This window comes from Lolium perenne, chromosome 7 (assembly GCF_019359855.2).
Source record: "Lolium perenne isolate Kyuss_39 chromosome 7, Kyuss_2.0, whole genome shotgun sequence".
In the NCBI taxonomy this organism is placed as follows: domain Eukaryota; kingdom Viridiplantae; phylum Streptophyta; class Magnoliopsida; order Poales; family Poaceae; genus Lolium; species Lolium perenne.
Genome location: NC_067250.2, coordinates 18,108,502 through 18,180,590, shown reverse-complemented (window position 1 = coordinate 18,180,590; position 72,089 = coordinate 18,108,502). Strand labels below are relative to the sequence as shown.

Sequence of the window (72,089 nt, the reverse complement as noted above, 5' to 3'; positions counted from 1 at the left end):
TTTACCGTGCGTAGCATCGGCTGGGAGCTCTGCATATATATAGGCTCAACTGAGCTAGGGTTTACAGGTTAGTTCAGATTACAATCTCAACAATATACATCTATCTATTTATCTCTATCTCGTCAGCACGTTTATCTATCTAACGTCTTCAGTACCGGTTAGGATTGTATCATCTCTAACCTCTTTTAACAGTAACAAAACACTTCATTTAATCTGATACACCTCAACACGCAGCATGCTTCCAATAACAACCTAATTAATGGCCGCCATTGTGGATGCACGTACACGTACGCCCTATATGAATTGGGAAACACTAGGCACTACAGCGCATACTGTTAGGATTGATCTCCACCGCACCAGAGTCCAACGGCTCTGGCACGACCCCTTGACCTCGTCCGCGCCCTGATCGGGGGCGCCCAACCGTTCGCTGGTTGGTGGGCCCCTGTCGCCTGCACTATATAGAGTGGTGGGGACCAGTGGCACTCGGTACGAGGTTGCCCTGAGATGCCACTCGCCCCACCAGACAACCCACCGATCAGGGTAGTGCAGTGCCGATGGGAAGCACCACCACCACCTCGCCCAACGCACCGCCGTCCTCGCCATGTCCAGATCGGCGTGTTCCTCCTCCAAGTGACAAGGTAAACCTCACAGACCCGCAGTATTTCATCCTACCCGGCTAAGATCTACACCTAGATGATCCTAGCACTTTAACATTGGTATCAGAGCAGTGCTAGTGTTGTAGATCTCATGTTTTCGGGTAGAAATGTTCATAGAAACCCTAGATCGATTTCAAAATCCCCACAGAAAACGAGAGGAGAAAGAATTGCTCACCGGGCAGAGCCTCGTGGCTCGCCGGCAAAGAAAGAAAAAGTCCACCACCGGCTGTTGCTGCTCACAGTCACCGGCTGCTGCTGCTCGTGCACGCCGACAAAGGGCGCCGCCGCTGAGCCGTTTGACGCCGGTGCGCCCACCGGGCGCACGCGACGGCAAAAGGGCCAGAGGGGCGCCACACCAGCTCGTCGTCGGCCCTCTGTGTGGGTGGCGGTCGAGGATCTCGGTGGGTTCTGTGGGGAAGAACAGCAAAGAAAGGGGAGGGGCTGAGCGCAGGCGAGCAGCGCGGCTGCCTCCCAGCGACAAAGAAAGGGCAGCTCGACGCCGGAGCGTGCTCGCGCGAGCAGCTGCCGGGCGACGCCGCCGCTTCCTCACCGTCACCGGCGAGTATGCTGGGCCGCGCGCGCAAGCGGGAGGTGGAGCCTCCGCGCCGCCGCCGTCTTGCGAGAGCCACAGAGATGGAGGTGGGGAGGATAGCCGAGCAGCAGAGCTGCTGCGCTCGCCGTCGCCGGAGCGCCGGCCGCCGTCGAGCGGTCGCCGCGATTTTCTCCCGCCGTCACAGAGAGAAATCGAGAGGAGGCGCGGGGCAAAATGGGATTAGGGTTTCCAGGGATTTTCGGCCGGTGGTCGTTTTGACCTGGCGGAAAGGGCGCTCGACCGTCGGATCCCATCCGACGGCCAGGAGCAAGCCGGCGCACAGAGCCGGCCGTGGGCCGAACAGCAGGCCAGTGGCGGGCCACGGGCCGCGTCCAGGACGCTGCCACTGTGACGCGTCCGAGCGGCGCAGATAGTTTTTCGCTCGCGTGGGCTGTGGGCCGCGCAGCGTTTTTGGGCCCTGCACAGTTTACAGTTTTTCTGTTTTTTGATTTTCCAGAGGTTTTTTAGGCAATTTTTGGGCTGTTTTATGGCCAATTTTTGTCTAGTTTTTTCTGAAGAAATATGACCAACGAAATATTTTTTCAGAAATTAAAGAGTGAAAGTTTATGCCTCTGAAAAGTTCAAAAAGTTAATAGTATAAAGTCAAAGTTTCCGCTGCATATAGTAAAAGAAGCATTTTTGTCAAGTTTTTTCCTGAGCAAATTGAACCAACAAGATATTTGTTTTTGGAAATTAAAAGGTAACATAGATGCTTCTGAAAAGTTTAAAGTTTAAAGTTTGTCTTCAAAGTTTCCGCTGCAAATAGTTAAAGATGCATTTTAATGCAAAAGTGATAATCAAAATTTTAAAGAAATGATTAAAGTGATTATTGTGACAATTATGGTTGTGTTATTTTTTGGCCAACGTTATTAATGACATGATCGTGATTTTTTGCAATAAGAGGTGCATCTATCTCTATTTCTGCCCAACGGTGATATAGATATAATTGCACAAATAGTTGTATGTTCTAATTTTGACCAACGTTAGATTATTGCATGCAATTGTTGTTATGATCTCATTTCATTGTGGTTTAAATGAGAGTACTACTTGATGAGCTGCATCAAGGATGTTCCAACCCTCAGAGGTGACAACTACACTGAATGAAGAAAGAAGGTCGATTTGTGCTGAGATGGACTGGGTTCCCCACAGCCGGTCAGACCAAAAGATCCAGTCAGAAATGACAATAAAGATGATTCTGCATGGCAGAATAAAAGTGGCTAAGTGCCATTTATAAAGAATACAATTGAGAACGCTATTGTGGGCTCAATTGCAAAGTGTGCTTCCGTATGGGAGTATCTTGAAAGAATAAAGAGCCAGTTCACTGGTTCTTCAAAGATATGTGCGACCCAGCTGCTGTAGCAACTAGTGACAAAAAAGTACACATGGACAGGAAGGACACGGCAAGTGTGCCATGTGGTGTAATAATGCTTATGTGGGTGTTGTCTGTGTGTAATATGAATGAAAAGTGTTGTCCGCGTTGGACAAAGAACAAAAGAAAAGAACTGATGAATCATCGAAATTATGGCATTGTCGCTTAAGCCATATTTCGAGGGGGAGAATAGAAAGACATGTTAAAAATGATATTCTTCCTCCATTAGAATTCTCAGACATAGAACAGTGCATCGATTGCATTAAAGGAAAATTTGTAAAGCAAATTAAAAAGGGTGCAAATCGAAGCACAGCAACACTAGAAATAATTCACACCGATATATGTGGACCATTTCCGGTGAAAAGTGTGGATGGCTATGATTCGTTCATAACATTCACGGATAACTACTCCCGATATGGTTATATTTATCCAATAAAAGAAAGAACAGAAGCGTTGGATAAATTCAAAATATTCAAAGCTGAAGTTGAAAATCAGCATGATAAAAGAATAAAGATAGTCAGGTCTGATCGTGGAGGGGAGTACTACGGTCGACATACTACATATGGCCAAGTCCCTGGACCTTTTGCAAGGTTCCTACAGGAGACTGGAATAGTCGCCCAGTACTCGATGCCGGGCGAACCTCAACAGAATGGGGTAGCTGAAAGGCGCAACTGTACCCTTATGGATATGGTGCGCAGTATGATGAGCTATTCCACCCTACCATTGGGATTGTGGATTGAGGCGTTAAAAACCGCTATTCACATTCTAAACAGAGTACCAAGCAAATCGGTGCCCAAAACGCCGTATGAGCTATGGACAGGGAGAGTGCCTTCTCTAAACCACCTGAAAGTGTGGGGGAGTCCTGCTGAGGCCAAAGTATTTAATCCAAACATCGCAAAGTTAGATACCAAAACAGTCATCTGCCATTTTAGTGGCTATCCTGAAAAGTCAAAAGGTTATCGTTTCTACTGCCCAGAGAAATACACAAAGTTTGTGGAAACGAGACATGCTGTCTTCTTAGAGGACGAAATGATGAGGGGGAGCATGGTAGCTCGGAAAATTGATCTTGAGGAGAAGAGGGTGCATGCACCTAATCCGATGACTCAGGAGCCATTTTCTGCGCTACCATGTCACCTGTACCGACGATCCCTGCGATTGTGGTGCAAGCGCCTGTTGTAACTCCACCCATGACAACGATGAGTGAAAATTCGGAACCTGTCTGTCAGGAGCCGAATGAACCATTTGTTGAACATGAAAGGGAGCAACAACATCCACCTCCTGGAAAGTACAGAGCACGACTTGTGGCAAAAGGATTTACACAAAGAGAAGGGATAGATTACAATGAGACATTTTCTCCGGTCTCATGTAAGGATTCCTTCAGAATCATCATGGCACTAGTTGCACATTTTGATTTAGAGTTGCATCAAATGGATGTAAAGACGGCATTTCTAAACGGGGATTTAGAAGAAAATGTCTACATGAAACAACCCAAGGGTTTTATCATGGAAGGCAAGGAAGAAATGGGATGCCGCCTAAAGAAATCCATTTATGGATTAAAGCAAGCCTCCAGACAGTGGTATCTAAAGTTCAATGAGACAATTAAGAGATTTGGATTTAAAGAAAATATTGAGGATAATTGCGTTTATGCAAAGTTTAAAAAGTGGGAAATATATTTTCCTAATCTTGTATGTGGATGATATTCTGCTTGCCAGCTGTGATGTTAGTCTACTGCAAGAGATAAAGAAGTTCTTGTCCTCAAATTTTGATATGAAAGATCTTGGTGAAGCGTCATATGTTTTGGGCATAGAAATTCACCGAGATAGAAACAATGGAGTATTAGGACTATCGCAAAAGGCTTATTTAGAAAAGATTCTAAGTAAGTATAATATGCATAAGTGCAGTGCCACACCTGCCCCTATAGTCAAGGGCGACAGTTTTGGGAAACATCAAAGTCCCCAAAATCAATACGAGCTCGATCAAATGAAAGCGGTTCCATATGCTTCGGCTATTGGAAGCCTACAGTATGCACAAGTGTGCACTCGCCCTGACTTAGCATTTATCACCGGAGTACTCGGTAGATATCATGAAAATCCAGGTTTTGAACACTGAAAAATGGTAAAAAAAAGGCATTGCATTATGTGAAAGGCACAAAGAGTTACATGCTAACATACAGAAGATCTGATTCCCTAGAAATAAGAGGGTATTCAGATGTAGATTTTGCGGGGGATAAAGATGATAGAAAATCCACATCTGGATATGTATTCACCCTTGCAGGGGGAGCTATTTCGTGGAGAAGCTCCAAACAGACCATAGTTGCATCATCCACGATGTATGCAGAATTTATAGCATGTTATGAAGCCACGGGGCAGGCATTATGGTTAAAGAAATTTATACCCGACTTGAAAGTGGTAGATTGTATTGACAAACCACTAAAGATGTACTGCGACAATGAGCCTGCAGTATTTTATGCTCACAACAACAAGTCGAGTACAGCTACGAAACCGATTGAGGTTAAGTACTATGTTGTGAAACACAAGGTCCAGGATCAAACAATAAGTCTCGAGCATATAAGGACAAAAGATATGCTTGCGGATCCGCTAAAGAAAGGCTTACCACCCAGCGTGTTCAAGGAGCACGTAGCCGGCATGGGTTTAAGGGAAAGTCTTACCTATCCTGGATCATAAGAGGCCCAAAAGTAAAAGAATTTGTTTCAAAACAGAGAAGTGTATTGTGGCTGTCTGATTCTATCGGCAATAGAGCTGTGACGATGAAACATGCCCTATGGACTGATCCGAAATGAAACGAATAAAGTGAAAGTATAAAGTTAAAAGAAAAGTTGAGATCAAGGGGGAGAATGTTAGGATTGATCTCCACCGCACCAGAGTCCAACGGCTCTGGCACGACCCCTTGACCTCGTCCGCGCCCTGATCGGGGGCGCCCAACCGTTCGCTGGTTGGTGGGCCCCTGTCGCCTGCACTATATAGAGTGGTGGGGACCAGTGGCACTCGGTACGAGGTTGCCCTGAGATGCCACTCGCCCCACCAGACAACCCACCGATCAGGGTAGTGCAGTGCCGATGGGAAGCACCACCACCACCTCGCCCAACGCACCGCCGTCCTCGCCATGTCCAGATCGGCGTGTTCCTCCTCCAAGTGACAAGGTAAACCTCACAGACCCGCAGTATTTCATCCTACCCGGCTAAGATCTACACCTAGATGATCCTAGCACTTTAACACATACTAGTAACGGGCAATTCATCGATTAACTACCACATGCATATGCCAGCTCCATTTTTTTTCTTTCTTGAATGTGCACTCATGACTGTTGTACTATATATACATGTAGCTAGCTCACAGATGTTCCATCCATCAGACTACCAGATCGGGCGTCTATTTCAAATTACTGCAATGAAGGTGAGGTGCATCTTGCTCTTGGCCGTTTTCCTTGTAGCTCGGCCAACGGCAGATTGCACCAAAGGGTCGGTGCCGGCGATCATGTTTTTCGGCGACTCGTTGGTCGATGTCGGTAACAACGACTATATACACACAATCGTCAAGGCCAACCTCCCTCCCTACGGCAGGGACTTCGAGGGCAATGTCGCAACGGGGAGGTTTTGCAACGGCATGCTACTTAGCGACATGATTGGTTGGTCACACGTATTCTGTACTTGTTCTTGTGTTACTCTGTCTTTGATAGACAGGTACCTATGGCTGCCTTTTGACATTTTTCGTAGCCTGAACACTGTTGTTTGCTCTTCAATATTCATGGGTTTTAGGTGAAAAGCTGGGGTTTAGTAGCTCTCCTCCAGCATATCTTAGCCCGCAAGCGGCGGGAACGAACCTTTTGAATGGAGCGAACTTCGCATCAGCTGGATCCGGTTACTACGATCCTACGTCACTTATGTATGTAAGTATCACGGATGGTGATGTATCACACATAATGAGGATCGATCCTTTTTGTATTGATTTGCAAACACTCATGTGCTAGCTTTATCCAAATTATGAGGCGCAGGGTCTCATTCCGTTGAGCCAGCAGTTGAAGAACTTCAAAGAGTACATATCAAAGCTGGTTGCGGTTGCTGGGAGCAGCCAGGCTCAGTCCATCATCTCCGATTCACTCTACATCTTGAGCTCTGGATCAAATGACTTCGCCTTCAACTACTACATCAACCCATTGCTCTACAAGACGCTCACGACCGACCATTTCGCTGACCTCTTAGTTGGCATTTCCATCAGAACTGTGACGGTAGGCAATATATGGCACCTATGTACGTACAACTCCTTCCTCGATTTGTAGTAGTACCAAGTAGTAATTTGTTAACCATGAATAAAAATCTAGCAACTTTACGGTATGGGAGCCCGGCGCATCGGTGTTTTCTCGGTCCCACCGTTTGGCTGTTTTCCGTTGGCGATCACGGTCTTTGGCTTCGGGAGCAGCAAGTGCGTGCCGGGGCTCAACGACGATGCCCTAAGGTTGAACAAGAAGTTGAACGCCGCCATAGACTTACTATCGAAGCAACTCCATGATCTCAAGATTGAGTTTCTCGACATCTACACACCGGTATACATCCTTAGTACCTCCCCTGGTTCACAAGGTATATGATACAATTATAGCCATATCTGACATTTCATTTTTACACGAGGGGTCTCTGTGCTCGTTCTAGCTAAACTGTGTGCCTGTGTGGTTTCATGGCGTTAGGGTTCACGGAGACAAGACGGGCCTGCTGTGGGACGGGGACGGTGGAGTCCACAATTCTTCTTTGCAACCCCAAATCTACCGGCACCTGTCCGAACGCGACGACATACGTCTACTGGGACGTTCTCCACCCGTCTGAGGCGGCGAACAAAGTGATCGTGGATTCATTCGCTCAAAGCATAAACCAGCTGGTCATATAAACCACACGTACGTGTCACCGGAACTAGTGTCGTATGGCTGGGTCAGCCCTTGGCCGTACGAGCTAGCTTTCTCTTCGATTGTCTTTACAAATAATAATGGCTGCCGGTTTGGACTTGGTTCACGGCTAGTGAGGCCTCCATGCATGTATGGAGTGTGTTGATGTAGAGATGTAGCATGGATGCTTGTTTTTTCCCGAAAAGGAGGCATAAGCCCAACCTCTGTATCGATTGATGCATACAGCCGTTTATTGCTTTATTTAAAAGTTGAAATTTTACAAAAAAAATTACATTATGGGTCACACAGGGTTGATACATGTATCAACCATTAAAAAAGGGAGAAAACATGAGACGGCTCCGCATCATCATGTTAATCTATGATCAAAACGCCAGCTGCACTGGCTGCATATATCCCGAGCAACCATATCCAGTTGGTTGCACTCAGTAGCCAAATCATGACGCCTCTACATTGGTTGTAGGTAAGATCACATACAAATCTAATGGGTAGCCAGCGGTATAACCTACATAAAGGAAGTAGTTTTTTGCTTTGTTAAAAATATAGTCATTCCTCACGTTCCAGATAGCCCAAAGTAGTAGCGGTCCATCTGTTCCACATGCAACTGTTGACGTCAGGAGTGGTCCTAGTTATCATAGACGTCCTGCTGTCTGTCTTCCTGGTAGTAGTGTTCCTCTTCATAGTCTGGCCATTTGAATAGACAGGGACACAGCCGTGAGTACTTTAAAGTACTCGCAAACTAATACTAGAGTAAGTACTAACAGTTTTAGTGAGAGGGTTCTAAGCTCTAGGTTCATTTGCATAAAGCCAGTTTTATTTCATAAGCATTTAGTAAACAAAGACTCTTCATTTGCCTAACTTAACTCAAGTGGGAACATTAGTGTCATTCCCACAACTCTGTTGTGATCAATTCAAATTCACCTTTCAAGTTCAAGTCACAAGTCACTAGTCACATGTAACATTTTTGAAAAGTTCTGATGACAGAACAGTATGGCCTTTCCAACCGTCCATAACCGTGGACACGGCTATTCGAATAGTTTTACACTCTGCAGAGGTCGCACACTTTTGCCACAACATTTGCAATAATCCGTCAGGGTTAACTGACCCTGATTTATCACACTCCGTGTGCGGACTACCAACCATAACCTTTCACTTACATCCCCTAGTATAGGCACCTCTCCCCATGAGCTTGGCCTCCCAGTGAAGACAGACCGTCAGCCTGGGAACTGCACAGGGTTTGGGCCGGACATTCACCTCATTTCACGTTATTTCACATCATTTCACATTTCAATGGAGGCAGCCTCGGCATAACCCCTATGACGCTTGTTTAGAGGAAACCCATACTAAAGCACATAAATTTCCAGTTAAGCCTTTACCCATAATCAGGTATTGTGGGGGTACTTGTAAAATTGGAATGGTATCGCATCCGAACCCAACCATCAGTTTTTGTAAAGTTCACCATGTCACACAAGTCACATTCACCTTCAAAATCTTTCAATAGAATGACTCATCATTCCAAGGTTTTCAAAGTCATTGGTGTTCACATGTTCCCATCTAGAGTAGTCACCTTTAGTTTTTAGCACTAGCAACTAGTCATGAGGGGTACTAATTAACTTGTAGCTTTCTAGGCTAAGTGTGATGCTATTTTACTACTCCATATCTAGGCCAAGTGAATCATGAATCAAAAAGTAAATTTTGATAAACCAAAATCAACAGATAATTTGTAAGGTAAAAACTTGGGATGGGATCATTAAGCATAAAGTAGTAGATAATGGTGCCTTGCTCTTGTAGAGCTTTGCACTAGGGCAACTTGCAAGAATATTAGCTTGCCTTGGTTGGGGTAGTGATCAAAGTTCTCTTCTTCTTCAAAGTAGACCTCCTCCTCCTGGTATTCCTCGGTACTAGCGTCTATAAACGAATACGAGATATATGATGTCTACGCACGCTTCTATTCCTGTAGACAGTGTTGGGCCTCCAAGAGCAGAGGTTTGTAGAACAGCAGCAAGTTTCCCTTAAGTGAATCACCCAAGGTTTATCGAACTCAGGGAGGTAGAGGTCAAGGATATCCCTCTCAAGCAACCCTGCAATTAAGATACAAGAAGTCTCTTGTGTCCCCAACACACCTAATACACTTGTCAGATGTATAGGTGCACTAGTTCGGCGAAGAGATAGTGAAATACAAGTAATATGGATGATTATAAGTAGTAATTGCAATCTGAAATAAAAATGGCAGCAAGCGAACATGTAGCAGAACTTGTTGGAAACGATGTTTCAATGCTTAGAAACAAGGCCTAGGGATCATACTTTCACTAGTGGAAACTCTCAACAATGATCACATAATTGAATAAATAAATGTTACTCTCAAACACTCTCTTGTTGGATAACAAACACCATTCATTGTGTAGGGCTACAAAAGCACACCTCAAGCCGGAGTAAACAAGCTCCACAACTTCATAAAGGAATCACACACGATGCGCACACCGTCACCATCACACCGTGGAGAGTGACTCCGGAGTTCATATTAAAGTAACCTCTAAAGTGCATAATAGACAAGAGTAACATCTACATATTCAACTAGATCACAAAGCTCATGATCACATAAAGATCACACCATGGGAGAGAGAGATGAACCACATAGCTACCGGTAGAGCCCTCAGCCTCGGGGGAGAACTACTCCCTCCTCATCATGGGAGACAGCAACGGCGATGAAGATGGCGATGGAGTCGATGGAGATGGATTTCGGGGGCACTTCCCCGTCCCGGCGGCGTGCCGGAACAGAGACTTCTGTCCCCCGAACTTGGCTTCGCGATGGCGGCGGCTACGTAACTTTTCGTGGAGGAAGACCGATTGATTTAGGGTTTTCGGAGACGAAGGAATATATAGGCGAAGGGGCAGCGTCGGGGGAGCCAGGGGCTGGCCTCACCACACCTGGGCGCGCCAGGAGGGTGGGCCGCGCCGCCCTATGGGGTGGCCCCCCTGCTGGCCATCTCCGACTCTTCTTCGATGTTCTGGAACCCTCCGTGGAAAATAGGGCCGTGGGCTTTTGTTTCGTCCAATTCCGAGAATATTTCCTGTGTAGGATTTCTGAAACCAAAAACAACAGAAAACAGGAACTGGCGCTTCGGCATCTTGTTAATAGGTTAGTACCAGAAAATGCATCAAAATGAAATAAAGTATGAATAAATCATGTAGTTATTGTCATAAAGCTAGCATGGAACATAAGAAATTATAGATACGTTGGAGACGTATCAATATACAATCACCAAACAAATCTTAAGGGCTAGACTAAGCACACAAATGGTTTACACAAGCTATTCTAGCATCACAACATTATTCACATGTTGGTTGACTTTGTTTTCTTTTTAAGAAAAATCATTTCCTCTCATTGAAATAATTATTAGGGTTGCTATTTATGTTCTTTGAGAAATAATTTCCTCTCATTGAATCTTGATAAGATTTAATCTCCTCAAATAATAAGGTATGAATACATGTTGACCAAGGTCAACACTTCATATTTATCATTTGGGGAAAATGATTTAAATGAGATACTACCTCTCATACCATTTAAATACTACTTTGATTTAATATCCTCAAGTAAGTAATGATGAGACCATGCAACTAAGGTCATCACTTTACTTCATATTACTTGGGAAGATGATTTAAATGAGATTCTACATCTCATAGAGTTGAAATTCAAAAATTGAAATGATTTAAATGAGCTAGAAATGACTACATAGCCATTATTTGAATCTAGCTAATGATCATAGGAAGCAACCATGTTATATCTTTACATAATCAATTAGACAATATGAAATGTGATTTATGAGAGTTGGAATCAACTCAAAATCACTTATGGTTGATTTTTAATAATTGTTTGAATTTGAAAAAGGCTCTGCCTTGTTATTTTTGGTACTTTAATTCTACAACAGAACTAGTGTTGAAACCAATGGGGTTGGATAGAGATTTTTATAGGCTTTCCAACCATATAAAGTTCACCAAATTTGGCTCATTATATTTGAAGTTATTTAAATTTGAATTTGACACCAGTATGCAATTTGACTAAACAGAAATAAATTGATTTCAAATGTTTGGGCCTAGGCGGGAAAATTAACGGGCCATAGAGAGAGAGAGAGAGAGAAGGCCGGCCCACTTCGCGTACAGCACGAGAAGGCCAACTGACAAGCGGCCCCGAAGCGGTATGAGTTAAACTGGGACGCACGATTAGAACGAGATCCGACGGTCCACGGCCATCGTCGTCTCCGACGAGAGTCGAGCTCACTGGCGACGAGGGTTGGGGGTCGGGGAGCTCACCGGCGGTCGGCGGTCGTCGGCGAGGGGGCAAGGTGAGGTTGTCGTGGACGGCGGAGCGTCTGGTACCGATGGCGTCGCCGGAGGTGGCTTCAATCGACGGCGTCGTCTGCGGCGGCTTCACGGACTCCGGCGAGCGATTGGAGAGCTACGGTGGACAATCAGAGAGGGGAAATGGTCGAGGAGGGTCAGGAGGGAGAGGGGAAGCTGATGGTGTGAGGAGAAAGGCAGGGGAGGGTCTCCTTTTATAGCTGTGAGAGGGTGCCATGGGGGTGCGGGTAGGTCATCGTCGCCGACGGTGCTACAGCAGTGGAGGGGCGTGGGCGCTGATGCAGCGAGTTTCCTGGCGTCACGGTGAGTACTACAGGCGTGACGACATCGAAAAAGGTGGACGGTGGCGGTCGTCATCGTCATGGGACCTTGCAGTACCGCGGCGGAGAGCTTCGGTGATGACGGCGGCTACAGGTCTATCACCGGCCAATGGGGATGTCTGGGAGGTCCCTGGTGGTATGGTGAGTGCGCACGCGTGAGGAGAGGGTGAGGGGAGGACAAGAGTGACGAGGGTAGCTCGGGTACTGGCGCGTCCAGTGGCATGTCCTGGCGTGCTCTGCGCGTTCTGGGCGTCACTGGGCGCGTCGTGTTCCCGATGATGCACACGTCTCTGTGATTGATGGCTAGTACCAGTGTGTCCAGTGGGGTGAGGCCAGTCTCTTTGACAAGGTGAGAGTGAGAGGAGAGGGGTGGAGAAGAGAGTGGCATGGTGGTGAGCATGAGCTCACGACATGGTCATGTCAATGATGAAATCGTGCTCAATCTTTGTCTCTGGTGTTTGGCAACGTCTACTGGGTGCAAGGAGGAGCTGGTGGTGACATAGGCTTGATGGTGGAGGCTCCAAACTGCTGGATAAAAGGGAGTATGGAGTTGGTAGAATTGTGCACATAAGGTGCTCGACCAAATGACCGCAAGAGGTAAATTTTGGAATTTTGCAATGAATTTTGGTGGAGTTGATTCATATAATATTTGAGACACAATGGTGGTGGTGGTGTGCAAATTTGAATTGATTTGCAAGATTTCAAAAATGGCACGATCTTAAATCTGATTTGATGTCCCTACTTTGCTTGATGACATTTTGAAATTGAGAAAGCATTTGCAGGGGTGGTCTTGACCAAAGTTGTTCACCTTGATGAGGTCTTGGATGAGGTGCAAAGAGTTGAGGTTGTTTAGTTTAAAAATCTCTTAATTCAGAGGCTCAAAGTGGGCATCATGAAATAAATGGCAGTTTTGATCATTATCTCATGTGAGCTCAATTTGAATTCAAATTTCATTTGATTTGAGTTTCTTTGATTCAAATGGTTTTCTTAAGTGTTTAGTAACATTCTCCAACCAATGTCACAAGCCAAATTGGCCTAGGTTAATGATTTATAAAAATGGCCATAGCCTCATATGTGTATTTCCTATTTTGATTTTACTTTCTTTTTCTTTGACCAAAGGTCACCAATTTGAGTTCATTGGTTGTTAGGGTAGGTTTCATAATGGCTTCAAACAATTTGGGCAAAGTATAATGGCATAGGCCAAGATTTGTAATTATGGGTATATGCCACATATGCCTCTACGTATATTTTTATTTTATTTTTGTTTCACCTTGGATTTAGTTGGTAAGTGATAGGTTGGGTTTGTTGAGGTTTTTCAAATCATCCAACAAGGTAGAACATGGCCTAGTTCATTATTTGCAATAATAGCCATAGGCTTACATAGGCTTTTTTCTTTTATTTATTTTAATTTCTTTTCTTTGTTTTAATCTTGGATGATGAAAAGGAGCAAGGTTTAGGGTTTAGGAAACATTTCAAAGTACTTCTCATAAACATTATGGCAATCACATAAGGATCAAGCATGGGCACTATGCATAGCACATTAATCAATAAAAGTTTTTGTTGGTTCTCATTTTTGGAAAAAGGAAAATTCATTTTCTCTTTGTTTTAAAATTTGGGATGTTACAGGGAGCTCATATATTACTAGATCTATGAAGAACAAGAGAGAGATAGATCAAACTACTGCCATAAACCCATAATTTGGAGGTAGACTACTCCCTCTTCATCATGGTGATGATGGTGGAGACGTTGGAGAGGGTGGACATCCCTCCGGTGGCGGCTCTCTGACGAAGTTTCCCCCTCCAATCTTTGATGGCTCTGGCTCTGTTTCGGTTTTTTGGTGTTTCTATGGCTCTTTCCTCGAGGAAGCCTCGGAAAATCCTTTATATAGAGATTTTTAGGTTAGACGGAGTCCGTAGGTGAAAGAATCAAGCGAATCAGACGGTCTAGGAGGGAAAGAGCATGGGTGGGGCGCACCACCTGGTCTCTTTTGGCCCTCCTGGCCCATATCGTTAGGTCCAAGTGCTCAAGACACTTCTCTTGATGAAATATTGACATCTCCCCGGAATCCTAGCTCAGTTTGACTAAGTTTAATCCGTGAAAGCTATAAATACACAAAACAAGGTTTTCCTATCCTGTAGAATTAAAACCAAAATAAAGAGCATCATTGGTAAATTAAAAAAATCAATATAAAACATGGATATAACATCATATATGTTGCAAATATGTGGTAATATGTATCAAAAAACTACAAGGTCCATGCATGCATCTTACATGCATCACTCGCTGAGCCGAGAGGAATTAGGGTTATGGTCGATTCGGGTACCGGGGAGAAAGTCAGGCCGGTGGCCAAACCGACTCGGTCGGTCTGGTCTAACGAGACCTTACCTTCTGACTAGTGGGGCCAAAGGGCAAATATTTCTTTTCCAAAATCCAATAAATCGTAAAATCCAAAATGAAAATCCAGAAATGAAATAAAATAGGAAAAGTAGTAAAATCAATTCTTTTGAATTACAATTTAATTATTTAAATCATTTTTGAATAAATTTTGAGAAACTCAAATTTCTTAACTTAAAATAAATTTGAAGAATTAAATAAGTAATTAGTATCAAGTGATAAAAAGACTTAGGAAATTCTTAAACCTAATTTACAAATCGAAATTTCATTTTATAATAAGTAATTTAAAATAATAATAAAAATATTAAAAATGAGTTTCTCTATTAAATTATAGAAAAATATCAATATAACCCTAAATAGTAATTAATACTAGAACAATACCCCGCACGTTGCAGCGGATATCTCTTTAAGAAATCTAATAAAACGCATAAAACTTGGTTTATAGAGTATGCAATATTTAGTTGGCCATAGGAGTTGAGACACTAAATTTAATAGCCATGAAATGGATAGGTATTTGAAAATTTAAAGATCATTATATTCCAGAGGTGTACGTGATTGATTTAGATAAGGTAAAGAACCAAATGATATTGATGGCTTGCATGAAAAATGCATGCACATTGCCGCATGTTTTTAAAAAACGTCATATGTGGTTACATATAAGAGCACATAATTAACATTGAGTTTAATTCGCAAAGAGTTCTTTTCGTTGTCAAGCTATTTCGGAGTTCAAGTTGCACGTGACTTAACTATATAATGATATAACAGGAGGGTGCAATATTATCAATCGAGCGGAAAACAAAAGATGATATTGCTAGTTTAATGGTTAAAAATAGATAATATGAATATCTTGCATGTAGAGATAGATAATAAATAAAAACTATTATCGGGATGAGGTGGACAAATGATTAGCTAAGGGAATAGGTGATGTGGATAGCTTGCATGTTGAGATAGACAAATATTAATTGCACTTAGTGGGGTTTTGTTTTATAAGAAGTATAGATTTCTTTTGAAATTTATAATCAATCCTTATTCAGAATTTAAATTATTGTACCAACTTAAATTCAAAAGTTTGAGCAAGAAATCAAAAGGGAAGGGTAATACCACAAAATCCACCAAAGCATGCATCATTTGGATATTTAAATATTGCCCTTACCGTGGTCGTGGGTCAATCCGCTACATTGAGCTGCATTACATCAAAATATCTAGTCAAGTTCATCACTTGCTCATGTCTTTGATTATTTTATATCATTTTAATTGCAAAGCAATACACTTGTCACTCATGCACTGAAGATAAAAATGTTAGTTTCCTAATTTTGAATATGACTATGTGGTTGACAATAGAACCATAGTTTGTGATGATAGTGGAGGTTCCATTGCAAGGGTTTATATATAATCTAGGACTAATAACCAATATCGTCTAGTGATTCTAGCGTCGTATTACGCGTTATTCATATGATATCTAAGGGGACAGAGAAGTCAGCTGCACTTTTTCTCTCGCATATCAACAAACTTGATAGGGCCATGCTGTGTTTCGGTTGCTTCATAGTAGTCTTGGATGGACTTAATCTTCATCCTTGTTGGATGAAGGCTTCCCTACCAACTATGATGGATTATCCATAGCATATCGTGGGTAAAACCGTATGTACGGAAGATGTCTGATGGCTCCCAAATACAGGAGATCAATTGTAGTATTTTTCAATAAAAAAAAGTTGTCAAACCCACGAGAAGATGAAGGCATTGGTTAGCAATTTTGACAAGTAAACAATAATTTTTTAAGTGTAACATACAATTTATTAAACCACTTGCTCAGCTAAATCGCTGGCTACCGGACTGTAACCAAATTCCGGTGAATGCTCGATCCACTCTGAGATCGGTAGACCCGCCCTAACACCATATTGATCGAATTCATGGGATAACTTATTACAACCCCGATGACAGAAAATAAGCTCGAAAACTTCAAAGTGCAAATTGCTGGAACTTCAAACATCACGGAGTAGAACCCCGATCTCTGACTTTTGCATCATAGTGCCATGCCAAATAGTCATCCATTCCACTACTCAGTGGTATTTAAAGAATATGTTTTGCATCCTCTTCACCAAACAAATCGAGTACAAGTTCAGCATCCCACTGTTCAGTAACATGATTAATTAGACCAACCACTCGTTCGACAAGAGAAATCCCTCGTCGATTCATTGGCCTTCTGGTGGTTCCCCTTGGGATCCATGGATCAGACCATGTGTCAATGTTTTCACCAGTACCCACTCTCCAAACTACTCCTTGTTTCAGCAATTCTTTCCCACGCAATATACTTCTCCAAGTGTATGACATACTCGCATGTGGTTGCGCCTCGAGAACAGAACAGTTCGGGAAATATTTCGCCTTTAGAACAATAGCACACAGAGAGTTCGGGTCTTGCAAAATATGCCATCCCTACCATGCCAGCATAGCTAGATTGAAAATGTGCAGATCTCTAAATCCGAGCCCCCATCATCTTTAGATCTTGTCATGCAATCCCAGCTAATCCAATGACACTTGAAGAATAATAAGAATGCAGTAGTTTTGGTGTTTTGTGTGTATAGTTTGCAATAGAATAAAGTACTAAAAGTAAATAGCAATATGTAAATGATCTCAATGAGAGAAAGCCCAATCATCTATGCAGAAAGAGGACAACATCAAGTGTGTGTGTGAACTTATGTGTGACAAGTGTGCCCAAGGGTGGCATGGATTCACTAGCATTTAGACCTCTACGCAACATGGTAAATATCTTGTCAAGTTTCATTTCCTTAGGGGCGGAGCCTAGATTAGGTGCCGCCATAGATAAGAGAAAATACACCCCTTATGATGGGTCCTAGAGCCATTTTCATGAGCAAGTATAGAAATAATTAAGACATAAATGTTCCATTTTATCAATTAGTTCATGGGACCCCGAGATAAACCCCTCTAATGCAACTCAAAATATTGGAAAATGGTTTCTACCATTTTCCCTTCCAACACTCACCATTGCATTAAAGTGCAGCCCTATGCGAGCCTATAGAGGTGAAATAATATGCATTCGACGTTCGCATAAAACCATTATAGAACAACATAAAAGATAAAAACTTGACCAAATACTCATTACACATTATATAGAATCATAGCCAGATCATTCTATGCCCTCAGAAACATGGGGAACTACTCACAAGTGCCAAACATAATATGGACCAGAGGCATAATGATTACAGCACAATCTGAAAGTGTAATCTCTCACCAAATAAAGACAAAGTACCAATCACAAACATGCAACTAGCCTTTAAAACAATATTTGGGGTTAAATAAATCACAAACATATTATGAGGAGGATGAAGTTGATCTCATAGATGGTGATGGTGGTGATGATGGTGCTGATGGAGATGTTGATGAAGATGCCTCCCCCTACGTCAAGGAGGAGTGGTGATGACGATGGCATCAATTTCCCCTTCACCGGAGGCACCGGTGGGGCAGGATCTGCCATCTCCCGGAGTAGGAGAGGACTTTCGCCTCCACCGCCGCCTCAATAAATCTTGGGAAAATATGTCTAAGATTTTTCTGGCGAGACGGAGATGTCTGTAAAAAAGGGGGCTCGAGACTGCTCGAGGCCTATTTGGGCATGGGTGGCGCACCCAGCCAGGTAGGGCGCGCCACATGTGCTCTTTTGGCCCTCGTGGCCTCGCTCGCGTGCTTCTTTGGCCCATGGTCTTTCTCCCGGTGAAAAAATGATCAGGTATATTTCCTTCGATTTTTAGGTGTTCAGAGGGTCCATGAAATAGCGAAATACGAAAAAGGAGGTTTTATGCCTCCCAGAAATTAAATACCAATGAAAGGGACTTTGTAGGAAAGTCCCGTAAATCTACTAAAAATGCATAAATGATGATGTATAATGACAAATATCATTCAAAAACTAATCATATGAGTCACAATATTGATGATGTAAAATGCACATATCAACGTCTACTGGGATATGTGACTGGGTCAAAAAGGTGGGTGACGAGGTATCGACTCGTCAATGCCTACATATTGTAGACTTAGGGTTTCATGGAAAGTAGAGGGCAACTAGAACTCAAAGGTTGTCAAACGATTAAAGGCGTCCAACTAAACAAAACACGGTGGCTAGGGTTTGCAATGATTCTATCTGTATTTCGACCTTGGCTTCACCTTTATATAGGAGGTGAAGCCGAGACTTTTCCGTGTCGCACAAGTACAAAGTTTTCGGGCCGTACCGGTACTTTCTTTAGATTTTAACAAGTTTCCTATAATAACTCTACTTTCGTAATCTGAACATCTTCATCCTTCTGGGCTTCCGAATCTTCGAGTCCATGGGCCTTCTCTCCAATCATAGACCAAGGGTATATATACGACATGCTCTTTAGGCATACCTATGTCAGTAGCCCCCGAGATTTTACTCGAATCGTAGAGTCGAGGAAAATCTCCATCTTTCATCACTTTCATAATACTTTCGAGTCATGTACAACTTTTACTTGATGTCTATATTGTACATGGATAACAGTAAATAAGGTTGGTTCATTCGACGGTTCGATCAGGTACCAGTTAATTGTTGTTGTGGCAAATCCGCATAAAACTACTTCAAATTCGAGTCACTGAACTCGAACTTGGGATACTGGTGTAATTCAGTATGTGCGCTTTAGGACTTATAGAAAACGGAATTTCAACCATTTTATCGAGTACCCAACGCGTCCGCTGGGATTTTCTTAACATATGTTGATGTGGATTAAGTGGGAGAGCGCATTCAGGTGCGATATTACGCCACACAGGACGGATCATGGGGTCTTACCTTCGTGACCCCTTTATAAGTCATGGCATCTAGAGTTTTTGTCGCGGCGGATGTGCTCTGAGAATATATTGTTGAGTGTCTTTGTTCGGCTGATGGAATACTCCATTTATTCTGGTTAATGTATTTCACCAAATAGTATCTTTACTTTCGATGGGAGTACATGACGAGTTTTACAAAACTCGAAAATGTCTACCCAAAACTCGAATAATATTGTTTTGCTATATTGCTCCTTTTATTATTAGTTTTCATCGGGTGCGCGACCAGTGCTCCCGATGGGAGTAGCCCTCGAGGCTACAGCCGAGTATTTGCACTTGGGTGTAGGCTCAACTTTTCTGTTTAATCAACTGTATATTTTTTTCATAATCTTTCTCGTCTTATCAGCAGTATAACCAATACTGCCGATAAGAATAGCCCCCGAGCCTATGATTTTTTTGACCAAGTTACCGTAGGGAAAAATCCCTATGGTGTAGATTTTCTATTTTATATTAACAAGAGTACATGGAGAGAACTACATTAAGGAGGGAAGAAGTGAAGAAAAAATAAGGGCAACATTAAGAAAAAATATTGAAAACCCAAGCTAGAAGGGGTTGAACCAGCGCCTGCTTAACTCTATATTGGTGGAGCAGCATGTCGCTTCTTGATACGCGTAAAGCACACGTCCGTTGAGAACCCCAAGTGGAAGTTATGATGCGTATAGAAGCAAGTTTCCCTCAGTAAGAAACCAAGGTTTATCGAACCAGTAGGAGCCAAGAAGCACGTTGAAGGTTGTTGGTGGCGGAGTGTAGTGCGGCGCAACACCAGGGATTCCGGCGCCAACGTGGAACCTGCACAACACAATCACAGTACTTTGCCCCAACGTAACAGTGAGGTTGTCAATCTCACCGGCTTGCTGAAAACAAAGGATTAAACGTATTGTGTGGAAGATGATGATTGTTTGCGAAGAACAGTAAAGAACAATTGCAGTAAATTGTATTTCAGATGTAAAGAATAGGACCGGGGTCCACAGTTCACTAGTGGTGTCTCTCCCATAAGATAAATAGCATGTTGGGTGAACAAATTACAGTTGGGCAATTGACAAATAAAGAAGGCATAACAATGCACATACATATATCATGATGAGTACTATGAGATTTAATCAGGGCATTACGACAAAGTACATAGACCGCTATCCAGCATGCATCTATGCCTAAAAAGTCCACTTTCAGGTTATCATCCGAACCCCTTCCGGTATTAAGTTGCAAGCAACAGACAATTGCATTAAGTATGGTGCGTAATGTAATCAACACAAATATCCTTAGACAAAGCATCGATGTTTTATCCCTAGTGGCAACAGCACATCCACAACCTTAGAACTTTCTGTCACCGTCCTGCATTTAATGGAGGCATGAACCCACTATCGAGCATAAATACTCCCTCTTGGAGTCACAAGTATCAACTTGGCCAGAGCCTCTACTAGCAACGGAGAGCATGCAAGAACATAAACAACATATATGATAGATTGATAATCAACTTGACATAGTATTCAATATTCATCGGATCCCAACAAACACAACATGTAGCATTACAAATAGATGATCTTGATCATGATAGGCAGCTCACAAGATCTAACATGATAGCACAATGAGGAGAAGACAACCATCTAGCTACTGCTATGGACCCATAGTCCAGGGGTGAACTACTCACACATCGATCCGGAGGCGATCATGGCGATGAAGAGACCTCCGGGAGATGATTCCCCTCTCCGGCAGGGTGCCGGAGGTGATATCCTGAATCCCCCGAGATGGGATTGGCGGCGGCGGCGTCTCTGGAAGGTTTTCCGTATCGTGGCTCTCGGTACTGGGGGTTTCGTGACGAAGACTATATGTAGGCGGAAGGGTAGGTCAGGGGGCGTCACGAGGGGCCCACACAACAGGGCCGCGCGGCCAGGGCCCAGGCCGCGCCGCCCTACTGTGTCGCCACCTCGTGGCCCCACTTTGTTTCCTCTTCGGACTTCTGGAAGCTTCGTGGAAAAATAGGACCCCTGGGCGTTGATTTCGTCCAATTCCGAGAATATTTCCTTACTAGGATTTCTGAAACCAAAAACAGCAGAAAACAACAACTGGCTCTTCGGCATCTCGTCAATAGGTTAGTGCCGGAAAATGCATAATAATGACATATAATGTGTATAAAACATGTGAGTATCATCATAAAAGTAGCATGGAACATAAGAAATTATAGATACGTTTGGGACGTATCAAGCATCCCCAAACTTAGTTCCTACTCGCCCTCGAGTAGGTAAACGATAACAAAGATAATTTCTGAAGTGACATGCTATCATAATCTTGATCATACTATTGTAAGCATATGAGATGAATGCAGCGATTCGAAGAAATGATGAAGATAATGAGTAAACAAATGAATCATATACCAAAGACTTTTCATGAATAATACTTTCAAGACAAGCATCAATAATACTTGCATAAGAGTTACTCATAAAGCAATAAATTCAAAGTAAAGGCATTGAAGCAACACAAAGGAAGATATAAGTTTCAGCAGTTGCTTTCAACTTCAACATGTATATCTCATGGATAATTGTCAACACAAAGTAATATAACAAGTGCAATAGGTAAACATGTAAGAATCATTGCACACAGTTGATACAAGTGTTTGCTTCTGGGATAGAAAGAATAGGTAAACTGACTCAACAATAAAGTAGAAGATAGGCCCTTCGCAGAGGGAAGCATGGATTACTATATTTGTGCTAGAGCTTTTCATTTTGAAAACAAGAAACAATTTTTTCAACGGTAGTAATAAAGCATATGTGTTATGTATAAGACATCCTATAAGTTGCAAGCCTCATGCATAGTATACTAATAGTGCTCGCACCTTGTCCTAATTAGCTTGGATTAACACGGATTATCATTGCATGGCATATGTTTCAACCAAGTGTCACAAAGGGGTACCTCTATGCCGCCTGTACAAGGGTCTAAGGAGAAGGTTCGCATTGAATTTCTCGCTTTTGATCATTCTCAACTTAGACACCCATACCGGGACAACATAGACAACAGATAATGGACTCCTCTTTTAATGCTTAAGCATTCAACAACAGGTAATATTCTCATAAGAGATTGAGGTTTTGTGTCCAAACTGAAACTTCCACCATGATTCATGGCTTTAGTTAGCGGCCCAATGTTCTTCTCTAACAGTATGCATACTCAAACCATTTGATCATGAAAATCGCTCTTACTTCAGACAAGACGAACATGCATAGCAACTCACATGATATTCAACAAAGGTAAAAGTTGATGGCGTCCCCTGAAACATGGTTACCGCTCAACAAGCAACTTATTAAGAAATAAGATACATAAGTACATATTCTTCACCACAATAGTTTTTAAAGCTATTTTCCCATGAGCTATGTATTGTAAAGGCAAAGAATAGAAGTTTAAAGGTAGCACTCAAGTAATGTACTTTGGAATGGCGGAGAAATACCATATGGTAGGTAGGTATGGTGGACACAAATGGCATAGTTTTTGGCTCAAGGATTTGGATGCACGAGAAGAATTCCTCTCAATACAAGGCTAGGCTAGCAAGGTTGTTTGAAGAAAACTCAAGTGTAAAAGGTGCAGCAAAGCTCACATATGAACATATTGTAACTATTATAAGACTTTACATTGTCTCCTTGTTGTTCAAACACCTTATCCAGAAAATATCTAGACTCTAGAGATCAATCATGCAAACTAAATTTTAACAAGCTCTATGTAGTTATTCATTAATGGGTACAAGGTACATGATGCAAGAGCTTAAACATGATCTATATGCACAACAATTGCCAAGTATCACATTATTCAAGACATTATACCATTTACCACATGCGGCATTTTCCGTTTCCAACCATATAGCAATGAATGAAATAGTCCAACTTTCGCAATGAACATTAAAGATAAAGCTAAGAACACATGTGTTCATACGAAACAGCGGAGCGTGTCTCTCTCCCAAACAAATAATGCTAGGATCCGATCTTATTCAAACAAAACAAAAATAAAAACAAACAGACGCTCCAAGCAAAGCACATAAGATGTGACGGAATAAAAATATAGTTTCACTAGAGGAACCTGATAATGTTGTCGATGAAGAAGGGATGCCTTGGGCATCCCCAAGCTTAGACGCTTGGGTCTTCTTAAAATATGCAGGGATGAACTACGGGGGCATCCCCAAGCTTAGACTTTTCACTCTTCTTGATCATATTGTATCATCCTCCTCTCTTGACCCTTGAAAACTTCCTCCACACCAAACTTAAAACAAACTCATTAAAGGGTCAGTGCATAATTCATATATTCAGAGGTGACATAATCATTCTTAACACTTCTGGACATTGCACAAAGCTACTGAAAGTTAATGGAACAAAGAAATCCATCAAACATAGCAAAACAGGCAATGCGAAATAAAAGGCAGAATCTGTCAAAACAGAACAGTCCGTAAAGACGAATTTTTTAGAGGCACCAAACTTGCTCAGATGAAAATGCCCAAATTGAATGAAAGTTGCGTACATATCTGAGGATCACGCACGTAAATTGGCAGATTTTTCTGAGTTACCTACAGAGAACCATACCCAAATTCGTGACAACAAGAAATCTGTTTCTGCGCAGTAATCCAAATCTAGTATTGACTTTACTATCAAAAACTTTACTTGGCACAACAATGCAATAAAATAAAGATAAGGAGAGGTTGCTACAGTAGTAACAACTTCCAAGAATCAAATATAAAACAAAGTACTGTAGTAAAAACATGGGTTGTCTCCCATAAGCGCTTTTCTTTAACGCCTTTCAGCTAGGCGCAGAAAGTGTGAATCAAGTATTATCAAGAGATGAAGCATCGACATCATAATTTGTTCTAATAATAGAATCATAAGGTAACTTCATTTTCTTTCTAGGGAAGTGTTCCATACCTTTCTTGAGAGGAAATTGATATTTAATATTACCTTCCTTCATATCAATGGTAGCACCAACAGTTCGAAGAAAAGGTCTTCCCAATATAATGGGACAAGATGCATTGCATTCAATATCCAAGACAACAAAATCAACAGGGACAAGGTTATTGTTAACCATAATGCGAACATTATCAATCCTCCCCAAAGGTTTCTTTATAGCATTATCAGCAAGATTAACATCCAAACAACAATTTTTCAATGGTGGCAAGTCAAGCATATCATAGATTTTCTTAGGCATAACAGAAATACTTGCACCAAGATCACATAAAGCATTACAATCAAAATCATTGACCCTCATCTTAATGATGGGCTCCCAACCATCTTCTAACTTCCTAGGAATAGAAGTTTCAAGTTTTAGTTTCTCTTCTCTAGCTTTTATGAGAGCATTTGTAATATGTTTTGTAAAGGCCAAATTTATAGCACTAGCATTGGGACTTTTAGCAAGTTTTTGTAAGAACTTTATAACTTCAGAGATGTGAAAATCATCAAAGTCTAAATCATTATGACCTACAGCAATGGAATCGTTGTCCCCAGTGTTGGAAAAAATTTCAGTAGTTTTATCAGTTTCAGCAGTTTTAGCAGTTTAGGTAATTTTGCACGCTTTGCACTAGGAGTAGAAACATTGCCAACACCAATTATTTTACCATTAATAGTAGGAGGTTTAGCAACATGTGAATCATTATCATTACTAGTGGTGGTAATAGTCCAAACTTTAGCTACATTATTCTCTTTAGCAAGTTTTTCATTTTCTTCTCTATCCCACCTAGCATGCAATTCAGCCATCAATCTTATATTCTCATTCATTCTAACTTGAATGGCATTTGCTGTAGTAACAATCTTATTTTCATTATCCTTATTAGGCATAACTTTCAATTTTAAAAGATCAACATCAGAGGCAAGTCTATCAACCTTAGAAGCAAGAATATCAATTTTATCAAGTTTTTCTTCAACAGATTTGTTAAAAGTAGTTTGTGTACTAATAAATTCTTTAAGCATGGCTTCAAGACCAGGGGGTACACTCCTATTATTGTTGTAAGAATTCCCATAAGAATTAACATAACCATTACTATTAGTAGAAGGATATGGCATATAGTTGTTACCAGAATTATTCCTATAAGCATTGTTGTTGAAATTATTATTTTTAATGAAGTTCACATCAACATTTTCTTCTTGAGCAACCAATGAAGCTAAAGGAACATTATTTGGATCAACATTAGATCTACCATTCACAAGCATAGACATAATCACATCAATCTTATCACTCAAGGAGGAGGTTTCTTCAACATAATTTACATTCTTACCTTGTGGAGCTCTTTCCGTGTGCCATTCAGAGTAATTTATCATCATATCATCAAGAAGCTTTGTCGCCGCCCCCAAAGTGATGGACATAAAGGTACCTCCAGCAGCTGAATCCAATAGGTTCCGCGAAGAAAAATTCAATCATGCATAGAAGGTTTGGATGATCATCCAAGTAGTCAGTCCATGGGTTGGGCAATTCTTTACCAAAGATTTCATTCTCTCCCATGCTTGAGCAACATGTTCATTATCCAATTGCTTAAAATTCATTATGCTACTTCTCAAAGATATAATTTTAGCAGGAGGATAATATCTACCAATAAAAGCATCTTTACATTTAGTCCATGAATCAATACTATTCTTAGGCAAAGATAGCAACCAATCTTTAGCTCTTCCTCTTAAGGAGAAAGGAAATAATTTTAATTTTATAATATCACCATCTACATCCTTATACTTTTGCACTTCACAAAGTTCAACAAAATTATTAAGATGGGCAGCAGCATCATCAGAACTAACACCAGAAAATTGCTCTCTCATAACAAGATTCAGTAAAGCAGGTTTAATTTCAAAGAATTCTGCTGTAGTAGCAGGTGGACCAATAGGTGTGCATAAGAAATCATTATTATTAGTGTTTGTGAAGTCACAGAACTTAGTGTTTTCAGGAGTATTCATTTTAGCAATAGTAAATAAAGCAAACTAGATAAAGTAAATGCAAGTAACTAATTTTTTTGTGTTTTTAATATAGAGAACGCAAACAAGATAGTAAATAAAGATAAGCTAGCAACTAATTTTTTTGTGTTTTTGATTTAGTGCAGCAAACAAAGTAGTAAATAAAATAAAGTAAAGCAAGACAAAAAGAAAGTAAAGAGATTGGAAGTGGAGACTCCCCTTGCAGCGTGTCTTGATCTCCCCGGCAACGGCGCCAGAAATTTAGCTTGATACGCGTAAAGCACACATCCGTTGGGAACCCCAAGTGGAAGGTATGATGCGTATAGAAGCAAGTTTCCCTCAGTAAGAAACCAAGGTTTATTGAACCAGTAGGAGCCAAGAAGCACGTTGAAGGTTGTTGGTGGCGGAGTGTAGTGCGGCGCAACACCAGGGATTCCGGCGCCAACGTGGAACCTGCACAACACAATCACAGTACTTTGCCCCAACGTAACAGTGAGGTTGTCAATCTCACCGGCTTGCTGAAAACAAAGGATTAAACGTATTGTGTGGAAGATGATGATTGTTTGCGAAGAACAGTAAAGAACAATTGCAATAAATTGTATTTCAGATGTAAAGAATAGGACCGGGGTCCACAGTTCACTAGTGGTGTCTCTCCCATAAGATAAATAGCATGTTGGGTGAACAAATTACAGTTGGGCAATTGACAAATAAAGAAAGCATAACAATGCACATACATATATCATGATGAGTATCGGATGAAGCCTGGTGACCGGGTGTATACGTGAGCACGCGGTCTCTATCCAACACGTGTCCAACGCCGTGTCTTCTGCCGTTTATCCGTGATGAGATCGGAACAAGACGTGTGGTCCTAATTAAAGTGGCTCCCCTTCTTATTCCCTTTTATCCTCCACCAGACGCACAACAGCACAAGAGCCTGGCCATGGTGGCCTGCCGATTCCGCCCGCAAGCCTCTTCCCCCCGAGCGCTGCCCTGCCCTCCCCTCCCTTGGACCGGGGCGGCGCCAGGGTCCAAGGTAGCCGCGGTTGGGGAGAAGGCGCGCGCGAGGAGCCGCTCTGATGGACGTCGGCAGCTTCTGGCGGTGGCGCCCATGAGGAGCTGTGGAGGGCGGCGCCCACAAGGAGCTGTCGAGGGCGGCGCCGGAGAAGTGACGGGTCTTAATCTAAAGGAAAGGGGAGGAGTGGCCGAGCTCCTATGGTCCACCTACCCGCCGGCCGCTCCAAGACCACGACGCTGTGCACCCTGGGCGGCCAGGACGAACGCGGCGAGGACGGAGGAGCCAGGCATCGATTGAATTTGTGTCTGGATGAAAAGTCAAGGAGGAGGGTACTTTGTGCTCCTGCTACTCCGTGAAATTGAAAGTGAAAGTGAAATTATCCAATTAATCTGAGCTGACACAAGTTCAGGACCATGTCACGCACAAAAATCATGCTGAAGATCCAAAGGAGTGGCCCAACATCGAAGCAAACATTCAGTCAAATAATCTTCCAAGAACAGATGGTGAACAAATCACTACAAATTCTGCACAATCCATCAAAAATATTCGGCTCGCAATTGCCACCTCCATGCCCCATTGTCTCGATTTGGGATTCTAGGGGAGCGCCGCCAGCCCCGCCATGTGAATTGGGTAAATCGTATCTAAACAGCGATTTAGGCTCTGTTGGGGAAAGTGCAGCTCCAAAGACCAAATCGAAAAACAACGGCGAGCAAGTAAGGATTGGCCGGAGCAACCACTCCAAGCAGCGGCCATAGCGACCAGGCTACGGTGGTGGGAATTAGGTAGCCGCTCATGTACACTCCGATTTGGCCTCCTCTGGCTTCCGATTTGACCTCCTATTTTGGTCTGCCGCCCCTGTTCGCCCTGCTCGCCCTCTCCCCTCGACCGTGTATGCCCTGGCTGGCCGCGCTCGTGCAAGTTACGGCCACTCGCTGCTCCGGCCGTTACAATGAGCTCGATTTGCTGGTTCCCCCACGCGCAGACGGCTCGAACCCGAAGCCTAGATCGAGGAAGCCACGCAGCTCGACGGTAACGCGGTTCCCCCACGCGCGGACGGCTCGAACCCGAAGACCAGATCGAGGCAGCCACACAGCTCGTCGAGGTCATCGTCGGTGACACTCTGCGCGTGGCTGAGCGAGGACGACGAGGGCGCCCGGCGCATCAGGCCGCGGCGGCACCGCTCTCAGGCCTCGCCCCGCTCGATGTCGGGTGACCACGAGTTCTGCTTCTGTAGGCTCATCAGCTCCGCCGCGCCCTCATCTTCTTGCATCCCAGCAGGTGGTGCTGGTGCTGGAAGCCCTTCTCCATGGCGCCGCCGCCAGCCTCCTCCCTGTGATGCGGCGAAGGTGTTGGTACTGGTTGGGAGATAGAGTGGGCAGAGGCGGCCCAATTCGAGTCAACAGGTCGGCTCGCGGTGGGATTAGAAAAGGAATGTTTCACGCCGTTTGGGCTCAGTTTGTTAGGCTAGCATCTTAAAGCGAATCCAACGGTGATGACCGCGTGCTCACGTATACACCTGGTCACCAAATCCACTCTCTGATGAGTATTATGAGATTTAATCAGGGCATTACGACAAAGTACATAGACCGCTATCCAGCATGCATCTATGCCTAAAAAGTCCACTTTCAGGTTATCATCCGAACCCCTTCCGGTATTAAGTTGCAAGCAACAGACAATTGCATTAAGTATGGTGTTGTAGGGATTCGTAGCATAGAAAACAAAAAATTTCCTACCGCAAGAACGCAATCCAAGCCAAGATGCAATCTAGAAGACGGTAGCAACGAGGGGATGAACGAGACTAACCCTTGAAGATTTCCAAAGCCTACAAGAGGAGGCTCTCGTTGCTGCGGTAGACGATAACTTGCCGCTTTCAAAAGCGCGTAGAAGATCTTGACGGTGCCACAATCGGGCAGCACCTCCGTACTCGGTCACACGTTCGGTGTTGATGAAGACGACGTCCTTCTCCCCGTTCCAGCGGGCAGCGGAAGTAGTAGATCCTCCTCGGAATCCCGGCAGCACGATGGCGTGGTGGCGGTGGTGGTGGAGAACTCCAGCAGGGCTTCGCCTAAGCGTACGCGGGAGTTATATGTGGAGGAGAGGTAGCTAGGGTTTGGGAGAGGGGGGCTTGGGCGCCGGCCCTCAAAGGGGTGCGGCCAAGGTGGTGGCAAGAGTGGCCGGCCAGCCCCTCCCCTCCTCTCTTTATATAGGTGGAAGCCCCAGGATTAGGTCAAAAGTCTCCGAATAAGACCCCAACATAAAACCTTCCATATGACCAAACCTAGGGGGAGTGGGACTCCCCCTTTCCTTTGGTGGGGTGGCCGGCCACCATGGGGAGGAGTCCACTTGGGACTCCTCCTCCCTTAGGCTGGCCGGCCAAGGTGGGTGGAGTCCCTCTGGGACTCCACCTTCCATACTGATTTCTTCCGGACTCTTCTAGAACCTTCCAGAAAAAAATACCGAATCATTTTCAAACTTGGAATATGACTTCCTATATATGAATCTTATTCTCCGGACCATTCCGGACCTCCTCGTGATGTCCTGGATCCCATCCGAGACTCCGAACAAAACTTCGAACTCCATTCCATATTTCCATATCTACTTAAACGACATCAAACCTTAAGTGTGTCACCCTACGGTTCGCGAACTATGTAGACATGGTTGAGACCACTCTCCGACCAATAACCAATAGCGGGATCTGGAGATCCATAATGGCTCCCACATGTTCAACGATGACTTTAGTGATCGAATGAACCATTCACATACGATACCAATTCCCTTTGTCACGCGATATTTTACTTGTCCGAGGTTTGATCATCGGTATCTCTATAGCTTGTTCAACCTCGTCTCCTGACAAGTACTCTTTACTCGTACCGTGGTATGTGGTCTCTTATGAACCATTCATATGCTTGCAAGCTAATATAGACGACATTCCACCGAGAGGGCCCAGAGTATATCTATCCGTCATCGGGATGGACAAATCCCACTGTTGATCCATATGCCTCAACTCATACTTTCCGGATACTTAATCCCACCTTTATAACCACCCATTTACGCAGTGGCGTTTGATGTAATCAAAGTACCTTTCCGGTATAAGTGATTTATATGATCTCATGGTCGAAAGGACTAGGTAACTATGTATCGAAAGCTTATAGCAAATAACTTAATGACGTGATCTTATGCTACGCTTAATTGGGTGTGTCCATTACATCATTCATATAATGACATAACCTTGTTATTAATAACATCCAATGTTCATGATCATGAAACTATGATCATCTATTAATCAACAAGCTAGTTAAGAGGCTTACTAGGGACTCATTGTTGTTTACATAACACACATGTATCAATGTTTCGGTTAATACAATTATAGCATGGTATATAAACATTTATCATAAACACAAAGATATATAATAACCACTTTTATTATTGCCTCTTGGGCATATCTCCAACAGTCTCCCACTTGCACTAGAGTCAATAATCTAGATTACATTGTAAGGTACCTAACACCCATGGTATTCTGGTGTTGGTCATACTTTGCCCTAGGGAGAGCTTTAGTCAATGATTCTGACACACTCAGAAACGTATGTATTTTGCAATTCATTTGCGTCTTCACGCATCACTCATTTTCCAAATGAGTCGGCATTAAATATGTTTGGTCTTCTGGTGGAACCTTAATTCCGCGGTCTGAAATATGTCGCTAATATTGTCACACACAATGTAGCTTCAAAGTTCTGACACTATCGGAACTACACCAAGTTCTCAAAGAACTCTTCGACTTAAACATCCTCAGTCATTGTCAAAACAATGACATACTCTGCCTTCTTTTGTAGAATCCGTCACAATATTTTAGAACTCTTCTAAATCTAGCATTGTGCTACCTTTTAATCAACACTTAGCCTAATTGAGATTTGAAATTAATTTTATATGTGACCAAACAAATATCGGTGCAACACCTTACAACGATTTGTTTGTCATTACCCCATATAAAACTATATATATATCCTTGGTTCTTCTAAAGCACACAGGGATATTCTTACTGTTTGTCCATTGATCATCACATGTATCATTCTGGTATATGCTCCTAACTTTTTAGAACACAGGACATCTGATTGTGTACATATTATTCGTGATCTATAATCACTCATGTGTTTTTACTCATTAAGTGTCATATACACTCAAGTCTTGTTAAACCTTCACATGACAAGAACATTTTCTTAATATTTCTATATTGAACTACTTCAATATCCATTCTATGTACTTTGACTTAAACTTATTATGTGTCTCAATCTATCTTCATAGATCTTGACACTAAATATGTTTCAGTCCATATCCTTTCATTGAAGTTAGTTCTCAATGAAACCTTTTATAATCAAGTATATAATTACATCATTTATAACCAACTATATGTATCTACATAAAGTATTATAAATATGTCTCAGCGCTCCCACTTAATTTCTTGCAAATGCAAGCATCTTCATCGTTTCTGATGAAATCAAAAAATTCTTTGACTATTTCATCTGGTGAAGATTTCAACTCCGCGATACTCACTTCATCCAATTGAAGTTCGTATACTTATCTAGTATTCCACGGACTAGCAAAACTCTTGGTTTGTATCTTGTATACACCTTTAATACACACTTCTGTTAAATAATGTATTTTGCCATCCTACTAGCATATCTCATAAAAGAAATATGTAGCGATTACTAGAATAATCCATATAGACTTTAAGCATTGCTACAGAAGATCTAATCTTATCGTAGTCAACTCTTTGAACTTTGTCGTAAACTATTTTTTGACAAGTCGGGCTTCTTCAATGATATTTCATCCAAGTCCATCAATTTTATAGATCCATTTACTTTCAAAAAGTATTTTTCTTTCTTGGATTTTATGGCGTATAGCCATTTTAACGGAGTCAGGGCCCATCATAACTTCTTTGTTTGTGGTTGATTTATCATTGTTCAAAATCAATCCTTTGTTCACAAATCATTTATTTGATCACAAAGTAAACCATACCTACAAGGTTCAATATGTACTTCGATCTCCATGACTAAAACACTTTGTAGTCATGAGAGCTATGATCATCGTGGCCGCTTCCGGAACCAATTCCGATGCTGCGCTACTCTGATCATTATGCTCAGATTCATAAACCTTATCAAGTTCTATTGTCCTCCCACTCAAATACTTCGCTAGAAAACAATTTCTTGGAAATAAGCAAGTAACATTAACAAACACTTTTGTCTTTTACTTCATAGTGGAAAGAATTCCCAATTAATTCTTTGGGATAACCAACAAAGACATTCATTCGATTTTGGTTGTAAACTTATTTACATATGCTATGCATACCAAAAATTTAAGAAATGACTACTAGGGTTCATACCCATGCCATAACTCGTATGGTGTCTTTTCAACGGATCATGATGATGCTCTATTCAGTGTAAAAGCGGTAGTCACTAAAGCATCATCCACAAAAATATAATGGCATCAATATTTTATCTCATCATTTGACCCAACAAGGTTTGGATACGTCTCTTGGATACTTCACCATCACTATGATACTCCAAGAAACGTGAGTTGTAGAACAATTTCATAACTCTCTTAGATGTTCGCTAAAACTCGTAATTCAAATATTTCCACCATGATCTAATCATAGATATTTGACTTTTCTATTACGATGATTTCCACTTCATGCTGAAATTTATTTGAATCCATTCAAATGATTCAAATTTCTTCCTTATCGAATATATCCACATATATACTCAATTCATTGTTGGAAGTTTTCATGAAGTAGAAGAATCTCCCGCACACAACTATGCCCAGTGAACCTCATACATCATCATGTATGTTTCCACTAAGTTAGTTGGCCGTTCAACTCTTGGCCTATGAACGGTATTGCAGTCATTCTTCAGAAAAGATTTGCAAGCGCCAAATGATTCAAAAATCAAATGACTCCAAAAATCCATTTGCATGGAGTTCCTTCATGCGTTCCTTTCTAACATGACCTAAATGGTGGTTCCATAGATAAGTGGAATTCAAATCATTTGCCTTATGGCATTTTTAGCGTCAGTGTTATGTATATGTGTTTCACCATTAAGATTTATAATAACTTATCCATCGTACATGGAGTAATGTCATAATTTGAACAACTCATTGTTTTTATTTGACCAGAGCAAAATAACAATTATTAAGTTCTTTATTATAAATTCTAAGGGCTAGGTAGAATGCCAACGACAAACATAATAACACTTTATTATGTTCCAGACGTACATTATTACCATATTCCTTATCGGTCACTTAGGCCATCGTATTCTTGTATTGCGTTGTACTATATGACATCTCATACCAACCAATTTGGTACAAATACCCAAGAACTTCATTATGTGACCAAACAAGGAATACATCCATAACATGTATATCATTTATATACACCTGAGCTAGACTTTCTAGTCTTTTCTTTCTTTCTGCCAAAATATCTTTTGTAGTTTCTCTTTTAGCTTTCCTCATTATTCAGAAAACACTTCACCTTCAATAACTTCTAGGTTTGTTGGTCAAATACCAATAACCTTGAGGTTCTTACTTTGAAGTTGATCAAGTGTTTCAGATTTCACTATTAGTAACTTTTGAACAATTTCACTCATAATTTTATCCATCATATCATGATGACTTTCCGAGACCATGTCTGTACATGCTAGGCTCGTAAAGTTTAACCTCAGTATTCGCAAGTGCAAATCTGGCTTGCACCCGTTGTATGCACACGTAGAATCTATCACACCCGATCATCACGAGATGCTTCGAAACGACGAGTCTTAGCAACGGTGCATACTAAGGACGATCACTTCATGGATATGCGAATATCGTTAGTGCCCCAATAGTTGGAGGATTGGGATGCCTTGCGTCTTCAACCTTCCTACATTCCCATAAAACTTATGAGTTTATGTAGTCTCACCAAATTATATTTTATCATCTTGCAAGAAGATCTTAGATATCACATATATCTCATACCTTGATTATTTCTGAAAACAAAATTTCCAGCTCCTTACTTTTTAAACAGATTTGAACTTCAAGTTTCACGGAGACAAGATGACTTTAGGTACTAATTGAAATCATAGCTCTTTGTATCAACAATGTGAGGTTTACTAAAAGTTTGCAATAGGACTTAAACAATTCTTGATTCTTGAACAATACGGTACCAGACCGTAAAGTTTCTTGTCAGATTTTAACACTATTTCTATCTCAATTACAAGACTAGCGCTTGGTAGAAAACGGATGCCAATACTACAAATTAATTCAAAATACTACTCAGACTATGTTTATGATAATTAGTTCATGTTTTAATCTAATTACTAATGAACTCCCACTTAATACAACATCCCTCATAGTTGCTAAGTGGTACACGATCCACATCCACTACACCAAAACCGATCATCACGTGAGATGATGTAGCTTCAATGGTGAACATCAACATGTTGATCATATCATCCATATGACTCGTGTTCAACCTTTCAGTTTCCGTTGTCCCGAGGCCATGTCTGTACATGCTAGGCTCGTCAAGCAAACCCAAGTATTCTGCATGTGCAAACATGGCTTACACCCGTTGTTTATGAACGTAGAATCTATCACATCCGATCATCATGAGATGCTTCGAAACGACGAACTGTTGCAACGGTGCATACGAGGGGAGAACACTTTATTATCTTGATATTAATGTGAGGGATCATCTTATAATGCTACCGTCGCGTTCTAAGCAAAATAAGATGCATAAAGGATTAACATCACATGCAATTCATATGTGATATGATATGGCCCTTTAGTCTTTGCGCCTTCGATCTTCATCTCCAAAGCATGGATATGATCTCCATCATCAACGGGCATGATCTCCATCATCGTCGGCGTAGCGTCAAGGTCCATGGCGCCGTCTTCATGGTTGTTCACCTCATGTAGCAACTATTACAACTACTTTGAAATACTACTCAACATGAAATTTAAAGACAACCATAAGGCTCCTGCCGGTTGTCACAATACAATAATGATCATCTCATACATATTCATCATCACATTATGGCCATATCACATCACCAAACCCTGCAAAAACAAGTTAGACGTCTCTAATTTGGTTTGCATATTTTACGTGGTTTAGGGTTTTCGAGTGAGATCTAATCTACCTACGAACATGAACCACAACGGTGATACTAGTGTTGTCAATAGAAAGAGAGACAGACACCCGCAAAGCCACTTATGCAATACAAGTTGCATGTCGAACGTGGAGCAAGTCTCATGAACGCGGTCATGTAAAGTTAGCCCGAGCCGCTTCATCCCACCATGCCACAAAGATGCAAAATACTCAAACTAAAGACAACACAAGCATCAACGCCCACAAAACAATTGTGTTCTACTCGTGCAACCATCTATGCATAAACCTGGCTCTGATACCACTGTAGGGATTCGTAGAATAGAAAACAAAAAATTTCCTACCGCGAGAACGCAATCCAAGCCAAGATGCAATCTAGAAGACGGTAGCAACGAGGGGATGAACGAGACTAACCCTTGAAGATTTCCAAAGCCTACAAGAGGAGGCTCTCGTTGCTGCGGTAGATGATCACTTGCCGCTTTCAAAAGCGCGTAGAAGATCTTGACGGTGCCACAATCGGGCAGCACCTCCGTACTCGGTCACACGTTCGGTGTTGATGAAGACGACGTCCTTCTCCCCGTTCCAGCAGGCAGCGGAAGTAGTAGATCCTCCTCGGAATCCCGGCAGCACGACGGCGTGGTGGCGGTGGTGGTGGAGAACTCCAGCAGGGCTTCGCCTAAGCGTATGCGGGAGTTATATGTGGAGGAGAGGTAGCTAGGGTTTGGGAGAGGGGGGCTTGGGCGCCGGCCCTCAAAGGGGTGCGGCCAAGGTGGTGGCAAGAGTGGCCGGCCAGCCCCTCCCCTCCTCTCTTTATATAGGTGGAAGCCCCAAGGATTAGGTCAAAAGTCTCCGAATAAGACCCCAACATAAAACCTTCCATATGACCAAACCTAGGGGGAGTGGGACTCCCCCTTTCCTTTGGTGGGGTGGCCGGCCACCATGGGGAGGAGTCCACTTGGGACTCCTCCTCCCTTAGGCTGGCCGGCCAAGGTGGGTGGAGTCCCTCTGGGACTCCACCTTCCATGTTGATTTCTTCCGGACTCTTCTAGAACCTTCCAGAAAAAATACCGAATCATTTTCAAACTTGGAATATGACTTCCTATATATGAATCTTATTCTCCGAACCATTCCGGACCTCCTCGTGATGTCCTGGATCCCATCCGAGACTCCGAACAAAACTTCGAACTCCATTCCATATTTCCATATCTACTTAAACGACATCAAACCTTAAGTGTGTCACCCTACGGTTCGCGAACTATGTAGACATGGTTGAGACCACTCTCCGACCAATAACCAATAGCGGGATCTGGAGATCCACAATGGCTCCCACATGTTCAACGATGACTTTAGTGATCGAATGAACCATTCACATACGATACCAATTCCCTTTGTCACGCGATATTTTACTTGTCTGAGGTTTGATCATCGGTATCTCTATACCTTGTTCAACCTCGTCTCCTGACAAGTACTCTTTACTCGTACCGTGGTATGTGGTCTCTTATGAACCATTCATATGCTTGCAAGCTAATATAGATGACATTCCACCGAGAGGGCCCAGAGTATATCTATCCGTCATCGGGATGGACAAATCCCACTGTTGATCCATATGCCTCAACTCATACTTTCCGGATACTTAATCCCACCTTTATAACCACCCATTTACGCAGTGGCGTTTGATGTAATCAAAGTACCTTTTCGGTATAAGTGATTTATATGATCTCATGGTCGAAAGGACTAGGTAACTATGTATCGAAAGCTTATAGCAAATAACTTAATGACGTGATCTTATGCTACGCTTAATTGGGTGTGTCCATTACATCATTCATATAATGACATAACCTTGTTATTAATAACATCCAATGTTCATGATCATGAAACTATGATCATCTATTAATCAACAAGCTAGTTAAGAGGCTTACTAGGGACTCATTGTTGTTTACATAACACACATGTATCAATGTTTCGGTTAATACAATTATAGCATGGTATATAAACATTTATCATAAACACAAAGATATATAATAACCACTTTTATTATTGCCTCTTGGGCATATCTCCAACAGGTGCGTAATGTAATCAACACAAATATCCCTAGACAAAGCATCGATGTTTTATCCCTAGTGGCAACAGCACATCCACAACCTTAGAACTTTCTGTCACTGTCCCAGATTTAATGGAGGCATGAACCCACTATCGAGCATAAATACTCCCTCTTGGAGTCACAAGTATCAACTTGGCCAGAGCCTCTACTAGCAACGGAGAGCATGCAAGAACATAAACAACATATATGATAGATTGATAATCAACTTGACATAGTATTCAATATTCATCGGATCCCAACAAACACAACATGTAGCATTACAAATAGATGATCTTGATCATGATAGGCAGCTCACAAGATCTAACATGATAGCACAATAAGGAGAAGACAACCATCTAGCTACTGCTATGGACCCATAGTCCAAGGGTGAACTACTCACACATCGATTCGGAGGCGATCATGGCGACGAAGAGACCTCCGAGAGATGATTCCCCTCTCCGGCAGGGTGCCGGAGGCGATCTCCTGAATCCCCCGAGATGGGATTGGCAGCGGCGTCTCTGGAAGGTTTTCCGTATCGTGGCTCTCGGTACTGGGGGTTTCGCGACGAAGACTATATGTAGGCGGAAGGGTAGGTCAGGGGGCGTCACGAGGGGCCCACACAACAGGGCCACGCGGCCAGGGCCCAGGCCGCGCCGCCCTAGTGTGTCGCCACCTCGTGGCCCCACTTCGTTTCCTCTTCGGACTTCTGGAAGCTTCGTGGAAAAATAGGACCCTGGGCGTTGATTTCGTCCAATTCCGAGAATATTTCCTTACTAGGATTTCTGAAACCAAAAACAGTGAAAACAACAGAATCGGCTCTTCGGCATCTCGTCAATAGGTTAGTGCCAGAAAATGCATAATAATGACATATAATGTGTATAAAACATGTGAGTATCATCATAAAAGTAGCATGGAACATAAGAAATTATAGATACGTTTGGGACGTATCACTTCTGAATCGTACTTTCCACCTGGCCAAGGAGGGGCCTTGATCTTTAAAGATAAAGTCGGCGTACGGACCTTCCATATATTCCATGCAGCACATTGATATGTCTCCGACGTATCGATAATTTCTTATGTTCCATGCCACATTATTGATGATATCTACATGTTTTATGCATACTTTATGTCATTATTATGCGTTTTCCGGAACTAACCTATTGACGAGATGCCGAAGCGCCAGTTCCTGTTTTCTGCTGTTTTTGGTTTCAGAAATCCTAGTAAGGAAATATTCTCGGAATTGGACGAAAGCCCAGGGTCCTATTTTTCCACGAAGCTTTCAGAAGTCCGAAGGGGAAACGAAGTGGGGCCACGAGGTGGGGACACAGTAGGGCGGCGCGGCCCAAGCCCTGGCCGCGCCGGCCTAGTGTGTGGCCCCACCAGGACTCCACCGACCTTGCCCTTCCGCCTACTTAAAGTCTCCGTCGCGAAAACCCTACCACGTTCGACGAAACCAGAGAAAACCTTCCAGAGCCGCCGCCATCGCGAAGCCAAGATCTGGGGGATAGGAGTCTCTCTTCCGGCACGCCGCTAGGACGGGGAAGTGCCCCCGGAAGGCTTCTCCATCGACACCACCGCCATCTTCATCAACGCTGCTGTCTCCCATGAGGAGGGAGTAGTTCTCCATCGAGGCTCGGGGCTGTACCGATAGCTATGTGGTTCATCTCTCTCCTATGTACTTCAATACAATAATCTCATGAGCTGCCTTACATGATTGAGATTCATATGATGATGCTTGTAATCTAGATGTCATTATGCTAGTCAAGTGGATTTTACTTATGTGATCTCCGGAGACTCCTTGTCCCACGTGTGTAAAGGTGACAGTGTGTGCACCGTGTGGGTCTCTTAGGCTATATTTCACAGAATACTTATTCACTGAGTTATGATTTGAGTTGGATGTCTCTATGAAATTGTGGTGTGTTAGTACCTCCTGTGAATGCTCAAAGTGACAGCGTGGGGTGTTCATTAGTACTTGGGAATGCATCTTTAAGGTTTGCCTACATGATGAATTAGTGTTCGTTATCTTGCCAGAGAGTAATTCAGAGTAGCATAGTGAAGTGCTTATTTATATCTCTTTATGATTGCAATGTGTTTTGTATCACAATTTATCTGTGTGCTACTCTAGTGATGTTATTAAAGTAGTTTATTCCTCCTGCACGGTGTAATGGTGACAGTGTGTGCATCGTGTAGTACTTGGCGTAGGCTATGATTGTGATCTCTTGTAGATTATGAAGTTAACTATTGCTATGATAGTATTGATGTGATCTATTCCTCCTTTCGTAGTGTGAAGGTGACAGTGTGCATGCTATGTTAGTACTTGGTTTAGTTATGTTGATCTGTCATGCACTCTAAGGTTATTTAAATATGAACATTGAATATTGTGGAGCTTGTTAACTCCGGCATTGAGGGTTTGTGTAATCCTACACAGTTAGTGGTGTTCATCATCCAACAAGAGGGTGTAGAGTCTAGCATCTATCTATTTATTCTGTTATGTGATCAATGTTGAGAGTGTCCACTAGTGAAAGTATGATCCCTAGGCCTTGTTCCTAAATACTGCTATCGCTGCTTGTTTACTGTTTTACTGCATCTATACTTCCTGCAATTTTACCACCATCAACTGCACGCCAGCAAGCACTTTTCTGGCGCCGTTACTACTGCTCATATTCATTCATACCACTTGTATTTCACTATCTCTTCGCCGAACTAGTGCACCTATTAGGTGTGTTGGGGACACAAGAGACTTCTTGCTTTGTGGTTGCAGGGTTGCATGAGAGGGATATCTTTGACCTCTTCCTCCCTGAGTTCGATAAACCTTGGGTGATCCACTTAAGGGAAACTTGCTGCTATTCTACAAACCTCTGCTCTTGGAGGCCCAACACTGTCTACAAGAATAGAAGCACCCGTAGACATCAAGCACTTTTCTGGCGCCGTTGCCGGGGAGGAAAGGTAAAAGGCACTCATACTCCGGTCCCAGGTAACCAAGTACTTTTCTGGCGCCATTGTGTGTGTGCTCGAAGCTATTTCCTTTAGATCCTGCAATTGCATCTTTTTGTTTCTTGTTAACACTAGTTTGGCATAATGGACAACAATGAGCTTCTTATTCTATTTCCTGATTTAAGACATGGATGGTTTGATGCGAAAATTAAAAAACCTATGGAACATATTAGTATGAACGCTTTGAACACCATTGTTGCTAATGATATGGAAAATTCTAAGCTTGGGGAAGCTGGCTTTGATGAGCATGATATTTTTAGTCCCCCAAGCACTGAGGAGAAAATTTACTTTGATGATACTTTGCCTCCTATTTATGATGATTATAATGATATTGGTCTTTTAGTACCACCTGTTATGGAGGATAAATTTGATTATGATTACAATATGCCTCCTATATTTGATGATGAGAATAATAATGATAGCTAGTTTGTTGAATTTGCTCCCACTACAACTAATAAAATTGATTATGCTTATGTGGAGAGTAATGATACTTTTATGCATGTGAATAAGAATGCTTTATGTGATACTTATATTGTGGATTTCGTCAATGATGCTACTGAAAGTTATTATGAGAGAGGGAAACATGGTTATATGCATCTTAATAATATTAAGTTTCCCCTCTTTATGTTGAGAATCTTGAAGTTACTCGTGTTTTATCCTCTTATGCTTGTCACTTTGTTCTTCATGAATTCATTTGTGTACAAGATTCCTACGCATAGGAAGCATGTTAGACTTAAATTTGTTTTGAATTTGCCTCTTGATGCTCTCTTTTGCTTCAATTCCTATTTCTTGCGCGAGCATCATTAAAATTGCTGAGCCCATCTTAATGGCTATAAAGAAAGAACTTCTTGGGAGATAACCCATGTGTTTATTTTACTACAGTACTTTTGTTTTATATTTGAGTCTTGGAAGTTGTTACTACTGTAGCAACCTCTCCTTATCTTTATTTTATTGCATTGTTGTGCCAAGTAAAGTCTTTGATAGTAAGCTTCATACTAGATTTGGATTACTGCGCAGAAACAGATTTCTTTGCTGTCACGAATCTGGGCCTAATTCTCTGTAGGTAACTCAGAAAATTATGCCAATTTACGTGAGTGATCCTCAGATATGTACGCAACTTTCATTCAATTTGGGCATTTTCATCTGAGCAAGTATGGTGCCACTTTAAAATTCGTCTTTACGGACTGTTCTATTTTGACAGATTCTGCCTTTTATTTCGCATTGCTTCTTTCGCTGTGTTGGGTGGATTTCTTTGTTCCATTACCTTCCAGTAGCTTTGGGCAATGTCCAGAAGTGTTAAGAATGATTGTGTCACCTCTGAATATGTGAATTTTTGATTATGCACTAACCCTCTAATGAGTTTGTTTCGAGTTTGGTGTGGAGGAAGTTTTCAAGGGTCAAGAGAGGATGATGATATACTATGATCAAGAAGAGTGAAGAGTCTAAGCTTGGGGATGCCCCCGTGGTTCATCCCTGCATATTTCAAGAAGACTCAAGCATCTAAGCTTGGGGATGCCCAAGGCATCCCCTTCTTCATCGACAACTTATCAGGTTTTTTCTCTTGAAACTATATTTTTATTCGGTCACATCTTATGTACTTTACTTGGAGCGTCTGTTTGTTTTTGTTTATGTTTGAATAAGTTCATCCATGTGTGGGAGAGAGACACGCTCCTCTGGTTCGTATGAACACATGTGCTCTTAGCTTTATTCTTAATGTTCATGGCGAAGGTTGAAACTGCTTCGTTAATTGTTATATGGTTGGAAACGGAAAATGCTACATGTAGTAATTCTAAAATGTCTTGAATAATTTGATACTTGGCAATTGTTGTGCTCATGTTTAAGCTCTTGCATCATATACTTTGCACCTATTAATGAAGAAATACATAGAGCTTGCTAAAATTTGGTTTGCATAATTGGTCTCTCTAAAGTCTAGATAATTTCTAGTAAAGAGTTTGAACAACAAGGAAGACGGTGTAGAGTCTTATAATGTTTACAATATGTCTTATATGTGAGTTTTGCTGCACCGGTTCATCCTTGTGTTTGTTTCAAATAACTTTGCTAGCCTAAACCTTGTATTGAGAGGGATTCTTCTCGTGCATCCAAATTCTTGAGCCAACCACTATGCCATTTGTGTCCACCATACCTACCTACTACATGGTATTTCTCCGCCATTTCAAAGTAAATTGCCTGAGTGCTACCTTTAAATTTCCATCATTCGCCTTTGCAATATATAGCTCATGGGACAAAATAGCCTTAAAAACTATTGTGGTATTGAATATGTACTTATGCACTTTATCTCTTATTAAGTTGCTTGTTGTGCGATAACCATGCTCCTGGGGACGCCATCAACTCTTTGTTGAATATCATGTGAGTTGCTATGCATGTTCGTCTTGTCTGAAGTAAGGGCGGTTTTCACAATCAAATGGTTTGAGTATGCATACTGTTAGAGAAGAACATTGGGCCGCTAACTAAAGCCATGAATCATGGTGGAAGTTTCAGTTTGGACATAAAACCTCAATCTCTTATGAGAATATTATCTGTTGTTGAATGCTTAAGCATTAAAAGAGGAGTCCATTATCTGTTGTCTATGTTGTCCCGGTATGGGTGTCTAAGTTGAAGAATGATCAAAAGCGAGAAATCCAATGCGAACTTTCTCCTTAGACCCTTGTACAGGCGGCATAGAGGTACCCCTTTGTGACACTTGGTTGAAACATATGTCATGCAATGATAATCCGTGTTAACCCAAGCTAATTAGGACAAGGTGCGGGCACTATTAGTATACTATGCATGAGGCTTGCAACTTGTAAGATATAATTTACATGATACATATGCTTTATTACTACCGTTGACAAAATTGTTTCATGTTTTCAAAATAAAAGCTCTAGCATAAATATAGCAATCGATGCTTTCCTCTTTGAAGGACCTTTCTTTTACTTTTATGTTGAGTCAGTTCACCTATTTCTCTCCATCTCAAGAAGCAAACACTTGTGCGAACTGTGCATTAATTCCTACATACTTGCATATTGCACTTGTTATATTACTTTACGTTAACACTATCCATGAGATATACATGTTATAAGTTGAAAACAACCGCTGAAACTTAAATCTTCCTTTGTGTTGCTTCAATACCTTTACTTTGACTTATTGCTTTATGAGTTAACTCTTATGCAAGACTTATTGATGCTTGTCTTGAAAGTACTATTCATGAAAAGTCTTTGCTTTATGATTCATTTGTTTACTCATGTCATTACCATTGTTTTGATCACTTCATTCATTACATATGCTTACAATAGTATGATCAAGGTTATGATGGCATGTCACTCCAGAAATTATCTTTGTTATCGTTTACCTGCTCGGGACGAGCAGGAACTAAGCTTGGGGATGCTGATACGTCTCCGACGTATCGATAATTTCTTATGTTCCATGCCACATTATTGATGATATCTACATGTTTTATGCATACTTTCTGTCATTATTATGCGTTTTCCGGAACTAACCTATTGACGAGATGCCGAAGTGCCAGTTCCTGTTTTCTGCTGTTTTTGGTTTCAGAAATCCTAGTAAGGAAATATTCTCGGAATTGGACGAAATCAACGCCCAGGGTCCTATTTTTCCATGAAGCTTCCAGAAGTCCGAAGGGGAAACGAAGTGGGGCCACGAGGTGGGGACACAGTAGGGCGGCGCGGCCCAAGCCCTGGCCGCACCGGCCTAGTGTGTGGCCCCACCAGGACTCCACCGACCTTGCCCTTCCGCCTACTTAAAGTCTCCGTCACGAAAACCCTACCACGTTCGATGAAACCAGAGAAAACCTTCCAGAGCCGCCGCCATCGCGAAGCCAAGATCTGGGGGACAGGAGTCTCTGTTCCGGCACGCCGCTGGGACGGGGAAGTGCCCCCGGAAGGCTTCTCCATCGACACCACCGCCATCTTCATCAACGCTGTTGTCTCCCATGAGGAGGGAGTAGTTCTCCATCGAGGCTCGGGGCTGTACCGGTAGCTATGTGGTTCATCTCTCTCCTATGTACTTCAATACAATAATCTCATGAGCTGCCTTACATGATTGAGATTCATATGATGATGCTTGTAATCTAGATGTCATTATGCTAGTCAAGTGGATTTTACTTATGTGATCTCCGGAGACTCCTTGTCCCACGTGTGTAAAGGTGACAGTGTGTGCACCGTGTGGGTCTCTTAGGCTATATTTCACAGAATACTTATTCACTGAGTTATGATTTGAGTTGGATGTCTCTATGAAATTGTGGTGTGTTAGTACCTCCTGTGAATGCTCAAAGTGACAGCGTGGGGTGTTCATTAGTACTTGGGAATGCATCTTTAAGGTTTGCCTACATGATGAATTAGTGTTCGTTATCTTGCTAGAGAGTAATTCAGAGTAGCATAGTGAAGTGCTTATTTATATCTCTTTATGATTGCAATGTGTTTTGTATCACAATTTATCTGTGTGCTACTCTAGTGATGTTATTAAAGTAGTTTATTCCTCCTGCACGGTGTAATGGTGACAGTGTGTGCATCGCGTAGTACTTGGCGTAGGCTATGATTGTGATCTCTTGTAGATTATGAAGTTAACTATTGCTATGATAGTATTGATGTGATCTATTCCTCCTTTCGTAGTGTGAAGGTGACAGTGTGCATGCTATGTTAGTACTTGGTTTGGTTATGTTGATCTGTCATGCACTCTAAGGTTATTTAAATATGAACATTGAATATTGTGGAGCTTGTTAACTCCGGCATTGAGGGTTCGTGTAATCCTACACAGTTAGTGGTGTTCATCATCCAACAAGAGGGTGTAGAGTCTAGCATCTATCTATTTATTCTGTTATGTGATCAATGTTGAGAGTGTCCACTAGTGAAAGTATGATCCCTAGGCCTTGTTCCTAAATACTGCTATCGCTGCTTGTTTACTGTTTTACTGCATCTATACTTCCTGCAATTTTACCACCATCAATTGCACGCCAGCAAGCACTTTTTTGGCGCCGTTACTACTGCTCATATTCATTCATACCACTTGTATTTCACTATCTCTTCGCCGAACTAGTGCACCTATTAGGTGTGTTGGGGACACAAGAGACTTCTTGCTTTGTGGTTGCAGGGTTGCATGAGAGGGATATCTTTGACCTCTTCCTCCCTGAGTTCGATAAACCTTGGGTGATCCACTTAAGGGAAACTTGCTGCTGTTCTACAAACCTCTGCTCTTGGAGGCCCAACACTGTCTACAAGAATAGAAGCACCCGTAGACATCACACATATAGAAATCTCTTTGAAGCAAGGACCCTGGAAAGCATGTTGTGCAGAGATGAAACGCTCAGATATTTGCAATGTATTATCCCATTGAATATTAATTGCTTCCCAACATGTTGATGCAAAGGCACACTCAAAGAAAAGATGGTCTCTTGATTCTAATTGCAGAGAAGAGCATAGAATCGCACGAAGAACCACCATCAAACTGCCAATGTTTACGAAACATGAGGTCCTTAGTATTGAGACGATCCATAAACAGGAGCCAAGCAAAAACTCTGAGGTTCGGCAAGCACTTTGGTTTCCAAACTGCCGTAAGGGCTGGGTCTTGAGGAATTGCAGCATAAAGGAATTTATAGAGTTTGACTAATGTGTATTCAATGCTGCCCCAGATAAACTTTCTGGTGTCCATCTCGTTTAGATCAATAGCCAAATCATGGACCATGTGTGGTGTCGCGGACTTACCAGTCTGAAACTCCTGTTATGCATACAATTTCACGATCCCAAGATCATTCCATCGTGAATACATAACCGAAATGATACCAGATTACATCATCCATTACAGTACCGAATTAAAGACATTACGGAAGTCTTACATCATAGGTCATCAAGGCTGGAGTTCAACAAACAGTAGCGGAAATAACTTGAGTTCAACAGCGGTGGAACCCAAGTCAGGCCTTTACCCTACATGCGACTGACTGGGAGAGCGTCCTAGTTCGCGTCTTCGGGGTCATACTCTTCTTCTTCGTAGTACTCCTCTTCAAAGTCTGGCCAAGTAAATAGTCAGGACAACAATGCCAATGAGTATGTTTGAATGTACTCGCAAACCACCTTAGAGAGAAATAAAGGATATGCATTATGGCAGTAGCAAGGAACAGACACTATACTAGGATGACAAGGAGCGAGAGGTGGTTCCTCTCGAGAATATGACATCTTTATATCTTTGTTGAAAAACCCTTTGTAACAAGTTTATTTGCATACTAATAGGTAAGGCTGACCCATTTTCATTTCCGGCCATCTCATATGGCCATTTCAACTATTCCAGCTTTTCCTCCGTGCCTCCCAGATACATTTCCACCAGTCCCACTAGCTTTATTTTCCCAAAACATTCTTGAAGAAAACGCTTTTATAAAACAAAACTTTCCTCTAATGCCAAGTACCGCCATTCCCATGTCCATAACCGCGGACACGGTAATTCGAATATATTTACACTCTGCAGAGATTGCACACTTTCCCCACAAGATCCGAATACTCATCGTGTGGGCATCATCCCTGCATAATAACATATGCCACGACAAATACCCGATCGTAGTTTTTCGCCTGTTCGCTTTAGGCTAAGACATGCCGCCTAGAGTTGTACCTCCCAACACTAGAGTCCGAGGGGTCGTTTACCCAAGAGTAGCAAATTCCCCGACCAGCTCGACCCTCTGGAATGCCGCGACCAACTGCGGGGCATTATTCAATGGGAGCTCATAGGTTGTACCCCTGCCATCTGTACGAGACGGAAAGGCGTCCCCAGTTCGTCGGGAAGGCCACGGTCGATATGTGTCAATGCTCGGACTACCCCTTACACTTGTAGGACCCAAACTAAGGCGAGACAAACTACTATGCTACGCCCCGTTGATACATCCCAAACTTATCTATAATTTCTTATGTTCCATGCTACTTTTATGATGATACTCACATGTTTTATACACATTATATGTCATTATTATGCATTTTCCGGCACTAACCTATTGACGAGATGCCGAAGAGCCAGTTGCTGTTTTCTGCTATTTTTGGTTTCAGAAATCCTAGTAAGGAAATATTCTCGGAATTGGACGAAATCAACGCCCAGGGGCCTATTTTTCCACGAAGCTTCCAGAAGTCCGAAGAGGAACCGAAGTGGGGCCACGAGGTGGCCACACAGTAGGGAGGCGCGGCCCAAGCCCTGGCCGCGCCGGCGTGTTGTGTGGGGCCCTCGTGACACCCCCTGACCTACCCTTCCGCCTACAAATAGTCTTCGTCGCGAAACCCCCAGTACCGAGAGCCACGATACGGAAAACCTTCCAGAGACGCAGCCGCCGCCAATCCCATCTCGGGGGATTTAGGAGATCGCCTCCGGCACCCTGCCGGAGAGGGGAATCATCTCCCGGAGGGCTCTTCATCGCCATGATCGCCTCCGGATCGATGTGTGAGTAGTTCACCCCTGGACTATGGGTCCATAGCAGTAGCTAGATGGTTGTCTTCTCATTGTGCTATCATGTTAGATCTTGTGAGCTGTCTATCATGATCAAGATCATCTATTTGTAATGCTACATGTTGTGTTTGTTGGGATCCGATGAATATTGAATACTATGTCAAGTTGATTATCAATCTATCATATATGTTGTTTATGTTCTTGCATGCTCTCTGTTGCTAGTAGAGGCTCTGGCCAAGTTGATACTTGTGACTCCAAGAGGGAGTATTTATGCTCGATAGTGGGTTCATGCCTCCATTAAATATGGGACAAAGGATGAAGAAGTTCTAAGGTTGTGGATGTGCTGTTGCCACTAGGGATAAACCATCGATGCTTTGTCTAAGGATATTTGTGTTGATTACATTACGCACCATACTTAATGCAATTGTCTGTTGCTTGCAACTTAATACCGGAAGGGGTTCGGATGATAACCTGAAAGTGGACTTTTTAGGCATAGATGCATGCTGGATAGCGGTCTATGTACTTTGTCGTAATGCCCTGATTAAATCTCATAGTACTCATCATGATATATGTATGTGCATTGTTATGCCTTCTTTATTTGTCAATTGCCCAACTGTAATTCGTTCACCCAACATCTGTTTATCTTATGGGAGAGACACCACTAGTGAACTGTAGACCCCGGTCCTATTCTTTACATCTGAAATACAGTCTACTGCAATTGTTCTTTACTGTTCTTCGCAAACAAACATCATCATCCACACTATACATCTAATCCTTTGTTTACAGCAAGCCGGTGAGATTGACAACCTCACTGTTACGTTGGGGCAAAGTACTTTGGTTGTGTTGTGCAGGTTCCACGTTGGTGCCGGAATCCCTGGTGTTGCGCCGCACTACACTCCGCCACCAACAACCTTCAACGTGCTTCTTGGCTCCTACTGGTTCGATAAACCTTGGTTTCTTTCTGAGGGAAAACTTACTGCTGTGCACATCACACCTTCCTCTTGGGGTTCCCAACGGACGTGTGTCTCACGCGCATCAAGACTGTTTTCTGGCGCCGTTGCCGGGGACCTGAAGAAAAGTGACACCACAAAGATTTCTATCTCCCACGTCAACTGCACGCCAGCAGTACTGTTTTCTGGCGCCGTTGCCGAGGAGATCAAGACACGCTGCAAGGGGAGTCTCCACTTCCAATCTCTTTACTTTGTTTTTGTCTTGCTTTACTTTACTTTATTTACTACTTTGTTTGCTGCACTAAAACAAAACACAAAAAAATTAGTTGCTAGTTTTACTTTATTTACTGTCTTGTTCTCCATATCAAAAACACCAAAAAAAATTAGTTACTCGCATTTACTTTATCTAGTTTGCTTTATTTACTATTGTTAAAATGAATACTCCTGAAAACACTAAGTTGTGTGACTTCACAAACACTAATAATAATGATTTCCTATGCACACCTATTGCTCCACCTGCTACTACAGCAGAATTCTTTGAAATTAAACCTGCTTTACTGAATCTTGTTATGAGAGAGCAATTTTCTGGTGTTAGTTCTGATGATGCTGCTGCCCATCTTAATAATTTTGTTGAACTATGTGAAATGCAAAAGTATAAGGATGTAGATGGTGATATTATAAAATTGAAATTGTTTCCTTTCTCCTTAAGAGGAAGAGCTAAAGATTGGTTGCTATCTTTGCCTAAGAATAGTATTGATTCATGGACTAAATGTAAAGATGCTTTTATTGGTAGATATTATCCTCCCGCTAAAATTATATCTTTGAGAAGTAGCATAATGAATTTTAAGCAATTGGATAATGAACATGTTGCTCAAGCATGGGAGAGAATGAAATCTTTGGTAAAGAATTGCCCAACCCATGGACTAACTACTTGGATGATCATCCAAGCCTTCTATGCAGGATTGAATTTTTCTTCGCGGAACCTATTGGATTCAGCTGCTGGAGGTACCTTTATGTCCATCACTTTGGGGGCGGCTACAAAGCTTCTTGATGATATGATGATAAATTACTCTGAATGGCACACAGAAAGATCTCCACAAGGTAAGAAGGTAAATTCTGTTGAAGAAACCTCCTCCTTGAGTGATAAGATTGATGTGATTATGTCTATGCTTGTGAATGGTAGATCTAATGTTGATCCAAATAATGTTCCTTTAGCTTTCATTGGTTGCTCAAGAAGAAAATGTTGATGTAAACTTCATTAAAAATAATAATTTCAACAACAATGCTTATAGGAATAATTCTGGTAACAACCTTATGATTCTATTATTAGAACAAATTATGATGTCGATGCTTCATCTCTTGATAACACTTGATACACACTTTCTGCGCCTAGCTGAAAGGCGTTAAAGAAAAGCGCTTATGGGAGACAACCCATCATTTTACTTCTGTACCTTTGTTTTATATTTGAGTCTTGGAAGTTGTTACTACTGTAGCAACCTCTCCTTATCTTTATTTTATTGCATTGTTGTGCCAAGTAAAGTCTTTGATAGTAAAGTCAATACTAGATTTGGATTACTGCGCAGAAACAGATTTCTTGATGTCACGAATTTGGGTATGGTTCTCTGTAGGTAAATCAGAAAAATCTGCCAATTTACGTGCGTGATCCCCAGATATGTATGCAACTTTCATTCAATTTGGGCATTTTCATCTGAGCAAGTCTGGTGCCTCTAAAAAATTCGTCTTTACGGACTGTTCTGTTTTGACAGATTCTGCCTTTTATTTCGCATTGCCTGTTTTGCTATGTTTGATGGATTTCTTTGTTCCATTAACTTTCAGTAGCTTTGTGCAATGTCCAGAAGTGTTAAGAATGATTATGTCACCTCTGAATATATGAATTACGCACTGACCCTCTAATGAGTTTGTTTTAAGTTTGGTGTGGAGGAAGTTTTCAAGGGTCAAGAGAGGAGGATGATACAATATGATCAAGAAGAGTGAAAAGTCTAAGCTTGGGGATGCCCCCGTGGTTCATCCCTGCATATTTTAAGAAGACCCAAGCGTCTAAGCTTGGGGATGCCCAAGGCATCCCTTCTTCATCGACAACTTATCAGGTCACCTCTAGTGAAACTATATTTTTATTCCGTCACATCTTATGTGCTTTGCTTGGAGCGTCTATTTGTTTTTTATTTTTGTTTTGTTTGAATAAGATCGGATCCTAGCATTCCTTGTTTGGGAGAGAGACACGCTCCGCTGTTTCGTATGAACACATACGTTCTTAGCTTTATTTCTAATGTTCATTGCGAAAGTTGGACTATTTCATTCATTGTTATATGGTTGGAAACGGAAAATGCCGCATGTGGTAAATGGTATAATGTCTTGAATAATGTGATACTTGGCAATTGTTGTGCTCATATAGATCATGTTTAAGCTCTTGCATCATGTACCTTGTACCCATTAATGAATAACTACATAGAGCTTGTTAAAATTTGGTTTGCGTGATTGTTCTCTAGAGTCTAGATATTTTCTGGTTAAGGTGTTTGAACAACAATAAGACAATGTAAAGTCTTATAATAGTTACAATATGTTCATATGTGAGCTTTGCTGCACCATTTCATACTTGAGTTTGCTTCAAACAACCTTGCTAGCCTAGCCTTGTATTGAGAGGAATTCTTCTCGTGCATCCAAATCCTTGAGCCAAATACTATGCCATTTGTGTCCATCATACCTACCTACCACATGGTATTTCCCCGCCATTCCAAAGTACATTACTTGAGTTCTACCTTTAAATTTCCATTCTTTGCCTTTACAATATATAGCTCATGGGACAAATAGCCTTAAAACTATTGTGGTGAAGAATATGTACTTATGTATCTTATTTCTTAATAAGTTGCTTGTTGAGCGGTAACCATGTTTCTGGGGACGCCACCAACTTTTACCTTTGTTGAATATCATGTGAGTTGCTATGCATGTTCGTCTTGTCTGAAGTAAGGGCGATTTTCATGATCAAATGGTTTGAGTATGCATACTGTTAGAGAAGAACATTGGGCCGCTAACTAAAGCCATGAATCATGGTGGAAGTTTCAGTTTGGACACAAAACCTCAATCTCTTATGAGAATATTATCTGTTGTTGAATGCTTAAGCATTAAAAGAGGAGTCCATTATCTGTTGTCTATGTTGTCCCGGTATGGGTGTCTAAGTTGAGAATGATCAAAAGCGAGAAATCCAATGCGAACCTTCTCCTTAGACCCTTGTACAGGCGGCATAGAGGTACCCCTTTGTGACACTTGGTTGAAACATATGTTATGCAATGATAATCTGTGTTAATCCAAGCTAATTAGGACAAGGTGCGAGCACTATTAGTATACTATGCATGAGGCTTGCAACTTATAGGATGTCTTATACATAACACATATGCTTTATTACTACCGTTGACAAAATTGTTTCTATGTTTTCAAAATGAAAAGCTCTAGCACAAAAATAGTAATCCATGCTTCCCTCTGTGAAGGGCCTATCTTCTACTTTATTGTTGAGTCAGTTTACCTATTCTTTCTATCCCAGAAGCAAACGCTTGTGTAAACTGTGTGCATTGATTCTTACATGTTTACCTATTGCACTTGTTATATTACTTTGTGTTGATAATTATCCATGAGATATACATGTTGAAGTTGAAAGCAACCGCTGAAACTTATATCTTCCTTTGTGTTGCTTCAATGCCTTTACTTTGAATTTATTGCTTTATGAGTAACTCTTATGCAAGTCTTATTGTGCTTGTCTTGAAAGTATTATTCATGAAAAGTCTTTGCTATATGATTCATTTGTTTACTCATTATCTTCATCATTGCTTCGAATACTCATCAGAGATTGCACACTTTCCCCACAAGATCCGAATACTCATCGTGTGGGCATCATCCCTGCATAATAACATATGCCACGACAAATACCCGATCGTAGTTTTTCGCCTGTTCGCTTTAGGCTAAGACATGCCGCCTAGAGTTGTACCTCCCAACACTAGAGTCCGAGGGGTCGTTTACCCAGGAGTAGCAAATTCCCCGACCAGCTCGACCCTCTGGAATGCCGCGACCAACTGCGGGGCATTATTCAATGGGAGCTCATAGGTTGTACCCCTGCCATCTGTACGAGACGGAAAGGCATCCCCAGTTCATCGGGAAGGCCACGGTCGATATGTGTCAATGCACGGACTACCCCTTACACTTGTAGGACCCAAACTAAGGCGAGACAAACTACTATGCTACGCCCCGTTGATACGTCCCAAACGTATCTATAATTTCTTATGTTCCATGCTACTTTTATGATGATACTCACATGTTTTATACACATTATATGCCATTATTATGCATTTTCCGGCACTAACCTATTGACGAGATGCCGAAGAGCCAGTTGTTGTTTTCTGCTGTTTTTGGTTTCAGAAATCCTAGTAAGGAAATATTCTCGGAATTGGACGAAATCAACGCCCAGGGGCCTATTTTTCCACGAAGCTTCCAGAAGTCCGAAGAGGAAACGAAGTGGGGCCACGAGGTGGCCACACAGTAGTACGGCGCGGCCCAAGCCCTGGCCCCGCCGGCGTGTTGTGTGGGGCCCTCGTGATGCCCCCTGACCTACCCTTTCGCCTACATATAGTCTTCATCGCGAAACCCCCAGTACCGAGAGCCACGATACGGAAAACCTTCCAGAGACGCAGCCGCCGCCAATCCTATCTCGGGGGATTCAGGAGATCGCCTCCGGCACCCTGCCGGAGAGGGGAATCATCTCCCGGAGGGCTCTTCATCGCCATGATCGCCTCCGGATCGATGTGTGAGTAGTTCACCCCTGGACTATGGGTCCATAGCAGTAGCTAGATGGTTGTCTTCTCCTCATTGTGCTATCATGTTAGATCTTGTGAGCTGCCTATCATGATCAAGATCATCTATTTGTAATGCTACATGTTGTGTTTGTTGGGATCCGATGAATATTGAATACTATGTCAAGTTGATTATCAATCTATCATATATGTTGTTTATGTTCTTGCATGCTCTCCGTTGCTAGTAGAGGCTCTGGCCAAGTTGATACTTGTGACTCCAAGAGGAAGTATTTATGCTCGATAGTGGGTTCATGCCTCCATTAAATATGGGACAGTGACAGAAAGTTCTAAGGTTGTGGATGTGCTGTTGCCACTAGGGATAAAACATCGATGCTTTGTCTAAGGATATTTGTGTTGATTACATTACGCACCATACTTAATGCAATTGTCTGTTGCTTGCAACTTAATACCAGAAGGGGTTCGGATGATAACCTGAAAGTGGACTTTTTAGGCATAGATGCATGCTGGATAGCGGTCTATGTACTTTGTCGTAATGCCCTGATTAAATCTCATAGTACTCATCATGATATATGTATGTGCATTGTTATGCCTTCTTTATTTGTCAATTGCCCAACTGTAATTCGTTCACCCAACATCTGTTTATCTTATGGGAGAGACACCACTAGTGAATTGTGGACCCCGGTCCTATTCTTTACATCTGAAATACAATCTACTGCAATTGTTCTTTACTGTTCTTCGCAAACAAACATCATCATACACACTATACATCTAATCCTTTGTTTACAGCAAGCCGGTGAGATTGACAACCTCACTGTTACGTTGGGGCAAAGTACTTTGGTTGTGTTGTGCAGGTTCCACGTTGGCACCGGAATCCCTGGTGTTGCGCCGCACTACACTCCGCCACCAACAACCTTCAACGTGCTTCTTGGCTCCTACTGGTTCGATAAACCTTGGTTTCTTTCTGAGGGAAAACTTACTGCTGTGCACATCACACCTTCCTCTTGGGGTTCCCAACGGACGTGTGTCTCACGCGCATCACCCGTCCCACTTAAGGGTAATGTGGTTGTACTGGCTAGGTCCGGTTTCGTACTATGGTCACCAAGGTTTCTCGAAAACAACTTTTCATCTTCATTTTCCTCCAGCAATATCTTTCATAAACCTTTTTGTCTTTCATAAAACCACACTTGGGCAGGGCTACCCCATTCCAAGGTTTTCGAAAAACTTCTTTGCTTGAAAAAAATTTCACAACCTTTTTCCAGGGCTCCCAACCTATAGTCCAAATTCTCTTTGAAAAGAGGCGACAAGGGTGATAAGGTGGTAAGCACCATACCAATAATAGAGGTGTGATCAGTAGGTACCAACGAGGGCTGCACCCTAAGGATGGATTAATAAAACTCCGGGTGGCACTAACCACCAACATAATAAATAAAAGGCATGCACTTTATAAAACCTATAATACTGCAAGAGCAAGAATATATAGGACCAGAGATGAATCAAAAGGTGGCTTGCCTTGATCAGCAAAGTGTCCCAGGTCTTCCTCTTCAAATCCCCCGAAGTCACCTCCTCCTTCGTTTACGGCGGCGTTCGAATCTAGCGTCACAAAAAGAAAACAACAAGTCATACCAAATCAACAAACCACTCCAGACTAATTAACACAAATATTTGGTAAAATCACAGTATGTAAAGGTTCACAAATACAAGCTACTGAAAGTGGTTTCACTAATTTATGGTTTTTAAAACAAAAGATGTGATTTTTACAATTGGAGAAATAACTTAGGAACCATTTAAATGGTCTAAATATTTATGTGAGTCACAAAAATGCATGCAACATACCTACTGAAAGCTAACAACATGTAGAACACATATGCACAAGAATATCATGCAAATAAATTTTTAAATAACCTAGGCAAATTAAACAAGACAGGAACCAGAGCACACAAATAGCTAGGCACACCAGCAGAGCATCACCAACCAGAGCCAAGCATACCCATGGATAGGTGAGACTAAATTTGATCTAATCCCACTGGTTTGGCCTTTTTATGAGTTGTAATAAATTTACAAAAATCAGACACTGAAACTGTTTTAGAAATAAAATCCTCAGAATTAAACTACAACTCTGAAAAATATTTCCTTTGGCACAAAAGTACCAAATAACTATATCTACTAGTAGCACTTGGATTTGTTTCAAAAACATTTGCAGTTTTCGAAGTAAAATTCATGGAATGGCTCTCTGGACAAAACTTGATTTGTAAATCAAATCAAATCCAAGAAGGTTCTGCATGTGAGACTAGTGCCAAAATAAAGCTATCTATTTCTACTTCACAAAAAAATTAATCTCATGCAAAAAGGATCAACACAATCTCACAGCAATTAAACTACCTATACTGCATCAATCTGGAACATGATTTATCTACACAGATTATAAGCAGATAGCACATGCACTACAAGAAATCTGCCATAATATGACATTTTTTTATGACTGGAAATCAAAATGTCATAGCTTTATGACGTTCCTAGCTTTGACCGTCGTTGGCTGTTGAAGGGGGGCAAAACCTTAGAAAATAGTGACGTTCTGGGGCAAAAACGTCGTTAGCTGCTTAAACGAAAACGTCATAATCTAACCGGGATGGATTACGACGTTCTAGTGCAGCCTATTGCGACGAAACAAGATCGTCGTTAGGCTTTTCGCGTAATTGAAGCTGTGAGTTGGCTGCCATGTCATCACTTTTACTCAGACATTTGGGACCTACCTCGTATCAATTTTCGCCTACGTGGCCTATTTTTTCGTCTCCCGCCTCAATCCCATCGCTGGAAGTTTGTATTGCGCGCCGAATCGAAATTTTCAGATCCCATCGCGACTGACTTAACCCTAATTCCCCATCCACTTTCGTTCCCCGCCGCCACCCATCGCCAAACCAACTCCACCGCTAGCTCCACGCCTCCGCGGACCTCCAGGAGGACATCCACGCCGCCGCCCGCTGCATCGACCCGACGGCGACGCCCCCGCCGAGCTCGACAGCGCCACCCGCGGCGACGAGGCCGCGGCCAAGCCTCTCCTCTCCCCGCCCTCCGCCGCCCCCACCGCATCCGCACCCACGGTCGCGGCGCAGGAGACCCTCGAGGAGCTGGACCGGAGGTACGCGCCGTACGCGCGGCGGGACGCCTACGGGCCGATGGGCCGCGGGCCCCTGGGGGCGGCGGAGGCGGCGCGGCTGGCCATCGCCGCGGCCCTGCTCCTCCCGCTCCGGGTCGTGGCCGCCGTGCTCCTGCTCGTCGCCTACTACCTCGTCTACATCAAGGTATAACCCCGGCTCCCCCTTCCTCACCCCCTCTAGGGTTTCCAGACGACGATTCCTGCGAGCGCTGCGGGTGCGATGTTCGTTTTTCGCTATTAGTCCCGCTGTGGTTCCGCGAATCCCTCACCCTAGGGTTCTAGGGGCGGTCTCCCTGCGCGCCCATGGTGATCTTATTCCCGGTTTGTTGGGCAGTTTTTACCGGTTGTATTTCTCTAGGATTGTTCCAGGGACAAGGAAGTATTGTGCTGTTTGGTGGTCTGTAAACAGTGTGCACTGTGTGCTAGTTCGTGATTTGGAGAGTAACGTGCTGCTTGATGCACCTGGTCGAATAACAGGATGTAAATTCTTACAGTAGCAGTGGTGTTGATATGCGCATCGCCATGCCATTGGCCTTGTTGGTCAGTACGTGCTTGAGAATTTGAGATATGGTTAGTGCAATGCCGACTGTGGTTGTCGAGTATGTTTTTGCTTCTAGAACCTTCTAGGATCATTTAGGATTGTTGTCACAGAGCTTGGATCTTTAAAACACTGATACCTTGGAGCTTAGGCTGCCTGCCTGGCTGAGCTGTGCTTGCTTTAGTTAACAGCAGCCTGTGGCTGATGTATACTCGGTAGCTCAGTTATGCACACTGATGTGATAGCTTTTCTGGTGGTGTTGTCAAGGAGAGTTGTTCAACTTTGCAAAACCTGCAACTGCACTGATTTTAGTTGTTCATGTTAAATTACTGCAATTGTTTCTTATATATAGTGTAGAAACTTTTAGAGGCAAGAATCTCTGCATTTTTTTGATGCTAGTTCTGACTTTTACTTAATTATGTTCTTACTGCAGTTTAGAGAACTGAGTGTATGCATTAACACGATAATTCTAAGTCAGCTGCGGTGCTTTTGCATGTTATCATTTCTGAATTGTAGATAGGTAGGCATGTGCCTTTTGCAAAACTGTTACTTGACACGCATGTGCCAACCTGTACCTGCCCCATTTTATCTTGTGCTAAGAGACAGGGTTTCATTTGGCAGAGGCGAAGACCCTCAGTTGTAGTGCTTATAACGAACCGTGATTATGCTGTTAGCAGTGACCCAACAGCTAACTAATTCACTTTATCTCCATTTCTTATCCGTGCCACTACAGCATGTGCAAGATGTTATGTTATATTTAGTACTGACATGCCTTGCGAGTATACGAGTACTTGGATTACACTGCATTTCTCATGCCCTAGCCATACCTGTTAAGTACGGTTTGTTTCCATGGAATGTAACTTCTACTTGTCCCACTTTATCTTGCGCTACGAGATATGGTGTATTTGACAGGACCTACACTCTCAGCTGTAATGTTCACGATGACAGTAGTTCTACTTGCCAGTAGTGACCCCAACAGCTTATGAGTACATCTGTAGCAGTACATCATGTACAAGATGTTATGTTGTATTTTGTACATATATTGCTTCCTTATGTTATCTTCCCTTGCTCACCATTCCAATTTTACTTGCAGACACTGGGCCTCCTGAGGAGCCATACACATGTCAGGAACTACAGCAGTCAGCTTTTAGGTTATTTACCTGAACAAGTGCTATTTCGATTTTGACCACTGGTTCGCTACCAACATCTCTAATATCTTTGTACTCGCCGCAGGTCTTATTCCAGCTGGTCCCCAAAGCTCAAAGCTGACAAGGTAACTAGCTAACCATGTACTTAATTGTATTCCGTGGACTTCATTGTTTATTCTTGTAATTCCAGACGTTATAAGATGTTTTGACCTGTTGATACATGCACTAATGGCTAATGTTTGCTATTAAATTTGGTAGAAGGCACTATTACTTCCCAAATGCCTCTCCTTACCAACCCTGGAGTAGGTCATTTGCATCAGACAGTGGTAATGAAAGCAGACTTCTAGGTTATGTTTAATATATGCAAAACTGCTTCTGGTGTTGCGCTAATTGAGTCTTGTTGTTTCTTCTTGTAGGAGAAAAGTTTGAAGCTGTTGTACCTTTCATGGGTGAATCTGTAACTGATGGAACTCTTGCTACCTTCTTAAAGAGTATGCTCTCCTCTCTCTCTCTGGGTGTGGGTCTGCTATGCTGTGTGAAGCTCATTCATATTCTCCTGTTAACTATTCATACAGAACCCGGTGACAGAGTTGAGGCTGATGAGGCCATAGCTCAGATTGAAACTGATAAGGTATTGCTGTCTCTTGATCACTTCTGATTCTCCTCTCTCTATATGTCAAAGTGAGTGCGTGTAGAATTAAACATACTTTTTTCCTTCTGTATTCCAGGTCACCATTGATGTTTCTAGTCCTGAAGCTGGTGTTCTTGAAAAGGTGAATCATTTTTCTCTTTTCGACTTCCATTTGTTCTTCTTATCATGGTTTACCTTTTACTGGTAGTGTAGCAAAATGCTGATTTTGTTGATGCCATTGGTTTTCAGTATATTGCTAGCGAAGGGGATACTGTTACTCCAGGCACCATAGTTGCTATTGTATCAAAGTCTGAAGCGAAAGCACCAAAAGTTGAACCTCCGAAGAAGCAAGCACCAAAGCCAACTCCTTCAAAAACCTCCCCTACAGAACCACAGCTTCCTCCAAAAGAACGAGAGCGGCGGGTAAGTATAATCTTCTATACGATAAAGTTGCATAGGATTAGTTTTAGTGGAATCTCTTATGTTCTTTTACAATGATAAACACCATAATGATAACTGCAGGTGCCAATGCCAAGGCTCAGGAAGCGCATTGCCAACCGTTTGAAGGATTCCCAGAACACATTTGCAATGCAACATCATTTTCTAGCAAGATGCATGCTGGAGATCCTGAAGACAACTCTAGTGAAATTTTATGTTTATATTGTAATAACGAGCATGACTGAGTCTTATTGCTCCAAGTCACTGTGACAAAAGTTTTATGTTCATACTAATAATGAGCTTGTCTGGTTCTTGTTGCTGCAATGTAATTGATTAATTTGCTAAGTTTTATGTTCATACTAATAATGAGCTTGACTGGTTCTTATTGACTCCCGGTCCAAAACTGTAATGGGTCCTAAAAAGGCCACGGCCCAATGAAAATTGGCCCAGGCCCAGTAAGTACAACAGCTAAAAAGGCCGTTGAAAAAAAATAAGCTAAAAAGGTTGAGGTAATTGGGCTAGTTATGGGCCAAGGCCCAACAAAGCCGAAAAAAATAATCAGAACTAATGGGCTCAGCCCACATAAGGAGCTGAATGGACCGGGCTGAATTCAGATATTGACATTTCTAATTCGTCACAATTTTGCCACGTAGGATTGCCACGCTGGACTCGAGGGCAGGTGCCCATGACGTTTTGGGAACGTCATGCCAGCAGTGACATTTTAAAACGTCACAAAGCTCTACGACGTTTTCAAGTGGAACGTCTTAAGCACTCACTGCTGACTCCCAGCTTTCGACGTTTTGAAAGGCGTCACAGTAACATCACAAGTAGCAATTAGTGACGTTTCAGTGACACCTCTATTTTGTCAACTTATGGCAGATTTCTTGTAGTGATGCATGCAATTATTATTGGTTAAGAATTTGTTTATGAGGTCACAGAAATTTGAATCATCCAATTTAAGTTGTCCCCTTTTCTCTTTTCTCTAACTAAAAAATATATTATTTAAATTCTTATAGAATGCTGATTAGATTTTATTGTACGTGGAGGCACCTTTAGTACCGATTCGTAGGTTGGAGGCTTTAGTACCGGATCTTAAGTACCGGTTCCAAAACCGGTACTAAAGCCCTTTGGTACCGGTACTAAATTGGGTTTCTCTACTAGTGGAAAGTTCATCCATAATTACAGTAGCGTATGCGATCTTCCAATCGATGAACAGTTCAACCACCTGTGTGTTTCGTTGTCGATCGTTAGTTACGAACTTACGATGCTAGTGATAAATACAGGTCAATGCGGATGGAATTGAAGTATTAATTTGTCATGCAAGGGAATGCATGCGTGTGCTAGTACTCCACTCTAGCCAGCTTATTTCTGGTACGTACTTGATCGCTCGGTACTTGACATTACTTGCATGTCTTAGAGCATGTCTAACAGATCCCTTAAATTTTCGCCCCGTAAAATACGAGTAGAGGGCCCTGTATATAAAACGCGAGTACTTTTAACCAGACAAAAACGCCTCCCGTCTAGCAGTCCCCGTATACGAAAACTGTAAAAGAGGAATATGCTTCTTTTTTCATCTCTTCGTGCTGCAGCCCCGCCGCCGGACCACCGGACATGCCGCCCCGAGCTGCTGCCACGCGCCGCCCCGCCGCCTCGCCCCGCTTCTCAGGCCGCGGGCGGCCCCCGTCGCCTTGCGCCTCCGGCTTGCGCCTCCGGCGCCGCGACTCCACCCGCGCGCTTCGAAGCGCGCGCACACGCTCGATCACAAAGCGCAGGAGGAGCGGCTAGCAAGACCGGGCCGTGCACCGCGCGCGCGTGCGTGCGTCAGAGGAGCAAGGAAGCATGGGCACGAAGCGGCGGCGCCAGCAGCACCACGGCCGGTGGGTGGTGCCCCGAGTGGGAGAACGCGGAATTTTGCTTCAAAATTCATCTAGTTTTTTCATTATTTGATAGAAATCTTGATGGGTTGAAAGAAATTGGTAGAGATTTGATAGAATTTAGAGCTCGTTGGCTGGAATTGGTCGCCGGAGTGGAGTTTGTTTGGCGGCGGCGCGGCGAGGTCCGGTGGTGTAGAGTGCAGTTTTCACCCCCTACAAACCTCTCCACCCTCTATAAGTAAGGGGCGAGGGAGAAAATTCCCAGGGCCCTGTATATTTTAGATACGGGGTGAACCGTTTAGGGGGCCTGCTAGACGGCCATTTTTGCCCGCACCCCGTATACCGGAAATTATACAAGTCCGGCGTGGTTTAAGGGGTCTGTTAGACCTGCTCTTATAAACAGCTTGATAATGTGATCGGATGCGTCTAGCCATAGATTTCATAATGCACTCCCGTACGAACTACGTACAAGTCTACAACACTCACCGCTATATTGACGGCAGATCTGTATTTCAGTTTTTACTTTTTTTTTTACTGTGTTAAGTGCAGAGGCACGCACACTTGTATAAAGCAGAGGATCCACAACTCCAAGTGATGATCACAAACGTCAAAATTCTATTCAGTTTTGGCTCCTATGGAGGTCAGGTGTTTGCTGCTCATGGGCCTAGTAGAAAAAAGGCTTTAGTCCCGATTTACAAGGGGCTTTAGTTCCGGTTTTGCAACCGGGACTAAATAAGCGGGACTAAAGCCCACCCCTTTAGTCCCGGCTGCTTACGAATCGGGATTAAAGGTCCATCCACGTGGGCAGCGTGCGTTGGGGCGAAAATGGCTCCAGGTGAAAAAAAAAATATTTTTCTAATTTTTTTCACTCCCTTTTTTTTCTATTTTTTCAGAATTTCTATTATTTCAGTTATTTCAATAGTTTAGTCTCTATCTCTAACTACACTTATCTCTAGTCAAATTACTTACTCATGGTCAAACTTCCCGCATCCAAGTGCTTCACGCGCATGTATATGATACTAGTATCATATCAATCCTATTAACATGTTGGTCGATGTTATATTTATTTATTATTTTAATTTTAAATAATTCTTTTAATAAACAAAAGTAATGATGTAACAATAATCTTGAATAAATAAATAAACAATAACTTTTAATTTGTATTATTTTTATTTTTTACTTTTTTTGCAAAACCTAAAACCAAAAATTTTGAAAATCTAAAAATTGGGTAAAAGTAATAGAAATCTTTATGCAGGATGCAATTATTAATTTTAATATTTTGAAAAATAAAAAATATAAAAGCCATAATTATAGCAAAAACTAAAATCTTCCTGCTTTCATATTTTAATTTGGAATTTTGGGAATCTAAAAATTGGCTAACCGGGTATATTCCGGTGAATTCGGATGTAACTTTTTTCCACAATGATTTTGTTATATTATACGTTTTTTTCCGACGTCGTATGCAAACGTTAATGCGGTTTTATCATTTTTCAAACTTTTTTTGCAAAAAAAAGTGAAAATTCGAATTTCTTAATTTCACCGAATAGTAGGTTGCATAACATACAAGAATCTGAAAAAAAAAATTATTTTTTGAATTTTCTATCATTTTATTTTACAAAGTCAAAAAAGGCGATCAACCTTTTGTCCCGGTTGAGGACACCTTTAGTCCCGGTTGGTGCTGAGGCCTGCGTCGACCGCAGCCTGCCATAGCCCTTTAGTCCCGGTTAGTAACACCAACCGGAATTAAAGGTTTAACCTTTAGTCCCGGCCGAAGCATTAGTCCCGGTTCACCAGCAGAATCGGGACTAAAGACCCCATTAGTTCTGGGTCAAAGTATTTGGAAACTAATGGGTTGAGATGGAAGCCCTTTTTTCTACTAGTGGCCATCTTGCTTCCGACGTGGCCAACATCACACGGCGAAGAAGCAAGACCTCTGATTCCCACGGTCATGGTGTTTGGCGACTCTCTGGTTGACGTCGGTAACAACGACTACATCCTCACCATCGGCAAGGCAAATTTGCCTCCCTACGGCAGGGATTTCAAGGACCGTGTCCCCACGGGGAGGTTTTGCAACGGCAAGCTGATGATAGATATCATAGGTTGGTCTGTGGAAACTAGATTTTAGCTTCCACATGTTACACAGGCTTCCCTTTACATTTTCTAAATTAAGAATATGCCTATGCATTCTCTTATATATGCATTTCTTGTGTTTATCGAAAAAAATGCATTTCTTGTGTTGCTACTTGGGTGGTCGCAGCTGAAAAGTTAGGGTTTACTGCCTCTCCTCCTGCTTATCTCAGCCCGGAGGCGTCTGTTGGCCCAGACCCGGCAGTACTTCCGGCGTAGACGAAGAAGTGATTCCGGCGAGACGTGACCTGCACACGCACAGCAAACAAGCCAAGCAATATGCAAACAGCAGCAATCCAAGTACGATCAGCTAGCTCCAACTCACGCACACGAAAAGCAATGTATCGCCACAGACCCGTATCGAGCCTGTTGTTTTCTTTGTATTGATTCTCGATGTGGTGGTTTACAAGTGCTGGTTACACGTATACTTATACACGACTAACTCTAGTACTACTCGGTTACATCATGTATACTCTGAACCGTGCAACACACGTAGTGTTCCTACCCGGAACATGTACGTATACATACTCGTATACGGAGACGTACGACATCGTGCCGGACTCGGAGTGCTTATTCCTAACAATCACCCCCTAAGCACGACGTGTGCTTCACTTCCACCAGGGTCCCAAATGCGCCAGCTGTTTCTTGCAGGCGTCTTCATCGGCATTGCTTTCGCCGTTCCTCGTGGCACCCATGTTACCGACTTTACCTTCGCCGGCTTCTCCTGAGCTTCACGCCGACAGTCCTTGTCCGCGTCTTCAGTCTTCACCGGTTCCTTGATGAACAAACATTGCTTCGTGTGCTTCATCTTCACCGGATTATTTACCGTCCGAAGTTCCTTCTTCGAATAGTAGTTCAACACGCGTCGCATGCGTGCTCGTGTCGGTCGTAGTCGTCTCGTCTCCAGTGTAAGTAGAGATAGCACCGACCCGCACGTTTGGAACCTGGCAACGCGCGAGGATGAAATCAGCAGCGTCAACACCTTGTCTGAGATTCGGGTTTAATATAGCCCCTAAGCAATACGGTTGGTTTAATTTTCTGAACTAGGCAGATACGAAGATAAATACAACGGCATGATCGGTGCTTTTAATGCATGCAGAGTCAGTGTTTTTAATGCTCATGCATGTTGGCCTGCGTTTTCCACCTTCCTTGTTACTACCTGTCCGTGAGATTCGATGAGTGATTAATGCTCCATACGATAAGCACATGTTAATCTTTAGAGTAATACTAATCATGTAGAAAGGCAAAAAAAAAATGTATCAAATATTAGTGCGTTCTTGGAGGAGAAAATACACTCCCAGGTAACTAGTAGGGGATTAATCGATTTCTAAGGAGGTAATTTGAAGTCTTGCCTAGCATTTTGCTTATTAAAACGGTGTCGTACGAAAGCTCTCCCGATTGAGAAGTAAAAAATTCAAGAACCCCGTGTAAGCAATAATTAGCAAACACAACTACACGTGTAAACTGAATTACTAAGTAACATCAAATTTTCAGACAGAACGTTTCAACAAAAAATTAAAAATTATTATTAACTAATTGTACTAGTTAGCACGGGTTAATCTTTAATACTGATCGTGTAGTTAGGCAAAAAAACGCATGCAGTCAGGTCAGTGAAAAGCACTGCCATCGAATCATTAAAAGTTAAGAACGCGGTGTAAGCAATATATATACTCCAAATGATTATCTTAATTAACATCAAATTTTTAGACAGAAACATCAACAAAAGTAAAAAATGACTATTAAACTAATTGGGACTCCGAATTATTAATCTGTGAACAGCCAGAAGTGGATTCGTGCACATTCCATAATTCTTTTTCCGAATCTGGTCAATCAGATGAATGAACTAAAATACATGATCGCTTAGTCGTCGATGAGATCTGGACAAGTATATGAACAGCACAAACATACATATACAATTCACCGTTGAACCACTTTGTTGGGAGAAGAAATTACACCATTCAACACTTGTCTTTACAAGATCGGAATGAAATCAAAATAAATGTGTATAAATCCAACCTTGAAAAAAGAGAGAAACCAGAAGAAACATCACCGGCCAAGAGAATCGGTCTAGATCCTACACTGAAAAAGTGATGGCGTACATGAATCATGGCAGCGAGCTAGAACCAACCTTCTGGAAGAACTACCCGAAGGTTTCTACTAGAAGCCAGCCTAGATCTGCTCCGACAGATTTCATAAATAACTCACAAAAATCATAGCACTTGTTTTCTGGATGGGGGAGCTCGCTGCCATGGAGCACGGCGGTGGCCGGAGGAGCTCGTTACCTTTGAGCTGGGCGTGACCGGAGGAGCTCGCTGCCATAGGGCTTGGATGCAGGAACAAGGCGGCTAGAGGAGTTCTCTTGGAGGTTGGGCGGAGGAGCACATCAGCAGGTGGAGGTTGGGCGAAATATCACGGCGGCTGGAGCTCGCTGCCGGCAAGAAGCTAGCTGGGCATGGCGGAAATGGGGACTGATTGGAGAGAGGAAGGTGGACATGCTGCTTTGGAAGTTAATGCGGGACGCGTCCACTAGCCATCCACAAGAAATAAATTTCTTTAAAAATACACACCATATACCTGACGAAATACGCATGTGTCAGACACGTGGTGCTCTTTGATTGGAAGCGTTTTCATCCTCGCCCGTACCCGGGTTCCATTAGGCATTTCCGGAGATAGCACGACATACTCTTCTGCGCCCGACGTCGCACTTGTTTCTTCACTTGCGGATCCTTCACTTGCTAGCTGAGGACCCACGTCGCTTCTTCGCGACTCACCTTTGTAATCTCGTCGAAGTACTTCCTCCCCGAGATTCAAAGGAACATGCATAGCTAGCTCCTTACCTGATGGATGCGATTCTTGCCGATGGTTTTGGCTATAATGCACCCCCGTACAAGCTAGCTCGTGCATAGCTAGACCCATTAGCTCTAGACATACATAACGTGTATGCCTTTTTCTTGCTAGGATGTCAACTTCCATCCCGTCTGGTGCAGCCCAAGCTAGGCTACTCTTTTCTTCTGGCGATTCCCTATCGTCTGTCGCAGAGTCTGGTCTGCATACCCCTGAACCTTTTTCTAGTTCGTACGTGGCACCTCCATGCAGCCCTTTTCCTTGGCTGGGTAAGTTTGCACCACGTATGCCTCCTGGTTCCCAGCGTGGACACCATGCTGCTGGGCTTCCAACTTCATCAGCAACGATGCATCCATGCTCGCTTTCATAGCCTCTAGGGATGTCTCCTGTAGATATCCCTGCTCCTCCACGCGCTTGGCCTTCACATGGAGAATCTGCAGTAGCTCTTTCCTGCCTGATGGCCTTGCCACGTGAAGCTTCAGCCCCTGCTAGGCCAGTGTCATCTTCCGGCCGAGCTGGCCCTCCCGATGGGTTGACTAGTCGATGCCCACCCGGCCTCCCTGCTTCCTCCTGTGAGCCGCGCGGCACAGACGTTTCTGGCCCGTCTGGCCAGCCGCTACTGTCACTTCCTGGACAGGTGAGTACGCTCGTCTCGCCTCCAGGTTGAGCGCTTTTGTCCGCGCGCGTAGAGTCACCAGACGCAGCGCCTTGCGCCGTCTTTTCTGAGCGTGGATGTCCGGCAGGACTAGATGCATCTTCACTCAACGCATCCATGTCTTTTCCAGGTAAATCATCTGCAATTTTACTGTAAACAACGGTAAAATTCTCGTCCGGTTCCGTGGAGTTCCAAATCCATGATAAGTCTTCCTCAAAGACTACGTCGCTTGTGACAACCACCTTGTTCGTCGAGGGATTGCACAAACGGTACGCTTTAGAGCCTTTTTCATAGCCTATCATGATCATTGGAGCACTCCGATCCGCCAAGTTTCTTTTATGGCCGGACACCGTCTTGACATGCGCCACACACCCGAAAGTGCGAAGATTATCAACCGAGTGCTTTCGTCCGTACCATGCTTCGTACGGACTCCCACCAACCATACTCCTAGTTGGCGCCCTGTTCAGCAAGTAGACAGCCGTGTTGACTGCCTCACCCCAGAACTTTCCTGGCAAGCCTTTGCTCTCCATCATGCTTCGTGCCATGGACACCACTTTATGCTTCAATTCACCACCCCGATCTATGCGTAGGGACTTCTTCGCCCTCGCCTTGACCTCTCCAGCTTCCTTGATCTTCTCGAATGCTTGTAGACCTTGATCTTTACTCTTCAGCAACACAATCCACATGTATTGGCTGTGATCATCCACCACAAGCATGAAGTACCCATTACCGGACGGGGTTGCGGGTGAAATTGGACCGCATATATCGCCATGAACGAGCTCCAAAGCTTGACTTGCCTGATCTGTGGTTTTACGTGGGCACGGGACACTCGGTTGCTTCTCAACGACACCTTCGTCGCATAGGTTGTCCACATGATCCACACACGGTAGACCGTGATCCGTCACAATCTCCGTAGCCAGTGATGGAGGAGGTAGCTCCTCCTCGTCCTTCTGCTCACATACTTCGAGCATCAGCATCATCGGTCCATCATCTCCTTCCTGGGCGATGAGAGCCCTTTCCTTCGGCTTTGGTGTTTTCCGGCAATCAACCTTGAAGTGACCGAGCTCGCCGCAGTTATGACATCTTACTTTCTTTATGTCAAACTTCCTCCTCGGCGGAGCGTCGTCCTCGTTCTCCCCTGCGATGTACTTTTTCGCTGGGCGAGAAGCTTCTTCATCACTTCTGCTGTCATATGCCTTGTCGCCCTTCTCTTTGGCGACCACCGCCTGCCACTGGGCACGGGTAAGCATAACGTGCTCTTCCGGTACCACATCACCATAGGTGATCTTCATCCGCTCATCATGAGCCTTGAACCGTCCAACTAGATCATCCATCGTGAGAGTCTTGAGATCAACGCACTGCTCGATTGCCGAAACAACGGACAAGTAACGCGGCGACGCCGCGCGAAGGAAACGCCTTACGATCGAGATCTCCTCGAGTTTCTCGTCGAGCGCGCGAATCCCATTGACCAATGTAGCGACCCTCGAAGCGAAGGCGTCCACCGTCTCATCTTCTCCCATCTCCAGATTCTCATACTTCTTCTGCAAGGTTTGTAGGGCTGCCTCGCGGACGCGCTCGTGACCAAGATTTAGCGTCTTGATCGTCTCCCACGCCTCCTTTGCAGATTTCTTCGAGATTAGGTGCTGCTTCACGTCCATCGGCATCACCGAGCAGATGGCCGTGAGTGCCTGTCGGTCCTTGCGGTACTTCGGCGCGCCCTTCATGAACTCGTCGCCGCCCGGATCAACAGCCTCCCAGACTTCGTTGGACTCGAGCGCCCACATCATCGTGGTCGCCCACACCGTGTAGTTGTCGCGGATGTACTGCGGATACTGCGTCGACACCGGCGCCGCGGCGCCGGAAGACTCGCCCACTTCCTTCGTCATGACCTCCCGTTACTAGGAGATCCTCCACGAGGCTCTGATACCAATTGCAGCCCTACTACGCCGAGTACTTTCCGACGTAGATGACGAAGACGATCCTGCGAGAGACACGCATGTACACAAGTACTTCCGCGATGGTGCGTATAAACTAGCTAAGCAACGAAGCCTTGATCGTCTGGATTAGCTACTAGCTCACGCACGCACGCAATAGCTTTGATTGCCACAGGCTCATATCGAGCCTTGGATTTCTTTATTGCTCAACTCACGGTGGTTTACACGTTCAGGTTACAACAAGCATATAAATAGCACATCTAGCTAGCTAAACCAAACCTAGTCGGTGACTAACTCTAGTACTACTCGGTTACATCATGTATACTCTGAACCGTGCAACACACGTAGTGTTCCTACCCGGAACATGTACGTATACATACTCGTATACGGAGACGTACGACATCGTGCCGGACTCGGAGTGCTTATTCCTAACAGCGTCAGGGCTCAACCTTCTGATGGGAGCCAATTTTGCATCTGGTGGATCCGGTTACTACGACCCTACGGCACGTATTGCTGTAAGGAATCAAATCTTACTTACCTTGATAATTAAGCTCTGAACTGAAATCTTTAACAGTGGTACATAACCGTTAGTCACTACGATGTGGGCAAATTGTGTGATGCAGAATGTAATCTCATTGTCTCAACAATTGGAGTACTTCAGAGAGTACCAATCTAGGCTGGCAGCGTTGGCTGGGCACAGCTATACTAACTCCACCATCTCTAGCTCACTCTACATCATTGCAGCCGGCACAAGTGACCTAGGCGCCAACTACAACATCAACCCTTTGCTCTGTAAGACCTAGACTGCTGACCAGTTCTCCGACAGTCTTATTGGTAGCTTTCAGAAAACTGTGATGGTAAGCAGGATTGCAACGCCTTTATTCTTCTTTCTCTCACACATGGTACGGTCAATCACATTATTTTTGATCCTTGAACTAACTTTATAGCAACTCTACGATATGGGAGGACGACGAATAGGTGTGACGTCACTGCCGCCACTGGGCTGCCTCCCCTTGGCAATCACGGTGTTCGGCCATGGGAGCAACATGTGTGTGCTGAGGTTAAACAGAGATGCCCAAATGTTCAACCGAAAGCTGGATACTGTCATCGACTCGCTATCGACGTTGTACCATGATCTCAGGATTATGGCTTTGGACATCTACACGCCTTTGTACAGTCTTGCTACCTCTCCTGGTTCACAAGGTTGGGTTGATGATACATATGTTACTTATCTAATGTCTACATCCATTTTCCGAAATGGGGAAAATATCACCCCAGCTTCTACATCCAAAGGATGCACACGGTTTTTTTTATAGATTATTCATAAAACCTTATAAAAACAATATTGTATTAAAGATCAACCTCGAAGCCACCTTACTAAACCTACAGTGGGATGAAGGGGTGACAATACACCAACTCACATCAACCAAAAAACCAAATGCCTTCCCAAACCACCCAATAGCAGGTGAGAAGCATATTCAGTCAAGCAGACTCTCAGCGCACGCCAACGCACATGCCACAGAAGTTGCTACCGCCATCTTCCTCGACTCCATCTTCAAGAGAGATCATCGCATTAACCTTGCAAGACCTGCCGTCGATGCCACCATGACGCCAGACGGCTCCACCATCCTGCATGCATACATCATCGCGCATCCGTCGTCGATACCCTGTAGCACCATGCCACCGAGACTCAGCGCCAACAATGTGGTAGATGAATACCACTCCATCAACAACCGCCAACCCAGCAGCTGCTCCAAAAATGATGCCCCAAGAGGTAGAACGACGCAGGTAGCGCCGCCATCGTCCGATCCGAGAGACCCAGATCTAGAGTTTCCCCCGGAGCAGCACGAGTGAGTAGATGCAGCTTGCGACGGCGATGCCTTCAAAAAGGCAACGACGTGTAACGTCGCCATCGCCCGCCATGACCAGGGTCGGAGCACGATTTTCACCGACAGCCACACATCTCCAACTCGTCGAGTGGAGTGACGAGACAAGCAAAGACGATGCCTTCGACAAGGTAATGACGCCAAGCAACGCCGCCATCATCCGCCAAGCCCGAGAGCGAAGCACGGTTTCACCGGCTGCCCAGTCACCCTAAACTCGTCTTCGACTGGATCTTCGCCGCCGGAGATCTGTGTGGGATCCCGAGATCCCCCACCCCAGATCCCAACGAGGTCGTCCACCTCCGGGGAGGAGGTCGCCGCCACGATGCCCGGGGCCGCCGCCCCGGCTTCCATGTGATGCGGACAAAGTATCCCTTCACTAGGAGGAGGAGGCGCAGCAGCTGGCCGCCTCCACGCCCCAAGGGCCAAGATCCGGCAACGCCCCCACCGCCGCCACCTTGCCTTTCGATTGTCGACACCGCGCACAACCACCACCAGAGGAGATCATGGGCGCCGCCCCCACCCCCCATGATCGCGGCCATCTGAAGCCCCCGCTACCGCCATGCCGCGCGGGCTTTGCCCGGCGACACCTCCGGCGGCGGCGGCGAGGGGAGGAAGGGGTAGGAGGAGGCCGGAGGCTGGTGAGGAGGGGGCTCCCCGGAGTGGCGCGGTGCCGCCACCCGGGGGAGGGAGGGTTAGGTCGCAGCTGCTCCTAGTTTATAGCTGGATTCCTTGTTTGTGGAGTGGAGCGGAGTAATACCGGATAAGATTCCTTGTCCTATTTTATATCAGAAAGAAAGGGTGTGGCACATGAGAAGGCAGACCTAAATCATTTGCAAATTTCTGTTTTGCAAACGATTTATTCGGGTAAAATCGTCTGCGCTTATTTCTAACCCGAACTATGTTACATTGGTAATGTACATAAAAAATGAACTATATTGACCCGAGAGTGGAACTAATTACATATTATGAAGTTAAAGTAAAATGCAGTTAGTATGGAGACATCACACGTGGTCATTCTGGAAAATAGCGTGCGTGGTAATCTATCAGAGTACATCAGTTACATCATATCACACGGTTGTGGGTGGTTATAAGCGTATGCGATGAGCTTC

The 72,089-nt window shown here is 43.2% G+C and overlaps 2 protein-coding genes across 2 annotated transcripts; both read left to right on the top strand.

The window, feature by feature from the left end:
* Window positions 1-5,997: 5,997 nt before the first annotated feature.
* LOC127313687 (GDSL esterase/lipase APG) lies at window positions 5,998-7,710 on the top strand. Its single transcript, XM_051344163.1, has 5 exons — window positions 5,998-6,262; window positions 6,393-6,523; window positions 6,629-6,862; window positions 6,956-7,211; window positions 7,316-7,710. Exons 1-5 carry the CDS (start codon window positions 6,025-6,027, stop codon window positions 7,510-7,512), a joined length of 1,056 nt encoding a protein of 351 aa, XP_051200123.1. The 5' UTR covers window positions 5,998-6,024; the 3' UTR covers window positions 7,513-7,710.
* A 4,194-nt stretch (window positions 7,711-11,904) lies between these two features.
* LOC127316211 (uncharacterized) lies at window positions 11,905-59,930 on the top strand. The gene is made up of 12 exons (XM_071823815.1): window positions 11,905-12,046; window positions 56,707-57,050; window positions 57,383-57,445; window positions 57,877-57,891; window positions 58,537-58,594; window positions 58,677-58,716; window positions 58,850-58,917; window positions 59,008-59,082; window positions 59,167-59,222; window positions 59,320-59,364; window positions 59,472-59,645; window positions 59,745-59,930. Exons 1-12 carry the CDS (start codon window positions 11,905-11,907, stop codon window positions 59,928-59,930), a joined length of 1,266 nt encoding a protein of 421 aa, XP_071679916.1.
* The last annotated feature ends 12,159 nt before the right edge of the window (window positions 59,931-72,089 follow it).

Bases quoted from the DNA above. Each gene is read 5' to 3' on its own strand.
- LOC127313687 (XM_051344163.1), top strand. From the start codon at position 6,025: ATGAAGGTGAGGTGCATCTTGCTCTTGGCCGTTTTCCTTGTAGCTCGG. The intron at 6,263-6,392 runs GTTGGTCACACG...CATGGGTTTTAG, and splicing joins GCTACTTAGCGACATGATTG to GTGAAAAGCTGGGGTTTAGT. The intron at 6,863-6,955 runs GTAGGCAATATA...ATAAAAATCTAG, and splicing joins TTTCCATCAGAACTGTGACG to CAACTTTACGGTATGGGAGC.
- LOC127316211 (XM_071823815.1), top strand. From the start codon at position 11,905: ATGGCGTCGCCGGAGGTGGCTTCAATCGACGGCGTCGTCTGCGGCGGC. The intron at 59,083-59,166 runs GTATGCTCTCCT...CTATTCATACAG, and splicing joins TCTTGCTACCTTCTTAAAGA to AACCCGGTGACAGAGTTGAG. The intron at 59,646-59,744 runs GTAAGTATAATC...TGATAACTGCAG, and splicing joins CAAAAGAACGAGAGCGGCGG to GTGCCAATGCCAAGGCTCAG.